At 39.0% G+C, this 72,089-nt stretch overlaps 4 protein-coding genes and 1 pseudogene across 4 annotated transcripts; 4 read left to right on the forward strand and 1 right to left on the reverse strand.

Annotated features, from left to right (window-relative positions):
- Window positions 1-8,953: 8,953 nt before the first annotated feature.
- LOC123948708 (olfactory receptor 56A1-like) lies at window positions 8,954-9,922 on the forward strand. The gene has a single exon (XM_046015876.1). It carries the CDS (start codon window positions 8,954-8,956, stop codon window positions 9,920-9,922), a length of 969 nt encoding a protein of 322 aa, XP_045871832.1.
- An 18,337-nt stretch (window positions 9,923-28,259) lies between these two features.
- On the forward strand, window positions 28,260-29,204 carry LOC123949406 (olfactory receptor 56A1). The gene has a single exon (XM_046016836.1). The coding sequence runs from the start codon at window positions 28,260-28,262 to the stop codon at window positions 29,202-29,204; it is 945 nt and encodes a 314-aa protein (XP_045872792.1).
- Window positions 29,205-31,908: 2,704 nt separating this feature from the next.
- LOC123950113 lies at window positions 31,909-32,030 on the reverse strand (annotated as a pseudogene).
- An 18,161-nt stretch (window positions 32,031-50,191) lies between these two features.
- LOC123949412 (olfactory receptor 56A4-like) lies at window positions 50,192-51,145 on the forward strand. Its single transcript, XM_046016841.1, has one exon. The coding sequence runs from the start codon at window positions 50,204-50,206 to the stop codon at window positions 51,143-51,145; it is 942 nt and encodes a 313-aa protein (XP_045872797.1). The 5' UTR covers window positions 50,192-50,203.
- Window positions 51,146-59,053: 7,908 nt separating this feature from the next.
- LOC123949407 (olfactory receptor 56A4-like) lies at window positions 59,054-60,013 on the forward strand. Its single transcript, XM_046016837.1, has one exon. It carries the CDS (start codon window positions 59,054-59,056, stop codon window positions 60,011-60,013), a length of 960 nt encoding a protein of 319 aa, XP_045872793.1.
- Window positions 60,014-72,089: the final 12,076 nt, after the last annotated feature.

Genomic DNA, 72,089 nt, shown 5'->3' on the forward strand with positions numbered 1-72,089 from the left:
AAGACTCAGAGCCATAGTAGCCAACCAAGAAATAACTCCTATCACAAGGGCTATGAGAAAGGCAGAAGTCAGCTGTCAATAGTCTTCCCCAAAACTATAAGCCCCAAATGTGACCTCAATTCCCACACCTGAAATCCTGTGCATGGACATTTAGTTGGTTCTGTCATCTTCACTCTAAAAGGCAAGTCCATTCTTGATACTTCTCCAAAGCAAAGCTGATGACTGTGAACAAGGCACTGGGAAGTCAAGATGTTATTACCATTTGACAGGTCCCAAAGGACACACAGATACACCTGGACAGAGCCCAAGTTAGCCTCTACATTGGCTGGAGGCACAGAGAGCTAAGTCTATTGCCCCAGGGATAGCTGATTAGGCAGGAGAGTTGGTTATTTCCCTCAATAACCATCCTGTCCTACAAAAGAGGGGGAAAACTGAAAGACACTTGTGAAGTTCACAGTCCCATAATATTAAAATACTGAGATCTAACCACAGTACTATAGAATACTTCCCCTCCCCCCACAACCCATCACCATGTTACTAAGGTATATATACAGCAGTTTGAGGAGGGGTTGTTTTTGTTTTTGTTTTGCCTAATACATTATGCCCCACTATCAACAAAAAATTACAAGTCATATAAAAAGCAAAACACACGATTTAAAGAAACAAAGCATGCATCAGGCCCAGACATGGCAGGGTAGCTGGAATTATCAGACTGGGAATTTTAAACAATTATGACAATAGGCTAAGGGCTCTAATGGACAAAGTACACATCATGCAAGAGCAGATAGGCAATGTAAGCAGAGAAACAGAAATAGTAAGAGGAAAACAAAAAAAATGCTGGAAATTAAAAACAACAACACTGTAACAGAAAGGAAGAAAGACTTTGATGGGTTTATTAGTAGACTGGATATGGCAGAGGAAAGACTCTCTGAGCTTGAGAATAGATCAACAGAATCCTCCAAAACTGAAAAGCAAAGGGAACAAAGACAAAAAAAAAATAAAAAGAACAGAATATCAAACGTCTGTGGGACAACTACAAAAAGGGTAACATACACATAATGGGGTTACAAGAAGACGAACAAGAGAAAGGAAGAAATATTTGAAATGATGATGACAGAATTTCCCCCAAATGAATGTCAGACACCAAATCACATCCAGGAAGCTCAGAAAACACCAAACAGGATCAATGCCCCAAAAAACTACATCTAGGCAATATCATTTTCAAACTACCAAAAATCAGAGATAAAGAAAAAATAATGAAAGAAGTTATGGGGGAAAAACACCCTACATATAGAGGAACAAAGATAAGAATTACATCTGACTTCACCTCAGAAAATATGTGAGAAAGAAAAGAGAGGAATGAAATATTTAAACAGTTAAGAGACAGAAAGCAATAACACAGAATTCTCTACCGTGTGAAATTATCCTTCAAAGGTGAAGGAGAAAAAAGGGATTTTCTCAGACAAACAAAAATCTCACTGGGTATGACACATTACAAAGAGGACCACACATGTCTATCCCACAGGCTCTGTTGCAATGTAACATTGACAATTCCTCACCAAGAGATTAAGTCTAATTAAATGCCCCCTTGAATCTGAGTGGCCTTGGTGATCCACTGACAATAGAATGTAACAGAAGTCCAAGCCAGAAAAGGCCATTCAGCATCTGTCTGCATGTCTTGGAATGTTTCCTTCCTGGATGCTCCCTCCAGGAAGTGCCTTCTTAGAATCCAGATGCCATGCAGTAAGAAGTCTAAAACCACATGAAGAGGCCTTGGGTAGGTCCTCTAGTCAACACTCCCAATTAAGCTCAGTCTTAAAATCATGCCAGCTTAGGAGCAGACATATGAGTGAAGATGCCTTCCACTGACTCCAAACCCTAGCCACATGATTATTTTCACCTGTTTGAGTAGAAGGACACCACTGGCTTCTACTCCACTGTACTGCTCTTGAATTCCTGACCCATGGTATCCATGAGAATGATAAAATAGATGCTATATTATGCCACTATGTTTATGGTGGTTTGCTAAAATGAGCAGATAACAAGAACACCAGATTTTTCTGAAAGAATTTGGAATTTTACTTATGAGTCATTATTATTTTTTAAAGCATATCACTTCTATTGAAAAAATTTTTTGAATTTTTTTTATTTTTCATTTTTAAAAATAAATTTATTTATTTTTTTCAGTGTAACAGTATTCATTGTTTTTGCACAACACCCAGTGCTCCATGCAATACGTGCCCTCCTTATTACCCACCACCTGGTTCCCCCAACCTCCCACCCCCGCCCCTTCAAAACCCTCAGGTTGTTTTTCAGAGTCCATAGTCTCTTATGGTTCGCCTCCCCTTCCAATTTTTTTTTAATATAGTTCACAACTACACTAGCAAAATTCATTTCTATTTGGCTTTGAATCTTTTTTTTTTACTTTTATTTTTTTTTATTTGTTTATTTACAGCATAACAGTGTTCATTGTTTTGGCATCACACCCAGTGCTCCATGCAGTACGTGCCCTGAATCTTTACTAAATCCTTTGTTCATACCAATTTCTAGTATTTTTTAAAAATAAAATCTTTTAAATTTATTTTTATTTTTTAAATTTAAATTCAATTAGCTAGCATGTTAAATTAAACTAACAATTGTGCTCATCACATCACATGCCCTCCTTAATGCCTATCACCCTGTTACCCCATCCACAACCTTCAGTTTATGTCCCAGAGTCCAGAATCTTCATCATTTGTCTCCCTCTATGACTTCTTCCCATTCAGTTTTCCCTCCCTTCCCCTATGATCCTCCACACTATTCCTTATGTTCCACATATGAGTGAGACCATATGATAAATGTCTTTCTCTGTTTGACTTATTTCACTTAGCATAATCCCTTCCAGTTCCATCCATATTGATACAAATGGTAGGTATTCATCCCTTCTGATGGCTGAGTAATATTTCATTGTATATGTGAATCATACCTTCTAATCCATTTATCTGCTGAAGGATATCTTATCTCCTTCCACAGTTTGGCTATTGTGGATATTGCTGCTATGAACACTGGGGTGCATGTGCCCCCTTTTTACACTACATCTACATCTTTGGGGTAAATATCCAGTAGTGCGATTGCTGGGTCATAGGTTAGTTCAATTTTTACTGTCTTGAGGAACTTCCATACTGTTTTCCAGAGTAGCTGTACCAGCTTGCATTCCCACAAACAGTAAAAGAGGATTCTTTTCTCCACATCCTCACAAACATTTGTTGTTCTCTGTGTTGTTAATTTTTGCCTTTCTAACTGGTATAAGTTAGTATCTCATTGTGGTTTTGATTTGCATTTCCTTCATGGCTAGTGATGTTGAACATTTTTTCATGTGTCTGTTAGCCATTTGTATGTCTTTGGAGAAGGGTCTGTTCACATCTTCTGCCCATTTCTTGACCAGATTATTTGTGTTTTGGATGTTGAGTTTGAGAAATTCTTTATAACTCTTGGATATTAGTCCTTTATCTATAATGTCATTTGCAAATACCTTCTCCCATTCCATGGGTTGCCTTAGTTTTGTTGACTGTTTCCTTTGCTGTGCAGAAGCTTTTTATCTTGATGAAGTCCCAAAAGTTCATTTTTGCTTTTTTCCTCTTGCCTTTAGAGATATGTCTTGAAATAGAAACTAAAGAAACAGTAGAACAGATCAATGAAACTAGAAGCTGGTTCTTTGAAAGAATAAATAACATCAATAAACCACTGGCCAGACTTACCCCCTCCCCCTCAAAAAGAGGGGGCCCCTGGGTGGCTCAGCTGGTTACATGTCTACCTTAAGTTCATGATCCAGGGGTCCTGGGATCAAGTCCTGCATTGGGGTCCCTGCTTGGCAGGGAGTCTTCTTCTCCCTCCCTCTCTGCTCCTCCCCTCTGCTCATGCTCTCTCTCTCTGCCTCTGTCAATTAAATAAATATAGAAGAGAAGAAAAGAAAAGAAAAGAGAAAGGACCCAGCAGCTATCTGCCAACAAACTAGGCAGTCTGAAGAAATGGATGCATTCCTGGATATGTATAAGCTACCAATACTGAAACAGGAAGAAATAGATAATCTGAACAGATCAATAAACAGCAAGTAATCAATAACTTCTCCAAAGCAAGAGTCCAGGGCCAGATGGGTTCCAAGGGAATTCTACCAAACATTTAAAGAAGAAATCATACCTATTCTACTGAAGCTGTTCCAAAAAACAGAAATGGAAGAAAAAATTCCAAGCTCGATTTGTAAGTTCAGCATTACCCTGATCCCATAACCAGAAAGACCCCATCAAAAAGGAGAATTACAGACCAATATCCCTGATGAGCATGGATGCCACAGTACTCAACAAGATCCTAGTCAAATGGATCCAACAGTACATTAAAAGGATCATTCACCGTGACCAGGTGGGATTTATTCCTGAGATGCAAGTGTGGTTCAACATTCACAAATCAATCAACATGATAGATCACATTAACAAAAGAAGAGACAAGAACCATATAATCCTCCCAACTGATGCAGAAAAAGCATTTGACAAAATATAGCATATTTTCCTGATTAAAACTCTTCAAAGTATAGGGATAGAGGGAACATACCTCAATATCATAGAAGCCATCTGTGAAAAGCCCACAGCAAATATCATTCTCAATGGGGAAAAACTGAGAGCTTTTCCCTTAAGGTCAGGAACACAACAGGGATGTTCACTCCCACCATTCCTGTTCATCCTAGTACTAGAAGTCCTAGCCTCAGCAATCAGACAACAAAAAGAAAGAAAATGCATTCAGGTTCACAAAGAAGAAGTCTAACTCTCTCCACAAATGACATGATACTTTATGTGGAAAACCCAAAAGACTCTACCCCCCAATTACTAGAACTCATGCAGCAGGCCAGCAACATGGCAGGATACAAATATCAATGCACAGAAATCAGTTGCACTTTTATACACTAACAATGTAACTGAAGAAAGAGAAATTAAGGAATCAATTCCATTTACAATAGCACCAAAACCTGTAAGACACTTAGGAATCAACCTAACCAAAGAGGTAAAAGATCTATATTCTAGAAGCTACAGAACAATTAGGAAAGAAATTGAGGAAGGCACAAAGAGATGGAAAAACATTCCGTGCTCATGGATTGGAAGAACAAACATTGTTAAAATGTCTATGCTGCCCAGAAGAGTCTACACATTGAATGCAATCCATATCAAAATACCATTGACATTTTTTACAGAGCTGTAGCAAACAATACTAAAATTTGCATGGAACCAGAAAAGACCCTGAATCGCCAGGGGAATGTAGAAAAAGGATACCTGATTTCAAGCTATATGACAAAGCTGTGATCATCAAGACAGCATGGTACTGGCACAAAAACAGACACATCAACCAATGGAACAGAATAGAGATCCCAGAAATGGACCTTCAACTCTATGGTCAACTAATCTTTGACACATCAGGAAAGAATATCCAATGGATAAAAGACAGTCTCTTCAATAAATGGTGCTGGGAGAATTGGACAGCCACATGAAGAAGAATGAAACTGGACCATTTTCTCATACCATACACAGAGATAAACTCAAAATGGATGAAAGACCTCTGTGTGACTCAATTCATCAAAATCCTAGAGAACATAGGCAATAGCCTTTTTCATTGGCCACAGTGACTTCTTTCAAGCAACGCTATTCTAAATACACTGGCCAGATTATTTATGCCCTTGATTTAAATACAATAAATACAAATAGCTCCAATACAATACAATAAATACAATAATACAAATACAATAATACAAATACAAATACAATTAATAAATACAAATGACCTTAACTACTTTATTCACTATTTTATGCCTGTGACTATTTAAAGTTGTTCTAAATACACTGGTCAGACTATGTATGACCTTTATTTCATTAATTAGGTAAAAATATGTTGATCCTACTATATTCTAACAATGTGTGTTTAGAACACTGCATTAATGGGGAAAAAAACTGGCAGTGATCTGTCTACCCAGTTCATGTGCAGTGTTGAGTAGTCCATATTAAGATAGCTGGTTTTATTTAACGAACAATTGTAAGCTACTGATACTATAATGTAATGTGAAAACTATAAAGGAATCTCAATAAGGGCAATGACCTTAACTACTTTATACACTGTTTTATACCTGTGACTATTCTAGTGCTAGTTATATGGTTGATAATAATAAGTAAATATTTATTGAATGTCTGAGATTTACAAAAGGTAAATTTGTTGCTCACTCCTTGTAGATATCAAATAGCAGAGTTGAATTCAGGATAATTTAAAAAAACAGGTAGGATAATTTCATTAAGAAATTCTGGAAAGGTTCAATGTAACATTTCAGAATGTTGAAAGTGGTATAATGTTTAGAAGGATGGTCTGTGGAGTCATATATATCTATATCTGATAAATCTATATCTAAGCTGTTAGATATAGATTTGAATTTCAAGTCAGTTTTGAATCCTGTCCTTCACATCACAACTACTGGCACCCAGTAGCATCATAACATAAGATGAGATGAAGGTTCCCAGGAGATCAGCTCATCAGCCCCAGGGTTTTAGTAACCCAAACCAGGACTGTTCCCAAATGGCATGGAGACAGGTGTGGGACAGTGTGAGGAATTGACTGCAGATCATAAAACCCTCTAGATTTTTTCATCAGCACCAAGGAAGCAGCTCTGGTTCCAGTAACTGGTTGCAGGCAGCTGACTCCTTAAGCAGGACTCAATTTATTACATCATTGGTGAGTTTCAGGGATAAGGGAAGAAGACCATGCTGTGCTAGGCCCACAAGAGCTGAGTTGCTGGAAGATTCAGAACAGGAGACCTTCTCTGCATTCTTATATTGGCTCCCATGATACTAGAAGTTGGCTGTGGGTGGTGGTACAAGATGCATGAACATTCAGAAGAGAAAATATCTAGAGTCTCATCAATTCTGTATCATTGAATACAAGGGATCCCATGTTTTATATGGCTGGAAATTTCATGCAAGTACATGACTGAAATACTTCTGGCCTGACCAGAAAACCAGTGTAGGGGTTCCAGAGAGTGAAAGTATGGTTCTGGAACAGGGACAGTGTTTTGAGTTTAGCACGACACTGAGCATCCAGGTCCATTAGGGCTAAGGTAAAATATCTTCATCTTCCTAAAGTGTTCTTCATCATGAGTTCTTAAGGATCTTTTTATCCTGGATATTTTCTAGGTGTAAAGTTTCAAAAATATTCCTGAAACCAAGGTTCACTGAACTGGACACTATTCTAAGCATGGTTAAACCAAAGTGGAAAAGAATAGAATAACCACCTTCCCTCTGATCACTGTTACTTTCTTTAGTAGAGAGTCAGATTCTAATAATTATTATTAATGGAATATGTCAAAATTTTGACTCATATTCATGTCTAAACTTCTATGTGGCAATATATCCAGGCATCTGATCCTTTTGCTTTTTACCTCTTCCTTTGTATCCTCCCCTTTTTTATCATTTTTATTAAGTACACTCTTAGTGAAATCCAGGTAGCAGAAGGATGAGCTTAATTTAGAACCATTCTTTACAGTATGAGGAAAGAATGAAGACAGGGAGTTGGATGGATAAGAGACTGGGATTTGTGAAGCATGTTCATGCATAGGGGCTACACATAAGGGGAAGGAAAAAGAATAAAGAGCCAAGGAAGGCCTCTCTCAGGGATGGCAGAATAGGCAGGAAAAGATAAGTATGGGGTGAGAAATAAAAGTAACAGTGGTTTGAACTATATCCTATGTGCTGGTGGTTTCTAATTCTGTTCCTTTAACTCCAAGGTTTCAAGTGAATTCAAACTTATTTCTGTAGAAGTCAGACTTGTGTACATTTTGATAGCTTACAGACTCTATAAATTCAACATATCAAAATTGGGTCCATCATCTCTGCCTCTACAACATACATCAAATATTTTCAGAAACTGTTTTGTGAAATTCAGTCATTTAATCCAGAAGAGATGGGAGAATTTAAGAATTACCAACTTTTCTTCTTCTGTACAACTACACAGGCTAATCTTTGCTTATGCCATTATATTTATACCTCTGAAAGATGCTCCTTTTTAACATCTTTAGAACCATTCTAGAGGCATTTGTTTACACACTGATCACAGCTCAATTGAACTATTGAAGCCACAGTTGCCTCTTTTTAGATGTCCTTTGTCTGGTTCCTCAAGTTTGGGTGTAAAAGAAAAAGGGATAAGAGAGATTTGGTATCTTTGTTCAAAACTGAAATCATGGTCTTTACAACAAATGGGGATGTGGGATAGGTATAGAAATTTATTAAGACATGAGAGACTTCAGCATTTTGTATATCTGTGGGAAGGATCTATGGAGAGACTGACTACATAGGAAATGGAATGGATAATTAAAAAGTCAAAGTTCCTAAGAAGATCAGAGGTGGGCAGACATTGTATCAGAAGTGGGAGGATTGTAATTGGGAGGAGGGATAGATCTTTGAGTTGGCTAGATGCAAAGAGAAGAGCTAGGTAAAGATATTGATGAATCTATGAGTGTATTATAGATATTGAGGAGCTTGCATCTGAAAGCATCTGCTGTCTTTGTGATGCCATTGGGGATGTGATTTCTGACCTATGGAATCTATAATTAGTAATTTGATTTATCATATCACATGTTAGTCTCACTTGAAAAATTTTTTGTAGCTTTAGAGTATGTTTTAATGGGGTAATTCTTCTCATTTTCCTTCTAAACCTTGTGGGTAGTCTGTCTTATTTGTTTCTCTGAATTAACTTTAGAATAACTTGCCGAGTCCCCTCCATATTCATATATGTTTTCACTGAACCTTGCTTTCATTTGAGATTGCTCTTATATACTCAACAGTTTTCTGGATGAATAAATGTTAGCATTTTGACAGTTTTGTTTTCTATTGATGTAATTCCCGTGTCTTACCATACCTAAACCCAGGTGAAATCTCAGTTTAGGATTTATCTCATGACATTGCACAGCAACTACTCCATTTCTCCACTCTCAGAATTCCTCCTCATCTGCTTCCCTAACTACCAGGATTGGCAGCATTGGCTGTCCCTGCCCCTCGGCCTCCTCTTCCTCCTGGCCATGGGGGCCAACACCACCCTGTTGATCACCATCTGGCTGGAGACCTCTCTGCATGAGCCCATGTACTACCTGCTCAGCCTCCTCTCCCTGCTGGACATTGTGCTCTGCCTGACGGTCATCCCCAAGGTCCTGGCCATCCTCTGGTTTGATCTCAGGTCCATCAGCTTCACAGCCTGCTTTCTCCAGATGTTCATTATGAACAGTTTCTTCCCCATGGAGTCCTGCACATTCATGGTCATGGCCTATGACCGCTATGTGGCCATCTGCCACCCACTGCGATATCCAACCATCATCACTGACCAATTTGTGGCCAAAGCTAGTGCTTTCATTGTGGCTCGGAATGTTTTGCTGCTTTCACCTGTCCCCATTCTCTCTGCCCGGCTCCATTACTGTGGGAAAAATGTCATTGAGAACTGCATCTGTGCCAACTTGTCTGTGTCCAGGCTCTCCTGTGACAATTTCACCCTTAACAGAATCTATCAGTTTGTGGCTGGTTGGACTTTACTGGGCTCAGATTTCATCCTCATCTTCCTCTCCTACACCTTCATCCTAAGAGCTGTGCTTAGGTTCAAGGCGGAAGGGGCTGCTGTCAAAGCCCTGAGCACATGTGGCTCTCACTTCATCCTCATCCTGTTCTTCAGCACCATCCTGCTGGTTGTTGTACTGACAAATGTGGCCAGAAAGAGGGTCCCCATGGACATCCTCATCTTGCTCAATGTCCTTCATCACCTCATACCTCCTGCCTTGAACCCTATTGTATACGGATTTAGAACCAAAGAGTTAAAACAGGGGTGTCAGAAGTTATTGTGGAGAGGGCTTCAAATACATAGAAGGGCACCGTTATAGAAATATCTCTTACTATTTCCTTTGTTTCTATTCTGGGATTTGTAACTCCAGACAGTAAAATAATGCTTGGATAGCGAATATTTCCTACCCACTTTCTGTCCCTCTAGTATCAGGAATTACTGTGGATCTCTTAGTACCTGACCAAACTTCATTTGCCTATTAGGTATCTAATGTTAGGTACCTAAGTTTGTATGTAGACATTTAAATTTTTAAATCATCTCATCTTCATAACAGTTCTAGAGGACAGGGATTACTATCTCAGGTTATACATTAGAAAATAAAAATTTGGGGCGCCTGGGTGGCTCAGTGGTTTAAGCTGCTGCCTTCGGCTCAGGTCATGATCTCGGGATCCTGGGATCGAGTCCCGCATCGGGCTCTCTGCTTGGCAGGGAGCCTGCTTCCTTCTCACTCTCTCTGCCTACCTCTCTGCCTACTTGTGATTTCTCTCTGTCAAATAAATAAATAAAATCTTTTAAAAAAAAAAAGAAAAGAAAATAAAAATTTGGGGTACCTGGGTGGCTCAGTGGGTTAAATCCTCTGCCTTCAGCTCAGGTCATGATCTCAGGGTCCTGGTTTGGAGCCCCATGTTGGGCTCTCAGCTCAGTGGGGAGCCTGCTTCCTCCTCTCTCTCTGCCTGCCTCTCTGCCTACTTGTGATCTCTGTCTGTCAAAGAAATAAATAAAATCTTTAAAAAAAAGAAAATAAAAATTTATGGAGAAATATTGACAAAGGTCACACTGGTGAATGATAGGGCATCAATTGTTAACATTCTGGAAGTCACAATCTAGTGAAAATGGGTGAGGAAACATATTATTGTAGTTGGTAGGGAGTGATATCATTATTTACATGGGTATAGGGAATTTAGGGTTTAGGCTAATCAAATAACATTACTCAGTGATCAGACATAATTTTTATTTGCAAAATTCCATAGGGTGAAAGCAAGAGCCACTTTTAAAAGATCCTTAAACACTGATTCTTGTGAGTAGATTCCAAAATTTTTAAAGGCATCTGAAATGTAGAGAGTACTATTTTCTTATTTTCAACAAATATGATCTTTGTTTTTCCAACATCCCTTGGCTGGTAAATTGCAAATATTGGATATAAAGGTCTATACTATATGGTGTTAGAGTATTTAAAAAAAAAAAAACGACTTGATGCAAGGTGGAGAGTTGGATAGCTGCTTGATTCCTTTAAGTACATAGGGTATGAAAAAGTGGTTAAAAGGATTTTAGAGGAATTTCTTTAAATAATGAGGAGAACTTCATTAACAGTTTGATGTGGTTTTGGAATATAGGTGAAGTTTGGTGGGGTGAGGTCTGGAGCCCGAAGAATTCTTGAGATGTCTTTGGTGCAAAATGGTGGTTTTATTAACGGGGATAGAAAAAACTGTGGGCAGAAAAAACTGTAGCACTGAAGTCTCAAGGAGTGGCTGATTGTATACTCTGGAGTTGGGGGAAGTAAGAAAAGGGAGGTTTCAGAAAAACTTTCATATGCTAAAGAGGATCTACAAGATAATGCTAAAGAGGACACCCTAAGATATCAGAGGCCTTGTCATTATCAAGTTAAGGTTGTTTTCCCTTCTAGCAAGGTGTTAACATTAAGATAGTTGGGAGATTCCTGGAAGAATGTCTCACTTCCCACCCAGCAGTAGGCTAGAGAACCAGGAGGTTGCAGGGTGTCAGCTTATGCTTTGTCTTCAGGCAAACCAGCTCCCTCATCAAGCTGGTTGTGTGAGAGGGAGAGAAAGATTACTTTATTTTCATGCTGATACTGTGTGGATTTTGTTTTTGGTGATTCAAGGAATATTGGCATAAGGTTCTCTTCTTAATAGTAAAGACAGAAACTGGGTTCCCTAGAGCCAAACATAATTAACTCGGTGGTCTGGTGATGCAGCTGTCCTTGCTTAACCCTGTGAGAAAAGATTCCTAGTTACATGGTCTTTCCTGAGATGCTCATATTAATTCTGAGTACACATCCTATTGTCTCCACATGCAAGAAAAAACATTTTGATAGTCTCTTCCCTTAAAAATAAATCTAAGTGCCATGCTTAATCTTTAAGGTACTGAAGTAGTCACATCTCATGTGATTTTTCCATTTCTGTACACCACTGTCCTTCTTACAGTCCTAAAATCCATTTTCTCCAAATTCCTTATGCAAATTTTGAAGTCCCCAAATCACTCTGACCTCAGGTTCCCCCAGAGGTGCGTTACCTTTTAATTCACCCAAGATACTAAGGTTTCAGGTATAAAACAGATCTCTCTTGACTTTTGGGAAGGATAGGGAGCTTATGTGGTCACATATCCTACCCCGAGCCCAGGGAAGATTCAGAAGTTGGATGGTGCTTTCCTCTGCTTTTCCAGCATTTTACCTACTGGAGAGGAACTTTAGTTTGTCAAGATGAGCAACAAGGACTTTGATTTATCCTCTCAACAAAACAACAACAAAACATTGTACAAAATATACAAAATAATTGTTCTGAGGACACTGGACTTGAGATAATGGAGGTCAAGGATTCCAAAGAGATGGGAAACAAAAGAGTTGAGTCCTGTTTATTGGAGAAAGATTATTACAACTTATTGGAGAGAGATTCCAAGCCATCTTGAAGGGAGGGTGAACATAGGTGTAGCCTGGCAGTCTTCCTATGGTGAGAAGGACATGGGAATCAGGGAAGGCCAAGGTAGCCAGAGCTCACAGGGTAGAGTACTAGAGGAGAGAGAACTGTATAGAAAGAGAATTCCAAAAATCTACAGAGGGTCCCCTAAAGTGTTCAGCGGATGGATGCATGCATGGGTGGAAACCAACTAAAAATATTTGAGGAAACAAAAAACAAAAATAAGACTTACATAATTACATAGCAATCTCTGGCTGGCTTTTCAGAGTCATGTAAGTTGAGACCTGTGTGCCAGACAGACCCTTTTTCTCTCTTATCAACTAGTCTTTGGGTAGGACTGTCCCAGGGAGAGAGCAAAACCGTGGAGGAGGTAGCTCCCTTTTGCCAAAAGTAATGCCCCTTAAAAGAACACAGCTGAATGTCCTGTGGTCATCATTGGTACACTTTAGGGTGAAAGAGGAAGTCCTGGCCAACACAGTAAGTAAAGGAAGAAAGAAGAATTCTAAGGATCATAGTAGAAATGGTTAAACTATGAGATACCACCTTACACCAATTAGAATGGCCAAAATTAACAAGACAGTAAACAACATGTGTTGGAGAGGATGTGGAGAAAGGAGACCCTCTTACACTGTTGGTAGGAATGCAAGTTGGTGTAGCCACTTTGGAAAACAGTGTGGAGATTCCTCAAGAAAGTAAAAATAGAGCTTCCCTATGACCCTGCAATTGCACTACTGGGTATTTACCCCAAAGATACAGATGTAGTGAAAAGAAGGGCCATGTACCCTAATGTTCATAGCAGCAATGGCCACAGTCACCAAACTGTGGAAAGAACCAAGATGCCCTTCAATGGATGAATGGATAAGGAAGATATGGCCCATATACACTTTGGAGTATTATTCCTCCATCAGAAAGGATGAATACCCAACTTTTGTATCAACATGGACGGGACTGGAAGAGGTTATGTTGAGTGAAATACATCAAGCAGAGAGAGTCAATTATATGGTTTCACAATATTTGTGGAACATAAGAAACAACACAGAGGACATGGGGAAATGGAGAGGAGAAAGGAATTGGGGGAAATTGGAAGGGAAGATGAACCATGAGAGACTGTGCACTCTGAAAAACAATCTGAGGGTTTTGGAAGAGCAGGGGGTCGAGGTTGGGTGAGCCTGGTGGTGGGTATTATGGAGGGCATGTATGGCATGGAGCACTGGGTGTGGTGCATAAACAATGAATTCTGGAACACTGAAAAGAAATTAAAAAATAAAAATTTTTAGAAAAGTATTTAAGTGAAAACCTGATTAAATGTAGAGATAAACCATGTACATGGAAAGGACACATGAGCATTTTAAAGATGTCTTCTCCTCAAATGAATTCATAAAATCAATGCAATTTCAAGAAACAGTCCAGCAGAGATTTTCAGAAGACATTTGGTGCAGTTATTCTAAACTAGAAAGTGTATATGTATGGTAAAAGTTTCACCAAGTGGAAGAGAGTTTTAAAAACGATTTGTCACATCTTACCAGATAATAAAGCATACTACAAACTCATTGCATATCTAATAGTTGCCCCTAGTGCAACGGCATGGGATATAATAAAGAGTTTATAACAGGTTCATGTATTTAAATTAAATTGTATGGGATAATATCATTTATATGTATATAACTTTAATATAAACATAGAAAAACACAGATGAAAAATATGCAACATATTGCTTATATAGTTATTTCTGGTGAGTGACATTTTGCTGGACTTTAAATGATATACAATATTATATAATTTGAATGTTAGAATTTCAGTGTATTATCAGAGGGAAGATTAAGAACTGCCATTGGTGTGCTGTATTGTTTAGAGTGAGAATTCAAAGGATGAGTATCAGGTTGGGGAGAAAAACTATCAGTTTACATAAGTTGAAAACAAATGTAAGAAGTCAGTGAACTGAGGGACTCATTTAAAGGTCACTAGTTGGAGAAGTGTCTGTTCATATCTTCTGCCCATTTTTTGATATGATTATCTGTTTTGTGTGTGTTGAGTTTGAGAAGCTCTTTATAGATTCTGGATATCAACCTTTTGTCTGTACTGTCATTTGCAAATATCTTCTCCCATTCCATGGGTTGCCTTTTTGTTTTGTTGACTGTTTCCTTTGCTGTGCAGAAGGTTTTGATCTTGATGAAGTCCCAAAAGTTCATTTTCGCTTTTGTTTCCTTTGCCTTTGGAGACATATCTTGAAAGAAGTTGCTGTGGCTGATATCGAAGAGGTTACTGTCTATGTTCTCCTCTAGGATTGTGATAGATTCCTGTCTCACGTTGAGGTATTTTATCCATTTCGAGTTTATCTTTGTGTATGGTGTAAGAGAATGGTCGAGTTTCATTCTTCTAAAAAAAATGGGCAGAAGATATGAACAGACACTTCTCCAACGAAGACATACAAATGGCTATCAGACACATGAAAAAATGTTCATCATCACTAGTCATCAGGGAGATTCAAATTAAAACAACATTGAGATACCACCTGACATCAGTTAGAATAGCCAAAATTAGCAAGACAGGAAACAACATTTGTTCGAGAGGATGTGGAGAAAGGGGAACCCTCTTACACTGTTGGTGGGAATGCAAGTTAGTGCAGCCACTTTGGAGAACAGTGTGGAGATTCCTGAAGAAATTAAAAATAGAGCTTCCCTATGACCCTGCAATTGCACTGCTGGGTATCTACCCCAAAGGTACAGATGTAGTGAAAAGAAGGGCCATCTGTACCCCAATGTTTATTGCAGCAATGGCTATGGTCGCCAAATTGTGGAAAGAACCAAGATGCCCTTCAACGGATGAATGGATAAGGAAGATGTGGTCCATATACACAATGGAGTATTATGCCTCCATCAGAAAGGACGAATACCCAACTTTTGTAGCAACATGGACAGGACTGGAAGAAATTATGCTGAGCGAAATAAGTCAAGCAGAGAGAGTCAAGTATCATATGGTCTCACTTATTTGTGGAGCATAACAAATAACATGGAGGACATGGGGAGATGGAGAGGAGAGGGAGTGGGAAACTGGAAGGGGAGATGAACCATGAGAGACTATGGACTCTGAAAAACAACCAGAGGGTTTTGAAGGGGCGGGGGTGGGGTGGGAGGTTGAGGAACCAGGTGGTGGGTAATAGGGAGGGCACGTACTGCATGGAGCACTGGGTGTGATGCCAAAACAATGAACACTGTTATGCTGTAAATAAACAAATAAAAAAAATAAAAAAAAATTTTTTTTGAGTGCAAAAAAAAAAATGTCATTAGTTAGGAACTTGTGGAGAAAGTGTAAAAAATAAGTGTGGGAGAAGAGGGAACTGCAAACAGCTCTTTCACTTTCTATCATCTTGATTGTAGCATCCCTTTTGAATTTCAGTTTTGGCCATCAGTCTATTTTGGTGCTATCTTTGCACAGCCCTGTTGTGTTCCAGGTGTGTACTTCCCAGCACAAGTGAATAGAGCTGTGTTATTGTATTCCCAGCAGAAACAGCTCATGCTCTGCTTGCCAGCTGAGTGGTTATCTCTTTGTTCTCTTTTTTTTTAATTAATTTATTTATTTTTATTTGCTTATTTACAGCATAACAGTGTTCATTGTTTTGGCATCACACCCAGTGCTCCATGCAGTACGTGCCCTCCCTATTACCCACCACCTGGTTCCTCAACCTCCCACCCCACCCCACCCCCTCCCGCCGCCCCTTCATAACCCTCTGGTTGTTTTTCAGAGTCCATAGTCTCTCATGGTTCATCTCCCCTTCCAGTTTCCCTCAACTCCCTCTCCTCTCCATCTCCCCATGTCCTCCATGTTCTTTGTTATGCTCCACAAATAAGTGAGACCATATGATACTTGACTCTCTCTGCTTGACTTATTTCGCTCAGCATAATTTCTTCCAGTCCTGTCCATGTTGCTACAAAAGTTGGGTATTCGTCCTTTCTGATGGAGGCATAATACTCCATTGTGTATATGGACCACATCTTCCTTATCCATTCATCCGTTGAAGGGCATCTTGGTTCTTTCCACAGTTTGGCGACCGTAGCCATTGCTGCAATAAACATTGGGGTACAGATGGCCCTTCTTTTCACTACATCTGTATCTTTGGGGTAAATACCCAGCAGTGCAATTGCAGGGTCATAGGGAAGCTCTATTTTTAATTTCTTCAGGAATCTCCACACTGTTCTCCAAAGTGGCTGCACTAACTTGCATTCCCACCAACAGTGTAAGAGGGTTCCCCTTTCTCCACATCCTCTCCAGCACACGTTGTTTCCTGTCTTGCTAATTTTGGCCATTCTAACTGGTGTTAGGTGGTATCTCAATGTTGTTTTAATTTGAATCTCCCTGATGGCTAGTGATGATGAACATTTTTTCATGTGTCTGATAGCCATTTGTATGTCTTCGTTGGAGAAGTGTCTGTTCATATCTTCTGACCATTTTTTGATATGATTATCTGTTTTGTGTGTGCCAAGACAGCGTGGTACTGGCATAAAAACAGACACATAGACCAGTGGAACAGAGTGGAGAGCCCAGATATGGACCCTCAACTCTATGGTCAAATAATCTTCGACAAAACAGGAAAAAATATTCAATGGAAAAAAGACAGTCTCTTCAATAAATGGTGCTGGGAAAACTGGACAGCGATATGTAGAAGAATGAAACTCGACCATTCTCTTACACCGTTCACAAAGATAAACTCGAAATGGATAAAAGACCTCAACGTGAGACAGGAATCTATCAGAATCCTAGAGGAGAACATAGGCAGTAACCTCTTCGATATCAGCCACAGCAACTTCTTTCAAGATAAGTCTCCAAAGGCCAAGGAAACAAAAGCAAAAATGAACTTTTGGGACTTCATCAAGATCAAAAGCTTCTGCACAGCAAAGGAAACAGTCAACAAAACAAAAAGGCAACCCACGGAATGGGAGAAGATATTTGTAAATGACAGTACAGACAAAAGGTTGATATCCAGGATCTACAAAGAACTTCTCAAACTCTTTGTTCTCTTCATTGCATCTATTTTGGTTGGGTCAATCCTCCTGTGCAATATAAAGCAACAGGAAGCTCCAGACTGCTAGAGTTACACCGATCCCAAACAAATTTATAAAGGTCACCAGGAGACAAGTTTCTGTCATTTTCTAAAGTAAGGTAGTTGCCAGGTGACTTATGTTTACAGGTGGATCAGATAAGACAACAAGAAAATTAAATAAATTATTTATTACCTAACTAAATTGTCTAAAATCAGTGGGAGATACTACGGGCTAAAAATTGCATCTCAAATTATTTCTCTCTTGAACATATTCTTTGCTTGAAGCCTAAGCCTTTCCTAAACTCCTCTCAGATGCATTCTTAATTTAAGTAACTATACTCTATGTATCTTCTCCTATAATTGTTATTACTTTATGTATATGCATTTATTTTTCAGTGGAGTCTTATTGCTGGGAAAATGAAATATTGGAGTACTTAGATCAGCCTATACTCAAAACTTGAACTTTTTTGCTTAAAATCTCCAATTTTGACTTATTTTATTTTTGTGGTTGATGTATCTCTAATATATAGACTTGAAACATATACTTTTGGCTATCACCTTCTACCTTCAGGTTCAAATTTTCATCTATCCTTAGTACGGTCACAATTGTTGAATATCTAGTGTCGCAAGCCATTGGCGGAATCCTCTTCATACTATCATTCATTCTTTCCTTGTTCTGATTTTATTTTTTGTCTAGCCCTTCTATAGCCCATCATTTAAGTACATTTTTTGAAATAATCTAAACTCCTTTAGTCTCTCCCTCCATTGTAGTTGCTTGAAAAACCCCAAACTGTTTAAATCTAAATATCTGTCTCCTCTGTGAAAGACTGACATTTGCTAGGAAAAAAAAACCTGAATGATTTCATGTTATTAATTATTTAAATATTTTATATATTTATTTGAGAGAGAGAGAGAGAGCGCACACAAGTGGGTGGTGGGGGGGGCAGAAGGGAAAGGAGAAACAGACTCTCCAACTAAGCAGGAAACCCTAAGCAGGGCTCCATCCCGGGAGTCCGGGATCATGCCCTGAGCTGAAGGCAGACTCTAACCGACTGAGCCATCCAGGCACCCACATTACATTTATTATTACAAACTTCAGATGTACACTCAATAATACCCAAAAATCTTAATGTGTGATGTCATTACAGTAAATGAGCCCATATCCACCAAGTTGTCCAAGATAGAATCCTAAGATCCATATTTGACTTCTACATTGAATAACTCATTTCTCATTTGTATTTCATCATTATATTGACTTGACTATTATTCCAAAATTTGTTTATTCAAAGTCATTTCCTCTGCCACCAATCTGTTCCATGCCACCACCATCTCTTGCCTGATCAGATAATAGTCTGTCTGCCTTTTCTGCTTCTACCCTTGCTTTCCTTCCTATTCATACCTCTCTTTGTTAAGACTTTTTTGATCTGCCTTACCTTACCTGATGTTCCCATAGTAATGTTTCATGATGGTACATGAGAGGATTTTGTATATTTTCTTTTGTATAATTACCAAAACTTTTAGCATTTATTTGTCTTATATTTTTGTCTGTATTACCAAAAGAATACCTTTTTAAAAATATTTAATGAAAAAGTACTGGTGAATCACAACATTATATCAAAAACCAACGATTTTGGCTAATTGAATTTATATAAAAAAGGGAACGTATGCACATGATTCAAAATTTTGAAAATTCAAAAAACGGGTTCAGTAAAAGTAATTCATTATCTGTTTCAGTTAGTGTATATCTGATTTCATGTAATAGGAACTCCAAATATGGGGACCAACAAATTAGAAAATTCTTTTCCTTTCATATAGAAGAGTTTCAGAGATGAACATCAAAGACTGAAACCAGAGCGTCACCAATTTCTCTCTACTTTCTTTATCATACTTGAAAACTGACTTTTGTCCTCAAAGTTGCTGATGGTTTAAGCCAGAAATTCAGGTGTCAGTCCCATGCCTGTTCCATGAGAAAAGAGTGAGGGTTAATGACCTTCACTTCTCAACTGATTTAGTTCACCTTAGAGTCTTTTTGGAAACCCCACCAAATGACATCTATTAGTATTCAGAATCTGAGAGGTATAATATTTTGGCAGTATAGATAGGTACCCAAATAAAATTGTGGTTTTTGTTAATAAGGAAGAATGGGGGCATTGGGTACACAACCAGCAATCTCTAAGATACCATTCTATTCTAATCTGCCAGGCACAGAATTTTCTTTCCTGGAAGCAACTTCTCTTATAGGTTTCTATATCCTTCCAGAGGTAATTTGATTTTACATAAGAATATATATAATAACATATATATTTATATATATACTTATTTATGTGTATTCTTTGTATAGCATTAAAATAATGTGTGGCATTCTATGCACTGTTTTTGCCTCTTGCTTCTTTGCTGAACAATATATTTTAGAAATTATTCAAATAAGTACATTTAGAGATGCCTGTTTTCTTTTAACAACCACATAATTAGAATGAGCTCTTGGAGAATAGGAACCATGTTTGCCTTATTTGCCATTGTATACAGTGCCTAATACAGTTTGTGGAGCACAGGTGGTAGTTAATATTTGTTTAATGGATGGGTCACACCAATAGCAAATGCCAGAGCTAGTATTCAGATCTGCTTGTGATTTGAATGGTTATATTCCCATGACCTTATCTACAACCTTGATACGTTAGATGACAGATTTCCTTGTATTGAACTCTCTTTGCATTTTTCAAAAGATAAATATATTTGTCAGTTAAAAAATGTCAACAGCGTCCTAAACTCAACTTGCTAGGATTTTGTTTAGGATATCAATACCTATGGTCACATTTATCAGTAAATAGAGGGTCATTTAGAACACAGACATTGGAATCAGATTGACATGGCTATGAATGTAGGCTAGTTTTAGTGAGTTTGGGACAAGGTTTTATCTTTCTATTTATCCCCTACACAGCGGGATAATAGTTCCTACTTAAAAGAGTTGCATATTCATATCTAAGGGAGATGATTCAATGAGAAAAAATGTAAAAGAACTTAAGTGGTTTAAGTCACTCAGAAGTGTCCCTCAAAACTTTACAATTACTATTATAATAAAAGAGGTCTCTTTTCCTACACATTTGACCATGTTTTGCATGTCAGGTTTGTTGGCTTCTGGCTTCTGGACAAGTTCTTAACTTAGCTTCAAATCACTTTATTCTTTATCTCCCAACTCCCTTCCTTCAGGAGCACCATAAGATAGTTCCCAAAGGACTCAGCTCTTCATCCCCTAAGTCTGCTTTCCCAAGCCACCTTTCCCCATCTGGGTCCAAAAAAGGGAAGATAGAAGAGGAATAGGAGCTCATAAAACTCTTCAGACTTATTCATTAAAGTTCCAGCATGGTTACCAGTACAGCTGATACATCATAAAGGACTCATCCTTTGACATCTTCTGTAAGTTCCAGGGTCAAGGGAGGGTAGGTAGCACAGACTGAATTTAGATGGGAAGAGTGACAAGGCAGGCAGAAATCTTTTCTAACAGGCAACCCCAATTAACAGGGAGAAAGGCAATGAATGAGGAGGTGGCAGATGTGGTGCCTCTGGATGCTTTAACATCCAGAAATCCCCAAGAACCTCTGTAAGGAGCATGCTAGGTTTTCTTTCTTCCCTCCGCCTTTCTAAAAGGGGATCCCATTTCCTTGCTTGGTTAGGAGACCTAGCGCTTGTAGAGAATTAGACTTCATCTTGTCTGACCAGGAAGAAAAAAAGGAGATCGATAAATCCTACAGTGGAATAAGGGGTGTCAGTGTGCTGAGTTTAGATGTCACTAGATACCTGGCACAGAGATTCAGGAAAAAAATGTTGATGAAGAAGCTCCCCCCGCACCCCAACTTTGTTTCAGTAGAGCAATTTAAACTGCAGAGAGATAACTTTCTTTAGACTGATAGAAAGCTGTCTTTCATATTCAACCAGGCTCCATTTCTCTGATTTCTCTCTGATGGTCCTAGTTTTGCCCTTCCCCCCAAGATAGCCATTCCTATATTTTGAAGTTATTACTAATGTTCTTGTTTTTGGCAGTCCACACATCTGTAATTTATAGATTTTTATCATCCTGTAACTTTTATCATCCTGTAACTCATATGACTTAGTACAATGTACTGAATTGGATAGGATACCCCAGGTGAAGTAACCAGAATAGGGTTGAGAAAGATTCTCAGCTACATTGCTCTTGAGATTGTATGTTTATGAAATAAATTTACACACACACACACACACACACACACACACACACACACACACACAACATTTAGGAGAATGCCTGGTACATGCTAGACACTTGGTATATTTCAGCTAATATTGTCAATCTGGTTTTAGAGACCTAAATCAATGTTTACTTTATGTACCACATCACTGACTTATGTTCATATGTGCACTTCTACCTTTCAGGATGTCTAGGAATCTGTTCTTTTATCCTTCTCTCCTATTCCAGATTTCTTACTCCCTCGCCCCTTCCTGTTCTCCCGTGTTAAGCTGTGAAGAAATGGCGTTGAATAGATTCTGAGCTGAACTGGTAACACTGGGTGGCTGGAGGCAAGTGTCCTGGGCTTGATGAATTTCAGGCAATAGAGATTTGACTTTTCCACAAGTTAATGACCAACACGTGAAGAACAGAAGCAGATACATAGGAGAATTGATCAGTGAGTGTCCTTTGAGAAGAAGCATAAACAGTTACGAAGATTATATCAAACAATGCTTGCAGGGGACAAAGTGCTAAAGAAGGTCATTCAACAGGGATGAGAAAATAGGATACACTGAGGATAAGGGTCAAGGAGGAGAGGAAAGACTGGTGCAGGGAGATAGATTTTGTATGGATAAGGTGGTAATGACTAGACTGGAGGAAATTCAAGAAGATTCTAACCAGCATATTAGGAGCAACAGGGTTGTTTTGTGTTTGTATTAATTAGGGCAAGGGCAAAAGTTTTCTTAAGTCAGAGAACTAGCTCAGGGTTTTACCGTTAACCAAGGACCAGGCTCTTGAGGAGGACCTGTAAACAGTGGCATAAAGAAGCCCCCAAGTTCCAACAGGCATTTTGTGCCCTGCCCTGCCCCCTCAGTGGCCACCATTTGTAGTATTGATCAGGACTTCTCTCTCTTCCTCAGTGTCCCCTTCAACACATTGAAACTCTGGCTAACTCACCTCTCTCACTTTCCATTCCTTGGAATTTTCCATCAATGTAGAACACCAAGGCCCCAGTAATTAAAAAATCTTTCTACAGATTTTTTTTATTAAGAACCTGTGGGGTGTTAGAGAACGTTGGTGTGTATAAATGGAAAAGTGTACTTTGTCTTCAGATATTTCACAGGAAGGTGAAGAGAAAGAAGGAAGTACAAAATCTGTGTGTTAAGTGTGACAGAGAAAATAATAATAAAATAATAATAATAAACAACTTTCTCAGTGAACTAACTACTACAGTTATCCTACTTTCATTCTGAATTTTAATCTTTCCATAAACAAATAAGCATGCTGCAGTATGTTTCATTCCTGTCTTGCTTTTTTCTTCACTTATGAACTTGAAATGAGGCTCTTTAGCTGTGTGGTCAATCCTCCTCATTTGCACGTCCTCCCTTACTAACTTCATCACCCTTTGTTCTGGTTTCTCTTGGCACCAGTCCAATGAATTACTCTTGTCCAGGTCCCTATAAAATTTAACGTCTATTCATATTCTCATGTTATTGAACTTCTGCTTAACTGACAAGTTGGCCATATACTCCTTGAAGTTTTCTACCTCATTTTTCCTAGGTCACGATATTCTGATTTTTTTCATACTCTTCCAGACCCATCATTTATGTCTCTTTTTTCTTTTTTCACCCTTTTGGTGTTGCTGTTTTCCAAGGTTTCAGTCTCAGCCTTATGCTATTCCAACTACTTCAGCTATGTGCTAATGCTTTCTGAATTTATATCTTAAACTAGAATCATTCTAAATTGTTCAAACTCCTCATTTCTGACAGTCCAAGATAAATTTCTACGTAGAGTGTACACACCTCAGGCTTGACATATATTCAGACACACTAAACTTACTAATCCTCCCGTGTTTCACATCTTGAATGGTGATTCTGTTTATTCAAACCAGAAAATTCTGGGCGTCTCACCTACTGTCTCTTTCATAACTGTCTACATTACTACCAGCATATGCTGTTTCTTCCCATCTTCAGTGCTCAGACTTTGTTCATACAACACTTCTCATCTGGGCAATTGCAGCTTCCATTATTTTTGCTTCTGTTCTCTCTCCTTACTCAAATCATTCATAGCATTGCATCCAAAGTGATCCTCCCACAGCCCATACTTCGTCACCTCTCTCCCCTAATGAAAGTATTTCTGTCTTCTCTTTATATACAAGATTAATTCTAAAATTTTTAACATAGAAAAGGTCCTTCATAATCTAGCTTTCTCTTATTTTTCAACTTTGTTTTCTGCTCTTTCTTTCAATTCCCCACCCTCTTGGCTCCAGTCAAATTAAATATTTCACAGAGTTTCCCTCTGAAGTTTTTCTCCAAGTTATTTCCATGCTTTTACATAACCCATTTCATGTATCTGAAAAGTGGTACCCACAGGTTTTGTGCACACATGTCTTCCACATTCATCAAATTCAGCCCAGGTGTTAGTAACTTTAGAAAGTCTTCCTTTTTCTTCTCAGGCTGATTTTGGAAATTTTATTCTATGCCCCTCTATCATTCTGCTTGTAAAACAATTAATTTGTTATACAAATATTGTTGTGCATCTCTTCATGCCAAGCACTGTGCCAGTTGGTGAGCATGGTCCCTATTATCATGGCATGAAATGTTTAAATGGACTTGGGAGAAGGAGTATATAATCAAATTATTACACACATTCAAACTGTGAGGGTGGGACAATGTGCTATGAGAACATAAAATAGAAGATCTCGATCTTGTCTGGAGAGGGTTAGAGAAAACTGCTCAGAGAAGGGAATATTTGAACTGAGATGAATAGGATGAATAAAAAGTAAGTGGATGTGGAAGTATAAGTAGAAGCATGGGAGCACAGTCTTCCAAGAGAAATGGGAGCAGAAAGTGCATATTGTATTTGAAGATCTGAAAAGAAGACAGTGTGGCTGGAGCTCTGGGAGCAAGAGAGAGAGAGAGAGGGAGAGAGAGAGAGAGGTGTCAGATGAGACTGGAAAATGGGGAAGGAGGCAAATGTTATATGACCTAGTATTCATTCGTTCATTTAATTATTTATTTATTAATTTAATTAACTATGAGCACCTATAAAGGAATCTACCTATACACTGTACGTGTAGTGTGAAAAACACCAGCGGACATGGTTTCTTCTCTCATGAACTTGTGATTTAATAAAGTTAAGGATTTTGTTTTTATGCCTATTAACGATGAGAAGTCAATGGGATATTTTAAGCAAATGAGTGTCAAGATTCCACGTGTATTTTAAAATTTTTCTCTGACTTCAGTGTAGAGAATAGCTTTATAATGAAACCTAGAACACAGTAAATTTCACTCAAGAGACAGTGGTACTGTATACTTGGCTGGTGAGGGTGGTGATGGAGAAATAATTGGATCCAAGAGCTAATTTAAAAGGAAAATTTGATTGATTTTCTTGGTGGGTTTGTGATGGGTGGTACTGGTGAAGAATATGTTCAAGACAGTTTCTAGCCTTTGACTTGTGAGATAGTCCAGATGCATATGCTATTCACTGAGACAGGAGATGCTAGAAAACCAGGCTTGGGAGACAAATGGTAACTTAATTTTAAACCTTGTGAGTTTTGGTGAAAGACCCAAGTTGATATGTCAAGTAGGCATTTAAGGAGGTTTAGGCAAGAGATATAATTTAGTAAACATAGAGATGGTAATTGAGCATATGGACAAGGAAGTGGAAGACAGAGCAGAGCAGATTAGCACAGAGGAGAGAAGAAAATCAAAGAGAACGCTGGACTGAACCTTGAAACTTATGCCAGGGTGGTGGATGAAAAAAAAAAAACACACATAAGAGGGTGCCTGGGTTGCTCAGTGGGTTAAGCCTCTGCCTTCAGCTTGGGTCATGGTCTCGGGGTCCTGGGATTGAGCCCCGCATCGGGCACTCTGCTCAGTAGGGAGCCTGCTTCCCCCCTCTCTCTGCCTGTCTCTTTGCCTCTTTGTGATCTCTTTCTCTGTGTCAAATAAATAAATAAATAAATAAATCTTTTAAAAAAAAGCACATAAGAGAAAATGAGAACAGGAGGTATGAGATAAACCAGGAGATTGTGATGCAAACCAAACCAAATAGGGTGTGTCAGAAAGAGGATCTGATTGATTGCTTCAGCAAGATTTTTTTTTTTAAGAGGTATTTTGTGGGTCTATAGGAGGAGGCCATGCCAGGAGTTGTGGAATGGATGTGAGGTGAGGACTGGAGACAGTGAGTGTGGCAATGCTTGTGAGAAGTTTGTGTGTGAAGGGAGGAGAAGGGAGAAATAGCTGGAAGGAAAGAAAGAGGCTTTTTATTTTTTATTTTTAAAGATGAAAGATACTGGAGAATGTATGAAAGACAAGGCAGATCCAATGAAGAAGGAAATATGACTCCAAGTTAGGGAACTAGAACAAATAATTGATAGTGTAACTGCCAGGCTAAGAGGGCTACAATTCAGTGTAGGAGGTGGAAGGTTTGACATTTCAGGCTGGGCAGACTCTCAGTGGGAGGAAAGAAGGCAAGGGTGGGAGAAAGTACAAGTAGGTTGTTAAGTTTTATCTTGGGAAATTGAAGAAAATATCACTAGATACTTCTTTTCTCTGCAAGGTAGTGTTTGAGGCCATCTTCCAAGAGAGTTTGAAAAGAATGAAGACTTTTGAAAAAGGCTTTGGAAGAAGGGACAGTTGATCAGGCAAGCTTTGTAGGATGGACAGGCAGCATTGAGGGCTCATTTGAACTAACTATAAATTTATAGCTTTTACTAAAATGAAATGGCTGCTTTACAGCCATTTCATTTTAGACTTATTCTAAGAACACTTGGTATGACCAGGTACAGGCCCTGGAAAGTGAATGGTTGTATTCAAATAGGACTGGAGTTTTAGCAAAGGACTGATTTAATCAATTTTGTATTCTATTTTCTTCTAATATACCATGAGTTTGGGGAAGGGCTATAACAAAATTATTCATCAAAAATTATATTGGATAAGTAGGTGACTACCTAATTAAAGGTTTCCCAACCCATATCAATGTCAATAATTATCTCAAAAACACCTATTAAAGACCCTTCTCATGCCTCCTTCATCTTAGTACTGGATAATTGTAAAAACTAGGTGCGTTTTGGTCTATATTGTTAACATTTTATTTTCCTCACTGGTACCATGCTGACATAATTTGTTGCACATTTTTAATGTTGTGAGGTTATTACCTAGGATTATCCACCTATAAAATCTCAGTTTTTAAACTGATTCATTATTCCTTCATCTACCATAGCTTTATTTTTCAAATCTCACCGGTCTGTCTTTATGATATTGACTGGGATTTGCCTTTTGGGATGAGTGTCCTATATATCATTAGCTTCTTAAAGAGTGAGAGGCACACTTTTTAAAAACATTTTTTTGTTTTATTTATTTTTTTCATTGATCCAAGATTCATTGTTTATGCAGCACACCCAGTGCTCCATGCAATGCGTGCCCTCCATAATACCCACCACTAGGCTCACCCAACTTCCCAACCCCCGCCCCTTCAAAACTCTCAGATTGTTTTTCAGAGACCATAGTCTCTCATGGTTCGTCACCCCTCCAATTTTCCCCCAACTTCCTTCTCCTCTCCATCTCCCCATGTCCTCCGTGTTATTTCTTATGCTCCACAAATAAGTGAAACGATATGATAATTGACTCTCTCTGCTTGACTTACTTCACTCAGCATAATCTCTTCCAGTCCCGTCCATGTTAATACAAAAGTTAGGTATTCATCCTTTCTGATGGAGGCATAATACTCCATCGTGTATATGGACCACATCTTCCTTATCCATTCGTCTGTTGAAGGGCATCTTGATTCTTTCCACAGTTTGGCGACCATGGCCATTGCTTCTATGAACACTGGGGTACAGATGGCCCTTCTTTTCACTACATCTGTATCTTTGGGGTAAATACCCAGCAGTGCAATTGCAGGGTCATAGGGAAGCTCTATTTTTACTTTCGTAAGGAATCTCCACACTGTTTTCCAAAGTGGCTGCACCAACTTGCATTCCCACCAACAGTGTAAGAGGGTTCCCCTTTTTCCACATCCTCTCCAACACACGTTGTTTCCTGTCTTGTTAATTTTGGCCATTCTTCTTTTTTTTTTTTTTTGTTTAATTTTGGCCATTCTAACAGGTGTAAAGTGTTATCTCAATGTGGTTTTGATTTGAATCTCCCTGATAGCTAATGATGACGAAAATTTTTCATCTGCCTGTTAGCCATTTGTATGTCTTTGGAGAAGTGTCTGTTCATGTCTTCTGCCCATTTTTTGACGTGATTATCTGTTTTGTGTGTGTTGAGTTTGAAGAGTTCTTTACAGATCTTAGCACTTGTCTGTAGTGTCATTATAGATATAGATATATAGATATCAGCCCTTTGTCTGTAGTGTCATTTGCGAAGATCTTCTCCCAGTCCATGGATTGGAGAGGTGTACTTTTAAAATAAACTAAAAAAAAAATTGCCTCTTGTATTTGCTCATACAAATAGTCAAAAGAAGCCTCAAGATTCATTCCATGGCCTTACCCAGCAACTACTCCACTGCTCCAGTCTCTGAATTCCTTCTCATCTGCTTCCCTAACTACCAGAGTTGGCAGCACTGGCTGTCCCTGCCCCTCAGCTTCCTCTTCCTCCTGGCCATGGGGGCCAACGCCACCCTGCTGATCACCATCTGGCTGGAGACCTCTCTGCATGAGCCCATGTACTACCTGCTCAGCCTCCTCTCCCTGCTGGACATTGTGCTCTGCCTGACAGTCATCCCCAAGGTCCTGGCCATCTTCTGGTTTGATCTCAGGTCCATCAGCTTCACAGCCTGCTTTCTCCAGATGTTCATTATGAACAGTTTCCTCCCCATGGAGTCCTGTACATTCATGGTCATGGCCTATGACCGCTATGTGGCCATCTGCCACCCACTGCGATACCGATCCATCATCACTGACCAATTTGTGGCCAAGGCTAGTGTCTTCATTTTCACTCGAAATGCCCTTCTCACTGCACCTATTCCTATTCTCACTGCCCGGCTCCATTACTGTGGGAAAAATGTCATTGAGAACTGCATCTGTGCCAACTTGTCTGTGTCCAGGCTCTCCTGTGACAATTTCACCCTTAACAGAATCTATCAGTTTGTGGCTGGTTGGACTTTACTGGGCTCAGATTTCATCCTCATCTTCCTCTCCTACACCTTCATCCTAAGAGCTGTGCTTAGGTTCAAGGCGGAAGGGGCTGCTGTCAAAGCCCTGAGCACATGTGGCTCTCACTTCATCCTCATCCTGTTCTTCAGCACCATCCTGCTGGTTGTTGTACTGACAAATGTGGCCAGAAAGAGGGTCCCCATGGACATCCTCATCTTGCTCAATGTCCTTCATCATCTCATACCTCCTGCCATGAACCCTATTGTATATGGGGTTCGGACTAAAGAGATAAAACAAGGAATTAAGAAATTGCTGTGGAGAGCGATGTAAATACATAAAATAGATCACTAATTCCTTTTCTTCGTTCTCCTCAGTGATTTTTCTGGGCAGTGAATTGGACAAAACCTTGGTGAGTATTTATTATACACTCTGAAGCGCACTTCTTTTTTTTTTTAAACATTTTATTTATTTATTTGACAGACGGATATCACAAGTAGGCAGAGAGGCAGGCAGAGAGAGAGAGAGAGAGAGGAGGAAGCAGGCTCCCTGCAGAGCAGAGCCCGATGTGGGACTCGATCCCAGGACCCTGAGATCATGACCTGAGCCGAAGGCAGAGGCTTAACCCACTGAGCCACCCAGGTGCCCCCTAAAGCTCACTTCTTAATTGACCCAGATTTTTTCCTTTATTCTCCTCGCCTGGTTTGGGTGAAGGTAGACAAGAGGAAAAAAACATATTTCTTGAGTAACTGCTTTGAGCCTAGGAAACTTTATTTAAGTAAATTTAATCTTTCACAACATTTCTGTAGGTCTTATTATTTCCATTTACCGAGTAGGGAAAAAAAAAAATGCTTTTCAAGATGAGAAATGCCAAGAACCATCACATTCTCTGGGAAGTGGCAGAGATCGAAATCCAGAGTCCAGAGCGTGGGTCCTACAAAAATGCCCCTTCAAGTGCAATTGATGCTGGATACCAGGACTCTATCTCCTTTGCTTGTGTTTTGTCCTTCTGGATATCTATTTCCTGCATATACCTACTTCCTTGAGAACCAGCAGTTTCTCAGAGAAGGCACAGTCCTGCCTGACAAAGCATCTGCAGGTCTATAGAAGAACGTTCATAGTAATATACAGCAATGCCAGCTTCCTGTTCTAGCCTACACAGTATCACAACTTTTAATGAGTCTTAGAAAGGAGGATAGGTTGAGAGAGGAGGTGGGGAGAAAAGAAGCCATTTCCAGAAAATGGGGAAACTGACTAGGACAGTGGATTAGTCACTTCCCCTACATGTTGAAGCTCCTTATCCAATGAATTGAAAATCAGGTCTTCTTTGATCTGTTGACTCTGCTCAAGAGCTCTAGTTGAAGGTGAGAAGATAGCAAAGGGTCATGTTTTGGATTAGTGAGTCTAGTCAGAAGAAGAGCAAAGAAATAGCACTGGTTATTTTCAGAGATTTAATGTAAGCAAATGGTTTAATGGACGTTGGAAACTTGAAACTAAAACAGGGAATGCTGAAGTAATTGCAGAGGTAGCACCTGTGGGAAGAATCCTACACTTGGGAAGAATTTGGTCCTTGGATCTTAGAAGCTTGAAGATAGGCCCATTGGACTGTGTCTCACAGTTCTGAGAAGTGTGCTACCTTTAACTGGTACTGCTGTCACAGGAGCTCAGAGGAGGTGCCTTCAGAGCTGGGACTGAAATCTCTGAGGGTGGGACTCTGTCCTGCTGCTGCTGGTATCTCAGAGGAAGTTCGGTGAGGCTGATTGGATCCTGGGAGTTCCAAACACAAACCTAAATCAAACTCAAACCCGACCAACCAACAAATCCTGGAGACTAGAATAAACTCCACTGCCAGGTAAAGAGTCATTGCTCAGGAGCACTGATGAGACAGGGATAGGAAGAAGCAAGTATTCCCTGGCCTGCTTTAGGCTTCCGGTCTTTTCCTGCTGTTCTCTGGGGGTGGAAACTAAAAGGGAGCCAGCTGACAAAGAAGAGTCCCAGAGTCCAAGTCCCAGCATCCTAAAGCAGATCTGGATGTTGGATCTGGGGCTGAGAGACAAGAGTTAATGGCCATGAGGCTCCTGTTAGTTCTGAGTCTGAGGGCTTGTGACCACACCAGGGACAACTGAGGCAGCACCCTGCACTGTACACCAGCTCCCAGGGACTGGACACAGACTCAAGTCCTCCTGTGTGGGTATGCAAAGAGACATGGCATTATAACATGCTGTCACAGGGGCAGCTTTCACAGCTGTTGCAGAGTCTGGAGTTAGCTCTGAGCAGCAACAGAGAATGAGCACATCACCCTGCAGGGATTCCTCAGAGTAACTGCAGGTCTGGGCTGCCTTGGGCTCCGGGGCAGACCCTTCCAAAGCTACACTCAGTAACAGCAGAAAAGAAAAATGATATCTGTTTGCCAAAAGAAGAGGCTCTTATTACCCACCAGCTTAGCTCTCCTTTCCTCAAGCAGAGCCATAGGTGTGACTCAGCATTTGTCATTTTCCACAAGAGACTTCTCTCACGGGGCTCCCCTCCATCTCACAGGTGCTGGAAGAGTTTATCCACCACGGCCTTCCTCCTGTCCCTCAGAGGCCAGAAGGGCCAACTTCAATACTGATGACCTAAAATGATACAAATAATCTCAACGTCCTTGCATACTGATAACAGTGATAGTAATGACAATGAATAGGAAAGCTCAAATGTTTTAAGCACTTGCAATATACTAGCATCTGTACACGATAACATTAATTTTCATAAGACCCTTGTGTGGATGATTATAAAAATTAGTTTTGAAAACATCTAATAGGAAGGACGCAGTTCCTAGGAATAGGATACATATTGTCAGGCGTTATCGCCCAGAATTTGGTCCACTCCTTTGGTCTCTGTAGGAGTGCTTTCTCCACCTCTGCTATGCTTCTCCCAGCTGCAAATCCAGAAGGGACTCAAAGAGGAATCCTGTTTGTTGGTCATATTCAGATCTTAATTCCTGCCCTAGGCTTCTCTAGATCAGTGCAAATAGCCACCATATTTATAAGACTCAATTATATTTTTATATTTTATATATATATTTCAAGTCATCATGGCAGGTTATTGGGAAATGTTTTCAATTAGCATTAATCGCGCCTCGGATAAACCTCATTGGCTATACTACCACTACTCAAAGTTTATACTTTTTATATATAAAATATAAATATAAATGTGTATATATTTATATTTTATATATATATGTATAATTATACAATCCAATAATTATGTTGACTCAAACTGGAAGTACACAGTTCTAGAAACAACAGCTTGTGCTAGGGATTTGTAAGGGATGTAGGGGCCAGTACACCTGTTGTCATCCCTCAGAGTGATGAGCCCAGCTTCTGGCATATCAGGGGGCTCAGCAAACATCCCCTTGATTTTGAAATTGAAGCAACTAAGAGAAGAGTTAACCAATAGTGTCTACAATGCATCTTTCATTCCAAGTAGTAGAGCCCTAAGTATAAGAACAGACATGACATGTACTTGAGGCTGGCTCTGAACTTTGGTCTTTAGGAGACAGGTTAAGAGGAAAACAGTTTCTCACAGAATTGTCAAGCCCAGTGTAGGTGGCTCAAGGATCTGGTCACAGTGATTCTAAGATTTGGAGTGAGTCCTCATATAAATAAAGGGGATGGAGGGACAGAATTACCCAAAGAGCCAGATCTTGAAGAACAGACACAACTTTGCCATGAAGCTCCCTTTGCCAAAAAAAAAAAAAAGTCCTCTTAGTACAGTCTTTGAACATGTCTTGAATGGATAGAATGAAGTAGCAGAAACTAAAGGCATTTTAAATGGACACTTTAAAGTTACAAACTTCCAGTTTTAAGAGATAAGCACTGGGGATGTAATGTACAACATGACAACTGTGGCTAAAACTGCTGTATGGTATATTTGAACGTTGTTATGAGACTAGATCCTAAAAGTTCATAACACATGGAAACAAATTTTTCTTCTTTTTTTGTATATACATGTACTAGATAGTACTAGAGGTACTAGATAGTAACTAAACTAGATAGTAACTAAACTTGTGGTAATCATTTCACAATATATGTAAGTCAAGCTATTATGCTGTATACCTTAGACTTCTATGCTATGTATGTCAATTATATCTCAACAAACTGGAAATAAAAAGTAAGATGTTTTGTCAGTTTAAGTGAAAATCTGTGGAGTTAGTTTGCTAACACAGAACGACTGTGGCCCAATTGTACTGGAAGGGGGTGTTTTTAAAAATGTGAGAAGGGGAGGAGCACCTGGGTGGCTCAGTGGTTAAGCCTCTACCTTCAGCTCCAATCATGATCTCTGGGTCCTGGGATCGAGCCCCACAACAAGTTCTCTGCTCAGCGGGGAGCCTGCTTCCCCCCTCCCTCTCCCTGCCTCTCTGCCTACTTGTGATCTCTCTCTGTCAAGTAAATAAATAAAGTCTTTAAAAAAAAATGTGAGAAGGAGGAAGGAAGAGGCCAACCACTAGCCATTTGCCTCACTCCCTGTTTTGCACATTAGTCACATCTGCAAGAGGAACACAGAGCCTTTTGGAAAAGAATATCTGAAACCATTGAACACTGCTATTCAGGACCAGCGCAGATAAATGAAGAGCCAGTAGCAAGAAAGAGCAACAAATCTCCTGGAATTAAATTATCTGGAGGAAAAGGGAGTTTATGCTGGTGACCCGTGCTCAAAGCAAAGACCTAAATACTGTTGAAGGAACAAAACTACATTTTCCACATATAATAAAGTGGAGTTTGGGAGCCTTTGAGTACATAGTCATCCTGATACTCTCTTGTTTTTTAGATATATTCTAAGCCTATGGGTGTTAGCAATGAGAGCTGTGACGTCAGAGGCCCCATGTGGGACATCAAATTGTGCAGCCAGAGAATCTATGAAGGCTTGTGTTAGAGCCAAGAGAAATAAATTCTTCATAGCCGGCAAGTCAACACTGCTCTCTCGTGGATACTAACAGGAATAGCAATACTGGGGTGAACCCTGTTCTCAAACCTTTGCTTGATGTTTGAAAGGTGACTGATAATTCTGTTACGAGAACTCCTGGGATCTCCAACACTTAGGGAAGAGACAGTGAGTGGCTTCAAGAAAATACTGTACTTCCTGCACATGGGAATTTAATGGCACATGGGAATTTAATGATTAACTTAAAAAAAGAAAAGATTATAACATTTATACTCTGATTTTCTTTTCTTCAGTGACATCCAAAATCAATATCAAATCAATGATGTGAGTCTGGAATTCATAAGGGTAGAATGTATCTTGGTATTTAATAAGATGTTACATTAGCAGTATAGGCTAAGGATTATGCATAGTGATGTTTATTCATTTCTTCATCTCTTCAACCAAAAATTAGTTGAGTGCTTTGTGTGATTAACACATTAGTAATTAATATAGATAGTTAGGAATAGATAAACTACTTTTAGAGAAATTATGGTCAAAACAGTCCATGAACTATCATTTTCCCCAATTTTGCCAATTAGCAATTGAACAAAAAGATAAAATGCTAATGGTCATTCAGCTAACAGACTGGAATCAAGTGAGAAATCAGGCATGTTTGCTAACTAAATCCATTTTTCCTATCATGTTGTCTGGAGATTGAAGTACATTTTTAGACTTCACCTGGACAGCTTTGTAGTTTTCTGACATTTTTGCGCTCCAGATTAGGGATAGCAGAGGCAGCGCACATCAAAACCATCATATATCGAATTAGTTAATGCAAGTAAAGTTAGTTAATACAACAAGGATACCACAGTAACTTACCACAATACTATTTTACTTCTCATCCAAACTCATTCCAGTGCATGGGAGCTTTGCTTCATGTCAATACTTAGGGATCCATACTTCTTCCGTATGTAAATCCTCAATGTATTAAGCCCTAGGAATGTCCACAGATATTTCTGAATCTGGCTGATGTACAAATATTTTTTTTAATTTAAAGATTTTATTTATTGGGAAAATTGGACAGCCACATGCAGAAAAATGAAATTGGACCACTTCCTTACACCACACACAAAAATAGACTCCAAATGGTTGAAGGACCTCAATGTGAGAAAGGAATCCATCAAAATCCTTGAGGAGAATGCAGGCAGCAACCTCTTCGACCTCAGCCGTAGCAACATCTTCCTAGGAACAACGGCAAAGGCAAGGGAAGCAAGGGCAAAAATGAACTGTTGGGATTTCATCAAGATCAAAAGCTTTTGCACAGCAAAGGAAACAGTTAACAAAACCAAAAGACAACTGACAGAATGGGAGAAGATATTTGCAAACGACATATCAGATAAAGGGCTAGTATCCAAAATCTATAAGGAACTTAGCAAACTCAACACCCAAAGAACAAACAATCCAATCAAGAAATGGGCAGAGGACATGAACAGACATTTCTGCAAAGAAGACATCCAGATGGCCAACAGACACATGAAAAAGTGCTCCACGTCATTTGCCATCAGGGAAATACAAATCAAAACCACAATGAGATATCACCTCACACCAGTCAGAATGGCTAAAATGAACAAGTCAGGAAATGACAGATGCTGGAGAGGATGTGGAGAAAGGGGAACCCTCCTCCACTGTTGGTGGGAATGCAAGCTGGTGCAACCACTCTGGAAAACAGCATGGAGGTTCCTCAAAATGTTGAAAATAGAACTACCCTATGACCCAGCAATTGCACTACTGGGTATTTACCCTAAAGATACAAACATAGTGATCCGAAGGGGCACGTGTACCCGAATGTTTATAGCAGCAATGTCTACAATAGCCAGACTATGGAAAGAACCTAGATGTCCATCAACAGATGAATGGATCAAGAAGATGTGGTATATATACACAATGGAATACTATGCAGCCATCAAAAGAAATGAAATCTTGCCATTTGCGACGATGTGGATGGAACTAGAGCGTATCATGCTTAGTGAAATAAGTCAATCGGAGAAAGACAACTATCATATGATCTCCCTGATATGAGGACATGGAGAAGCAACATGGGGGGGTAGGAGATAGGAGAAGAATAAATGAAACAAGATGGGATTGGGAGGGAGACAAACCATAAATGACTCTTAATCTCACAAAACAAACTGGGGGTTGCTGCGGGGAGGTGGGATTGGGGGAGGGGGAGCGGGCTATGGACATTGGGGAGGGGAAGCGAACCATAAGAGACTATGGACTCTGAAAAACAACCTGAGGGTTTTGAAGGGTCAGGGGTGGGAGGTTGGGGCAACCTGAGGGTTTTGAAGGGTCAGGGGTGGGAGGTTGGGGGAACAGGTGGTGGGTAATGGAGAGGGCACGTTTTGCATGGAGCACTGGGTGTTGTGCAAAAAGAATGAATACTGTTATGCTGAAAAAATAAATAAAATGAGAAAAAAAAAAACCCAGAAAAAAAAAAAATAAAGATTTTATTTATTTATATGTGAGAGAGAGAGAGAAAGAGAGAGAGAAAACACAAGCAAGGGGAGTATCAGGCAGAAGGAGAAACAGGCTCCTAATGGGAACCTAATAGGAGACTTGATCCTAGGACATTGGGATCTTGACCTGAGCTGAAGGCAGACACTTAACTGTCTGAGCCACCCAGGCATCCCATTGTTCCAGATCTTGTAGGAGATTTTAGTGGCTCACTCTGAGAGAGATTTATATCACTTTTTCTATCATTCCATTGGCCACACTGCTCACATAGATCCGGCTGCCTACGGCTGAGGCTGGGTCACTGAATAATCATTTCTTAAGAGAAATGATACAAGAGAGACTCTCGGATGTAAAATATACTTACCTTCTCCCCAGGGGAGACCACCCAGGCTCTCACACAGTCCAAGATCTCAAGCAGGGAGTGTCTTCTCCATCAAGTCCTGATGTGATTCCTTGTGGACCAGTCATTTTTCTCACTACATAGGTAATGGTGGAGTACTGGTACCCATCATTAAGATTCCCATTTGGAGGGGAGGCATGGAATTCATTCAGTACGAACTTGTCCATGGTAATGCTGGAATATTTTGAGGGCAGGCACTGCCACATTTTTACCCACTGAAGTGGTGGAAGTTTCTTGACTACACCCTGGTTATGTTCTCTGGGAGGAACTTGCCGTTGTTTCTATGACCCCTTGTTCTGCCTTTGGGGGGTTGTGCCTTCTTCATCATCCCCCATGGCATTATGACATGCAGGTGCTGGAATATGTGACATCTTTTGCATTACTGCATTTGGAGCCTGCTTCCAGCTCATAAAATATTAAGATCAATAATTGCTTTAATTATTTATCTTGATATTAAAGATAAGATACAATGCATATTCAATTAATTAAAGTTGAGTTTGATAGACTGACCTTTACTATATTATTATGAGCATTCAGTTACATGCACTATTACTTCTGGAATTTTAGAGAACGGTGAGCTCTTCAGTTATTTTTCTCTTCATTAAGTTAAATTAATATACAATTCTTAGGTTTCTTCCTCTGCCCCAAAGCAAAAATTCTTAATTATTAAGAATTTTAAATTAGAAAGGTACAGCATAGGGGAATATAGTCAGTGGTATTGTAATAGTATTGTATGGTAATGGATGGGAGCTACATTTGCGGTGAACACAGCACAATGCACAGACTTGTCAAATCACCACATCGTACACCTGAAACTAATGTAACATTGTGTTAACTATACTTCAATAAAAAATATTAATAAGGAAAAATAATTGCTTTAATTATTAATCAAAAACTTTCTTTAAAAGCCAAGCTCAGGTGTCTTTGTCAACAAACACCCTCAAAACCCAAACAGGTTTTTGATCTATTTGTATCAGGCAGTTCCATGCACTAGTAATCACACACACATATATTCTTCAGTATAATTTAAAAATTTTTTCTTTTGTTTCTTTGTATTTTCCAGTTCACCATGCCACTCCTTTTTAGGTAATGGTGTCTATCTAAGGTCACTGGACTTGAGTACAACAACTATGCACATAATCTACTTTTCTTAGTTCTGGTTTCTATGAGTCTGTGTTTTTCAAAAACAGTCTAAAACTTTCTCTTAACCTCTGATGTTCCAAGCAGTAGGGCAGTTTTTGAAGACTCCATATTTATGGACTTTCTCTATTATCATTAATTTCTGCTTGAAGATCAGCCAATTTTCTGCTAAGCTCATCCACTTATCATAATAACTTATCAATGAAATAAACAATTGCAAATACCCACAATTATTTTCAACTGTAACCAACCATTTCCCCTAGACTTACTATTTAGTAGAGGTGTCAGCTTTCCTTGTTGTGTGATCTTTCTAAAATTGTTGTCAATTTTCTCAGTGCCTGGAGTGTTAGTCAGGATATCTTGCTAGCTGAGAAAATGAACAAGTCCAATGTGTTAGGGGTTTAACACATACAACTTTATTTTTTGAGGACATCCATCCAATGCATGTGGAAGAGGAGGCTCTCCTCCATGCTGTCTTTAAAAAAAAACAAACACCTAACTTCTTCCATTGTGTGGTTACATCATTTCTAGGGCTTCACGTCTTCTGTGGATTAAGTTCAACTGGCCAGAGTGGTGGGGAGAGAGGGTAGAGGACACCAAGTAGGCTGTAAAGATTGTGCCTAGAAGAGGTATGTGTCATCTCCTTGGCCAGACTCAGTCTTACAGCCCCACTAACTATAGGTGAGCCTTGAAAATGTAAATGTATCTGTGTGTCTAGGGGGAAGAACTCAGTTTAGTAAACGTAGCCTTGTCTCTGTCATTTATATCCATTGTTTGTTAGGTGAACTTCAGGTATGCAGTGGGAAGGGGGAGAAGTGGTGGGAGAATTCTGGATATTTTGTGACTCTCCTGGTCTCTCTGAGACACTGTGAGCCCTAGAGCCTGGTTTGCTCTTTGTTTGCCTCTTTCAGAACCCTTATTAAGTAGATCATCAGGTTTTATTTTAGACTCATAAGAGAGAAGCAAAGGAGCCTTTCTGAGTTCCTTCCATGTTTTCTAGTCATCCCCGTATCAGTAGTAAGGATGAAGAGAGGGACATTAGTATCTGCATCTTAGTGGATGGGTACAGGGATTTGAATGTCCTCCCTTCCAGACTCAGTCTGTGGCCCAGGACTGTCCAAACACATTCCTGAAAGCTGCCTCAGGATTTGCTGGGATGACATCAAGAACCTGACATGGGAATCAAATGAAGTAATGCATTTTCTGCTTAGTCCTTGAGTTTGTGCAGAGTTCTTCTGGCCTGTCAAGAGACATTGCTGTTAGGACACAGCAGGTGGGGGACCTGGTGAGTTAATCTTTCAGGGAAGGACAGATCTTGCTGGATTTATCCCACAAAGTCACTGAATTTATTGCCTTCACTTGGATGTTTATAATAGAATTAAGAACTGTGTCCTGTTTGAGAAAGAGGCTGTGAGTTTCCTTAGACCTATGCTTGCCTCTGAAAAAGTAAATATTGATTTGTCTATAAATGGAGCCAAAAGAGATCTGTTCATGGGTCCATGTCCTGTGCTTGCTCAGAGCTGGGTGAGAGCAGTTTCCTTGCTGCTGCCTTTGGAGGAGTCTGAGGAAGTCTGTGCACTCTTATGTTTATCCAGCCAACTACTACCCACTAGAAAGTATTTCTGAGACTGTAATATCACACTTCTCTACAAGTCTTTTTCCTGTTGTGGGGCAAATACTGCTTTGGTTAGTATCACCACCTTCACTTTCCTGTTGCACCATCATCTCATCTTTTTTCTCAACAAAATGGATTGCATAGTTCACCTACCCCCTCCCTGTCCTGCAACCCCTGAATTTTCTCCATATTTTTTGTTTCTCTTTTGTTGTTGTTGCTTATTTGTTCATTCATTAGCTTAGGTGTATTTTTAGATTCCACATATAAATGAAATCATATGGTATTTATCTTTCCCTATTCGACTCATTTCACTTAGTATAATACTAAGTCTATTTGTGTTGTCACAAATGGCAAGATTTTATTCTTTTTTATGGCCAAGCCATATTCCATTGTGTAGATATACACTACATCTTCTTTATCCATTTGTCTATCAAAGGACATTTAGATTGCTTCCTATCTTATATATTTATATATATTTATATAACATATATATGTATAACATGCTATGTGTTCCATATGTCACATTATACATGTTATATATGTACTTCATATTATGTTATATATACTTTATTTATATATATAGTGTACTTTATATATATACATATGTATGTATGTGTATATATATATATATATATACACACACACATTTCCACAGCGTTCTGATATCTGTTGTTGCTGTTGATAAGTATACTACCAGTCAATTGCTATTCCTTTGTAAGTAATGAATCATCTCTCTTGCTGTATTCAGAACACCTCATCTTTAGGGTTCTGGAATGTTAGCATATGTGTAGATTGTTAAAAAAATAGATTTGAAATAAGTCCATGTTTATATAGTCAATTAATCTACAATAAAAGAAACAAAAATATACAATGGGAAAAGATAGTCTGTTCAATAAACGGTGTTAGGACAACTAGCAAAAAATGAAAGTGGACCACTTTCTTACATCACACACAAAAGTATAATCAAAATAGATTAAAGACCTAAATGTAAGACCTAAAAGCATAATTCTACTACAGGAGAACATAGGCAGTAATCTCTTGGACATAACCTTAGCAATATTTTTCTGGATATGTCACCCTACACTAGGGAAACAAAAGCAAAAATGAACAATTGGGACTACATCAAACTAAACTCTTTTGCACGGTGAAGGAAACCATCAACAAAACAAGAAGGCAACCCACTGAATGGGAGAAAGATATTTGTAAATAACATATCACATAAGGGGTTAATACCCAAAATACATAAATAACTCATACAACTCAACATCAATAAAACAATCTGATTTAAAAAGAGGGAGAGCTCTACTTAAACAGCTTTCCAAAGAAGACATACAGATAACCAACAGACACATAAAAAGATGCTTGAAATCACTAATTATCAAGAAAATACAAATCCACTGGTCTATGTGTCTGTTTTTATGCCAGTACCACGCTGTCTTGGTGATCACAGCTTTGTAGTAAAGCTTGAAATTGGGTAAAGTGATGCCGCCAGTTTTTTTTTTTTATTTATTTTTTTTGTAAATGTCTTCCCATTTTATTTATTTTTTCAGCATAACAGTATTCATTCTTTTTGCACAACACCCAGTGCTCCATGCAAAACGTGCCCTCCCCATTACCCACCACCTGTTCCCCCAACCTCCCACCCCTGACCCTTCAAAACCCTCAGGTTGCCCCAACCTCCCACCCCTGACCCTTCAAAACCCTCAGGTTGTTTTTCAGAGTCCATAGTCTCTTATGGTTCGCCTCCCCTCCCCAATGTCCATAGCCCGCTTCCCCTCTCCCAATCCCACCTCCCCCCAGCAACCCCCAGTTTGTTTTGTGAGATTAAGAGTCATTTATGGTTTGTCTCCCTCCCAATCCCATCTTGTTTCATTTATTCTTCTCCTATCCCCCTACCCCCCCATGTTGCTTCTCCATGTCCTCATATCAGGGAGATCATATGATAGTTGTCTTTCTCCGATTGACTTATTTCACTAAGCATGATGCGCTCTAGTTCCATCCACGTCGTCGCAAATGGCAAGATTTCATTTCTTTTGATGGCTGCATAGTATTCCATTGTGTATATATACCACATCTTCTTTATCCATTCATCTGTTGATGGACATCTAGGTTCTTTCCATAGTCTGGCTATTGTAGACATTGCTGCTATAAACATTCGGGTACACGTGCCCCTTCGGATCACTATGTTTGTATCTTTAGGGTAAATACCCAGTAGTGCAATTGCTGGGTCATAGGGTAGTTCTATTTTCAACATTTTGAGGAATCTCCATGCTGTTTTCCAGAGTGGTTGGACCAGCTTGCATTCCCACCAACAGTGGAGGAGGGTTCCCCTTTCTCCACATCCTCGCCAGCATCTGTCATTTCCTGACTTGTTAATTTTAGCCATTCTGACTGGTGTGAGGTGATATCTCATTGTGGTTTTGATTTGTATTTCCCTGATGCCGAGTGACGTGGAGCACTTTTTCATGTGTCTGTTGGCCATCTGGATGTCTTCTTTGCAGAAATGTCTGTTCATGTCCTCTGCCCATTTCTTGATTGGATTGTTTGTTCTTTGGGTGTTGAGTTTGCTAAGTTCCTTATAGATGCCGCCAGTTTTGTTTTTGTTTTTCAACATTTCCTTAGCAATTCAGGGTCTCTTCTGATTCCATACAAATTTGAGGATTATTTGCTCCAGCTCTTTGAAAAATACCAGTGGAATTTTGATCGGAATGGCATTAAAAGTATAGATTGCTCTAGGCAGTATAGACATTTTAACAATGTTTATTCTTCCAATCCAAGAGCATGGAATGGTCTTCCATATTTTTGTGTCTTCTTCAATTTCTTTCATGAGCGTTCTGTAGTTCCTCGAGTACAGGTCCTTTACCTCTTTGGTTAGGTTGATTCCCAGGTATCTTATGGTTCTTGGTGCTGTAGTAAATGGAATCGATTCTCTAATTTCCCTTTCTGTATTTTCATTGTTAGTGTATAAGAAAGCCACTGAATTCTGTACATTGACTTTGTACCTGCCACGTTACTGAATTGCTATGAGTTCTAGTAGTTTGGGGGTGGAGTCTTTGGGGTTTTCCATATAAAGAATCATGTCATCTGCGAAGAGAGAGAGTTTGACTTCTTCCTTGCCAATTTGGATACCTTTTATTTCTCTTTGTTGTCTGATTGCCGTTGCTAGAACTTCTAATACTATGTTGAACAAGAGTGGTGAGAGTGGGCATCCTTGTCATGTTCCTGATCTCAACGGGAAGGCTGCAAGCTTTTTCCCATTGAGGATGATATTTGCTGTGGGTCTTTCATAGATAGATTTTATGAAGTTCAGGAATGTTCCCTCTATCCCTATACTTTGAAGTATTTTCATCAGGAACAGATGCTGGATTTTGTCAAATGCTTTTTCTGCATCAATTGAGAGGACCATGTGGTTCTTCTCTCTTCTCTTATTGATTTGTTCTATCACATTGATTGATTTGCGAATGTTGAACCAACCTTGCAACCCAGGGATGAATCCCACCTGGTCATGGTGGATAATCTTTTTAATGTGCTGCTGGATCCTGTTTGCTAGGATCTTGTTGAGATAGACCAGTGGAACAGAGTGGAGAGCCCAGATACGGACCCTCAACTCTATGGTCAAATAATCTTCGACAAAACAGGAAAAAATATTCAATGGAAAAAAGACAGTCTCTTCAGTAAATGGTGCTGGGGAAACTGGACAGTGATATGTAGAAGAATGAAAGTCGACCATTCTCTTACACCATACACAAAGATAAACTCGAAATGGATAAAAGACATCAACGTGAGACAGGAATCTATCAGAATCCTAGAAGAGAACATAGGCAGTAACCTCTTCAATATCAGCCACAGCAACTTCTTTCAAGATATGTCTCCAAAGGCCAAGGAAACAAAAGCAAAAATGAACTTTTGGGACTTCATCAAGATCAAAAGCTTCTGCACAGCAAAGGAAACAGTCAACAAAACAAAAAGGCAACCCATGGAATGGGAGAAGATATTTGCAAATGACAGTACAGACAAAAGGTTGATATCCAGGATCTATAAAGAACTTCTCAAACTCAACACACACAAAACAGATAATCATATCAAAAAATGGGCAGAAGATATGAACAGACACTTCTCCAATGAAGACATACAAATGGCTATCAGACACAAGAAAAAATGTTCATCATCACTAGCCATCAGGGAGATTCAACTTAAAACCACATTGAGATACCACCTGACACCAGTTAGAATGGCCAAAATTAGCAAGACAGGAAACAACGTGTGTTGGAGTGGTTGTGGAGAAAGGGGAACCCTCTTGCACTGTTGGTGGGAATGCAAGTTAGTGCAGCCACTTTGGAGAACAGTGTGGAGATTCCTCAAGAAATTAAGAATAGAGCTTCCCTATGACCCTGCAATTGCACTGCTGGGTATTTAACCCAAAGATACAGATGTAGTGAAAAGAAGGGCCATCTGTACCCCAATGTTTATTGCAGCAATGGCTACGGTCGCCAAACTGTGGAAAGAACCAAGATGTACTTCAATGGATGAATGGATAAGGAAGATGTGGTCCATATACACAATGGAGTATTATGCCTCCATCAGAAAGGATGAATACCCAACTTTTGTAGCAACATGGACGGGACTGGAAGAGATTATGCTGAGCGAAATAAGTCAAGCAGAGAGAGTCAAGTATCATATGGTCTCACTTATTTGTGGAGCATAACAAATAACATGGAGGATATGGGGAGATGGAGAGGAGAGGGAGTTGAGGGAAACTGGAAGGGGAGATGAACCATGATAGACTATGGACTCTGAAAAACAACCAGAGGGTTTTGAAGGGGCGGGGGGTGGGGGGTGGGAGGTTGAGGAACCAGGTGGTGGGTAATAGGGAGGGCACGTACTGCATGGAGCACTGGGTGTGATGCCAAAACAATGAACACTGTTATGCTGTAAATAAACAAATAAAAAAATAAAATTAAAAAAAAAGAAAATACAAATCATAACAACAGTGAGGTATCACCTTGCATCAGTCATGAGGGCTGGTATCAAAAAGACAAGAAATAACAAGTGTCAGCAAGAAAATGGAGAAAAAGGAACCCTCATGCACTGTTGGTGGGAATGTAAAGTGGCAAAGCCACTGTACAAAACAGTATGGAAGGTCCTCAAAAAATTTAAAATAGAAATACCATAATCTAATAATTCCACTTCTGGGTATTTACTCAAGGAAAACAAAAAACACTAATTCAAAAAGATGTTTTGCAGCATTACTTAAAACGGACAAGATAGGAAGCAACCTAAATGTCTGGGCTGCCTGCTCAGCAGGGAGTCTGCTTCTCTCTCTCTTCTTCTGCCCCCCCTCCCCCTCCCCCTGTTCATGCTCTCTCTGTCTCTCAAATAAATAAAATCTTGAGACAAAAGAAAAAGAATGGGGTCTGATCACTATCTTTACCCCTAGCCCCCAATATTCTAACCTGGATCTTGGGATGTATTCTCAGGGGGTGGTTGAACTGAAGTTCATCAGTCTTTTTGTTAGATGGTAGGTCTTAATTTGATTATATCTGCAAAGACTCTATTTCTACAAGAATTCACACACAGGTACTTGGAGGTACGGACTTCACTATATCACTTTAGGGGACATAATTAAATCCAAAACATGTATTTTGGATTTCTCATCAGAGATTTGTAACTGTAGTTGCTGCCCTTAATATATGTATCTCATTAGGTTGTTATGAGGATTAAATGAAATATAAGGTAATATCCAGAATAATATCACACACACACACACACACACACACACAATCTCTTTAGATTTATTATTATTTCTTGTGTTATCCTTGCTGTGACTTTATATAAAGTTTTAGTCTCCCTCTGTAAGATGACGGCCATTTTTTAATGTACATATTTCAAATATGTAGTGCCTTGTCAAAGTAGGGTAAAAATATTTGTTTAATGAAAAAGTAAAAATTTTATCCTTACAACAAATCTGTGTTGGAAAGTTTGTTATGCCTATATTTCAGATGAGGGAATTGTGGTTCTGAGAGCTGATGACCTTTCTTCAAGGAAAAGCAATGAGAAAGTAGAACAAGAGTTCAAATAGAAACCTCCAATTATCTCTTCCCAATATCCCTATGATCTGATAGTGAAGAGGGATTATTCATTTATAAGAAACATGGGGACCAGGGTGTTTTGCCCAGAGTAAACTGTATGCTCTAGCAACATTCTTTCGCTGAATGATGATTCACTCATGAAATAGTTTTCTTCATTTAGCATATCTATCAACCCTATTTGATGTTGACAAGGTCCTTGGCACTTCAGGCAGGACCTCCAGGTAGCAAGGCAGAGGTGGGAGCAAGAGAGTAGTTAGTGCATGCAGGGAACAAGATTATATTCTATCTACATTCCTGTCCTGAAGTCTCCTCCAGTAGTTGTGGGCAGGAAAGTATAAGACCTAGAACCAGACTGCACTTACTCTCCTCTCTGCAAAATTCCTGTGCTCAAAGACTGAAAGAACCTGCATTTAGCCGAGAATCCCTATCATAAGACACATCTGGGAAGGTCCACAGGAGTGTCGATCTGCTAAGTCCTACTGTGCACCCCTTCAGAGTGGGGGCTGCACTGGTGGCAGTTACACTTGTTCCCAAGGAAATAATGCCAAGTGTTTCTGTGTGGAAGGTGAAGATTGTTAATAGTTGATCTTTATGCAACCACAGTTAAGTAACAGTGTTTAGACCAAGAATGGCCATGAAGGTGAAACCTTGAACATGGGACACATGTGTGTAAACGGCCTCACCCAGGGATTTGCTTGGGTGCAGACCTCGGATGCTCCTGCTGCAGGAGAGGGACTCACAGGGAATGTGCTCTCTGGCCCCCTGGTTGCCCATGGTCCATGCTCCTCTGAGATCCATGCTCCTTTGATGGCTGGAGGTGTCCCTGTGTCACCTCTTCCACAGAGTTATAGGGCTGAGGAGAGTAGTCAGTTCTTCCCCACAGGTGCATGCACATAAATTTTTCTGGAGAAGATTCTCATCACATAGGTTCTGTACCTTTCTTTTCTCAGGGTTTCCTTTAGACTTCTCAAGAGCCTTTGACCTCTCTTGCCCTTATTTTATTGACAGTGCTGAATCAAGCCTTTTACAGTATATTCTCTTGGGAAACAGACCATGGGGCCTCAGGGCCCTAGTGCTTCATAAGAACACCAACTCCCATGAGCAATGGGGAGAGAGGCCACAGTGGAGGCAGAGTTCATAATACCAGCCTCCAGGGTCCTTGGAGGGGCCAGTTTAGTGCTTTCTCCAGCAGCCAGAAACAGCAGCAGTGCAGCCTTCTGAAGCTGGTGAGTTTCAAGCTGGACCAAGCAGGATGATTTGAGGAAGGAGATAATGAGGAGAGGAGGTACTCCAGGACCTTAGTATGTAAAGCAAAAAGAACGCTTTCCATAGGACCTGGTGTACGTGCTGACCCTGCCAAGATGCTTAGATCTGGTATAAGGCTGAGTGGCAGGAACTGACCCAATGCTGTTAGAGATGAGGCTGAGTCATTCTGTGTCCATCCAGGGTTTGCAAACTTCTGTAGACCCAAAGACACTCCCCGCCCCCTGCCACCAACTATCCCATATCATGGCTGGGACACCAAGACCCTGTGCCTGGGTGGTCAGAATCTTCCTTTCTGTGCTCATCTAAATTCACCTATGAGCCAAGGTGATCAGTCTGTTTTCTCATCTGGGCTTGGATATTCTGTTGTAATTTTGTTTAGGCAAGGCTTGTCTGATCTTTCCAGACTGTCAATATATCACTGGCAGAGACCATGTTTGTTCAATAGCACTTAGAACAAGGGTCACCCTTCTGTAAATGTCAGTCTGCCAGTACAAATGAATGGAACTGAATATTGAATATCAGAACAATGCCCCAGATGGCCAACGAGTCCTCATTTCTCAGATTAGGAGACCTCAGTTTCACTGAGGAGAATGCAGAAAGAGAAGAAGGATGGTCCCAGCTCTTAAGGGATTTACTAACAGAGATGAAAGTATATTACCACCTGGGAGAAAATATCAGTGTTACAGGAGGTCTTTATCAGTTAAAAGGTCCTTGATGATGTTCTGGACTCCAGTCTCTCTGCCCACTCATCATCTCTTACACTAAACCTTGTAGATCTCCCCACACCTCAGATATATCCTTCTTCTTTGCCTGCAATGGCCTTCCTTCAGATGTTCATCACTTTTCCTTTGGACTGTTCAGGACTCCCCAGAAGCTTCTACCTTCTGTATGATCCCCTATGTCCCATCTACAACACATCACTTCCCAGCCTCAAATCCTCTGTGCTTCCTTACAGTGTACACGATCATGCCTACTCTCAGGTGGACCTCACACGGCTGCGCCTGCTCACCTTACCCATGTCTCCTGACACTGCTCTCCTGTCTGCTTCCCCCGAAGAACTTAGGATCTACCAGCCCCTAGCATCTTTTTACCAGTCATGCTGAATATCCACATAGATGTTTCGTCTCTTGCCATTGCCTACAAAGAGTAGTCCTCCTTTCCCAGGTGAATATGGCCTCATTTTTGCATCCTTCTTTGATGCTCTCAGCTAATAGTGTCTCTTGGCCTAATAGGGCCTCAGGAAATCATACACCTTTTTTTTCTCCCCACAACAACATCTGAAGTTAAATATCATTTATTGATTTCATGTGAGGAACGTATGTATCACAGAATTTAAATAGCTCTCAGGGTCCTTTAATGTGTGTAATAGGCTTCATTTCTGTTTGAAGCTAAATTTTCAACCATATCACATTGCTTTGTTCATCTGTGTTCATTTGTCTCTTTCCGACTGTTTGTAAGATCATCTTTATCACCACAAGTATACTGTCTTATAAGTGCGTGTAAATCAGTTTTCCTCTGTTAGTTTTTGCCTAATGCATGCTATACATTTGTATGCCTAACATTAAGACTAGGTATAGGGAAGGCACTGACCACTTTCTTGCTTATTCAAGAGATCAGGTCATGCCGAGGATATAGAACTTAAGGTTTGTGGAAAGGACAAGGCTTTACTTAAAAGGTAGTTATGTTTTCTATCCTTTTTATGTCTCTGATTCACATTGAGGGTCATTTGCTAACCACATATGAAAATACAAGGCAGAGTCTATGCATAATTGTCCCTACTTTATTTTAGCCCTTGAATATTTGGTTTGTTTTAAAGCCCTATAAGAGTAGAAAGTGTGTGAAGTGTGTTTGTGTGTGTGTATTCACATGCTTGCATGCACATGCGTGTGTGTGTGTGTGTGTGTGTGTGTGTTGTATAATATATATTTGGGAAGTCTGGGATATTCAAATATTCAAAATGAAAATCTTATCCAATCTATTGGCTCCTATCTTCTGTGGCAGCTAGTCTGATGCCTTGTTTTCTAAATTTAGTCTTTTTGAAGAGATTTATCAGGTACCACAGGTGAACAGGATCAGTAATCCCACCTATACTGATGAGTTACTGCCAGGGATCCCTCTCCTAGTTTACTCTGACTCCCTTGCTGTTTTCTGATTCTTTGGCTGGGACAGCCCTTACTGTCACTCTTCTTTGTACTTGACCACTCTGTTCTTTGTTTAATAGTGAGGGAAATAAGATGGTTTCCAACAAAAGAAATAAGTAAATAAAGCAGATGACTTTATAGAGCATAGATTCTACATGGGTAGAATAATTGGATTTTGGCCACAAGGGATCACAGATAATGTTGCTTACCGGATAAATGGATCCTGTATAGGTTTATATACCTGAAACATTAGTTCCAAATCTACCTTTGGTGAATCTACTGGTATACCCTCAGTACTAACTGTCTGGTGTAGCCCTCAATACTGACTGTCTCTGTTACCAGAATATGAAATTTATAGGTGTTTCTAAAGAATACAAGCCAAAGAAATACTCTAGAACATCACAAAGAGAAAATACAGCAAATAACCCAGTAAGAGTGATAAACTCTATGCTTTTAAGAGTGAAATCCTCTTTGGGACTAGAAGATATTACTGCTATTAGATGGGGTTAAGGGATGCCCTACCTTTAATACAATATTCTTACAGAATGAAAATTAGAAACCCTGAAGTCAGACCTTGTCTGAGTCAATGGAGTAGAGGGCTGGGGTTTCCTGGAAACTTCAGTTCTGCTTAGCTCTGTTAAACAAAACTCTCATAGTTTATTCCTTCTAAATTCCAGAGGAAGGTAAGGCTTAGTTAAAATTGTGCTTGTTGAGGCTAAATAATGTATAGTGGCTGAAAGCAGAGAATTTAGTCAGACTCTTTTTTCATAGTCCTGGCTTCACCACTTACTGACTGTCTAATTTTGATCAAACTACTTCGCTCCTCTGCCTATTCCTTTTAATTACCTGGAAAATTAGGATAATGATATTATTTACTCTTAAGTTTTTTTAAAATTAAATGTGATAGTGAATATAAACATTCAGCATAATGTGTAGCACATGATAACTTCTCAGCTAAAGGTTAGAAATTATTGAGATGGGATGATGATGATGATTTGAAAACTTGAGACGGGTTAAAAGCCCTAATGAAACCCGAGTTTTAATACATGTAGAACACATATGTGATGAGCAATGGGTGTTATCTGCAACAATGAATTCTTGAACACTACATCAAAAACTAATAATGTACTTACTATATGTTGGCTAACTGAATATAATAAGAAAAAGAGAGAGAGAGAAAAAAGAACTCATACTTTATATATTGATGTATTTTTGTTCTCCTTTTGAAGGGACTCTGGATTTTTAGCTTGTTCAGGATACTTTATATGGCTTTTCCCAGCAACTACTCCACTGCTCCTGTTACTGAATTTCTCCTCATCTGCTTCCCTAACTACCAGAGTTGGCAACACTGGTTGTCCCTGCCCCTCAGCCTCCTCTTCCTTCTGGCCATGGGGGCCAATGCCACCCTGCTGATCACAATCTGGCTGGAGGCCTCTCTTCATGAGCCCATGTACTACCTGCTCAGCCTTCTCTCCCTGTTGGACATTGTGCTCTGCCTGACGGTCATCCCCAAGGTCCTGGCCATCTTCTGGTTTGATCTCAGGTCCATCAGCTTCTCAGCCTGCTTTCTCCAGATGTTCATCATGAATTGCTTCCTTGCCATGGAGTCCTGTACATTCATGGTCATGGCCTATGACCGCTATGTGGCCATCTGCCACCCACTACGATACACAACCATCATCACTGACCAATTTGTGATTAAAGCTACGATCTTTGTTGTGGCCCGGAGCGGCTTCTTTTTTCTTCCTGTTCCAGTTCTTTCTTCTCGACTCAGATACTGTGCAGAGAACATCATCAAGAACTGTATCTGCACTAACCTCTCTGTGTCCAAACTCTCTTGTGATGACATCACCTTCAACCGGCTCTACCAATTTGTGGCAGGCTGGACCCTACTGGGCTCTGACCTCATTCTAATAGTTCTGTCCTACTCCTTCATCCTGAAAGCTGTGCTAAAGATCAAGGCTGAGGGTGCTGCGGCCAAGGCCCTGAGCACATGTGGTTCCCACTTCATCCTCATCCTCTTCTTCAGCACAGTCCTGCTAGTTCTGGTCATCACTAACCTGGCCAGGAAGAAGATTCCCCCAGATGTCCCTATCCTGCTCAACATCCTGCACCACCTCATCCCCCCAGCTCTGAACCCCATTGTTTATGGTGTGAGAACCAAGGAGATCAAGCAGGGAATCCAGAAGCTGCTGAGAAGGTTGTAAGAGGTAAAATGGATCAGATCCACCTTTGGAATTGTTAGTAGAGCTCAGGAATTATTTTTATGTTGGAAAGGAAATTTTACTTTTTAATCCCAGAATGAGTTCTGATTCTTTTTATCTCAGACAACAATGAAAACATTCTGTGAATCCTTGTTTCCTCCTGCTTCAAAGGAAACCATCTCTCCTGGATTCTGTGGTCACTTGCAAATTTGCCCTGACTGACTCCTTATCTGAGGGTCTTGCCAAGCCTTAGCCAAGTGGAACTGGATTGGAGTGGGAGTGTTCGGCCCCTAAGAAACAAACTTTATACTTAAAGAAATCTGCCTGTTCCGATTTGCAAAGAACACAGATGACTCTCCTGCGTCCTGTTTCAGACATGTCTTTTGTGTTGTGAGGGGTTGATTGGGCTGAAGTAAGGACATTCAATCAGAATTTTGGTTTTTGGGGTTGAGTGCTTTATTGTGAATATCCCTGACTCTCTTTTTTGGCACCTGTGGCAGATGTGTCGTCTCCTGGCTCCTCAGATCCTTAATAGGGGTTGACTCTATTAAGGTTTTCCATTTGTGCAACTTCCCTGTGAGCATCTTCTCCTACTCACCTTCCCTCCTTCCTTCCCTTCCTCCTTTCCTTCTTTCTTTCCTTCCTTCCTTCTTTCTGTCCATCCCCTCTCTCTTTCTATCTCTCTCCCCTCTCTCTTTCTCTTTCCCTTCCTTCCTTCCTTCCGAGATTTTTTGTTCAGATTTTTATTTGTAGAGGAGATAGAAAATCTTCTAGTGTTTTTTTTTGGGGGGGAGGGGTAGACTTGTATTGTTTGAAGTGTTTTATGTTCTTTACCTCATTATCTTCACGACTCTGTAATCCTCACTTTATCCCATATCCCTCCAATAAGGAACTTAGAATGTTACATCACATTTCAGGCACCATCCCTCCCCGACTATGACTTGTGCATCCTAGGCACAACTCAGCTGTCCAGTTCATTCCTTCTATTGCCATGTTTGCTTCAGCCTTCAGCCTGGGCTGGTATAGCTGTTGACAGTTTTTCCAGGATGACATAGAAGCTCTAGACTCTGATTTTCATGAATAAATGTGTTCTGCTATTTTGCTATCCCCTTCATGATGCCACATATTAGTCCAATGTTTCCAAGGAATATTTTATAATAGCTACCTGTCTCTTTTGTGGATGAAAATTAAGACTTTGTAGACTGTTATTTTACCAAGCATCATTTGAAGAACATTCCCATTGGACTATCTTACTTTCTTTTGTGTCAAAACTTTTCTTGGGGTGCCTGGGTGGCTCAGTCAGTTAAGTCATGATCCCAAGGTCCTGGGATTGAGCCCTGCATTGGGTTCCCTGCTTCTCCCTCTCTCTCTGCCACTCTCCCTTGTTGTGCTCTCTTTCTCTCTCTCTCTGTCAAACAAATAAGTAAAATCTTAAAAAACAGAAAAACTAAACAAAAAATATTTTCTTTGATGAATGACTTACATTTAAATTTAATATTTCTGTACTATTTTAAAAAGTTATATATTTTGCCGCAGTGATCCTTTTTTCTTCCTTAGAGACCTCTATGTTTTGGCTTTAACAGACTTTCAGACTTATCTCAAACTTTCTTTGTTTCCCCTACTGAGCTAAAGCAAACTGCTCATTTTTCCCTGGACATCCCCTCTTTGTGTTTGCTGTCTGTCTTTAATCATTTGACCCTTTCAACATGAACCTTCATTTACTAGTATCATCACTTCTGAACCCCATATTTCCCACGAGGCTGAAGTCAAGCAGCACTTCGCACAGGGGGACTTCTTTTAATGACTCTCACCTGGAATCGCTACTCTAGCATCTTTAGTATGTGTATGCATTTCTCTGATGGTGTCATGAGTTTCTTTTCTGTTGAGAGAGTATTTTATTTATTTTTTATTCTGCATGTTTAATTTTATGCTTCCTTATGTAGAGGAATTTAGAATAAAGATACATCGAATAAGGTGGAATATTTTATTAGTGCATATCTTGTCCCTCCCGTCCTTTGAAAATTACTAAGGAACAATGATCAAATCTTACATATAATATAACAACATATTATATGTGTTTTTATAGTACCTAATACAGAGACTATTTTTAGCCAACACTAAATGGAATTTATATGGTGAATCACCCTCAGGTTGGAATAATCAGAGTAATTGGGTTTGATTCTTAGATAGACAAATCAGGCCAAATTTGTCAGCTCAGGTTTTATGAGCTTTGGCTAAACTTGTTTCTTTACCTTGAAAGTGGTGATAATGATCCTTATCTCTTACCATTGTTTGAAGAGTAAATAGACTAAGTATGAAAAAATTTTCTCAGTACCTTGAATATACATATCTTAATTACATAGACATTAAATGAATTATTATTATTATTTTCCTAAGCACACTGTTTTCCCTGCTGCCCTCTGAATATGAGGAAAGTTATTGTTACACACCTCATTTACCTTGAAGTAATAGGTATTTGTGTCATTTTGTCTTCCTTTAGCTCTATAGTCATTTTATTACTAATACATTTCCTTGAGAAATCTTTTACATATGTGAGGGTTACTTTTGAAACTCCAAACTATTTGGTGCTCCATAAATCTGTCAGTCAGGCATATTCTATTCATATTTATTTCAGTCTGGGTATACCATAAGGTTACCTACAAGTGTATCTTCTGGAACTGCAAAGGACAGCCATGGGTGATACGTGGCTATGAAACCATCCAGTGCTCACCTCCTTTGAGGCTCTCTGGCTTCCAATGTCACCTGTCCCCCAAAGCTGCCTCCACGTTTCCATCTGGGATAGTGAAGGGAGAAAGGCTCTGGCACACCGGTCGTGAAACAGCAGCCTGCTTTCATCACACCCAGACAGCTGTTGTAGTACATTATCTTACTGACTTGAGGCCACATGGTATGCAGATGCTTGATTGCTTTGCAGACCCTGCCCAGGGCAGTAGAAAGGAATATCACTCTCAGTTTACCTGTAAAATAACCAAAGAAATAAACAGAGCCTAAAGCTGGACCACCTATTTTCTACAGGTCTCATGGAGTTCTTACTTTAGTCCAATTCCCCTTTTCTAGGCTATAAGGCTCCTACAATATCTTTCAGAACCAGCTATGACTTGGCACTTCATCTGAGAAAAACTGCAAAGCATGATTCTCTGCTTTGGAGTTGTTTTCAGTAGAAAAGAGTGATGGTATCATTCTTTGGTGTCATCACCTTTGTTTGTATGTCTTTCTCTTTTCTGTTATGATTTCATCTGTGTGTATTATATTTCCTAATTTAGACTCTTCCTGAGTGAGGGCTTCTGGTTCTGGCACATGGATGCTACATAAACCAGATGGTAGCAGGAACCTCCCTGGGATCTTCCCTTCTGTGCAGGAAGAGGTGGCAGGGTTAGAAGAATAAAGTAGAGCAGCATTATCTCAGTCCTAGGCAATAATCAGGAGCAGTGGTAGCATAGCTAGTGAGGTGAGGGTGATCTCAAACCCAAGGTTCCCTTTGAAAGACATAGAGACAAGTTCAAAGCAAAAGAGGCAGTGTCTTACCCAGCTGTGTCCCATCATCTGAAATACAACCCCAGTCATGGGACTCAGACCTTGTGGAAGTGAGAAAGAGAAAACCATGTCCTGCCTCTTCTCCAGGTCCCTCACTCCTATTTCTGGTACCTAGAAGCTTTCCACAGCATTTCCCCTTTACTGCTGTGTATACTCAGATGAAGCCTATACTCACCAATAAGTTAGGTTTTCATGTTTTTATCATGCCCTATCATTAATAATAATTTTTTGAAGTGTCCATTCTTATTTCCAATTAAGCCACTGCACTGTGGGTAATAGAGGAAATGATATGTCCATAACATGCTAGCTGCATGGCCCATTTTTGTACAGTGGCCATAATTAGATGACCCTAGTTTAAGGATAATATTAAACTCTCATTTAATCATAATTTTTCTAAAAGTACACTTAAGACCTGAAACAAATTTCTCTCTGTTCTAAGTCTAGAAATATTTGTTTTTCAAATGTAAGTGCTGTTTATTTAGAAGCACCCTTCTCCGAAAAGTTTTCCTCAACTCTCTCCTTGTTCACTGCTACTCCTGTATTAGATTTTTATTCTCTGTTTTCTCTGCTTTCTTTTCTGCCTCCTCTCCTGAGAATATGTACCTTAGGTTCCAGGTTCAAATGGCTAAAATAGTTTTAGCCTCTGTGGGCTGTGGGGAGGGAAGAGAGAGGATGGGCCTTAGGGCCTTAAAAATATCCTCTGGAGCCTCTGAAGGGCTTGGCAAGGTAGTGCAGCAAATAGTCATAAATAATAGTGGTAGAGTACAGCCTCCTCAAGCTGGTAGGTCTGGTTTGGAGGCAGGAAAATCATGAAGATAGGAATGATGCAGCATGTTGGCCTCCGGGTATTCAGTATTCAATACAAGCAGGGAGAAGGAATTCTTCTGGCAGAATTGTAGCAGACCTGGTGCTACAGATTCCGATTCTATCAAGTGGTCTGAATCTGGTGCATCACTGCTTTGAACCATGGGGCTTGAACTCATGAACCGAAGATCAAGACCGGAACGGAGATAAAGAGTTAGATACTTAACTGACTGAGCCACCCATGTGCCCCTGTATCACTGTTTTTATGTAGGAGCAAACTTTTTCTAGTATAAGCTATACCCTTCCCATTTGGAAAAGCTGAGATCAGGGTGAGTGCTCTTGAATTAAATCTATATCTTCATTATTGCTTATGGCAGCTAGAGACCCAGAGTTGATTTCCTCAACTGCAATCCTGGTCCCCTATAGAAGATTGCCATAGAAGCACTAGATTGGATAGGACTGGTAATCCCAGTTGCCTTGATTCTCCCTCTTGGCCATATGCTCTCATCCTGCCTTGTCTCCCAGTGCTCTTTCTTGCTTCTCTCACTGGGATGGAATAGATTTCTATTATTTATGTTACCATGCTCCCCAGAAGACTGAATGTGGAGTCAATTCCTTATTTTTGGTTCATTGTAAAAGAAAAAGAACATAATGACTGATTGGAAATGAAGCAGATGAATTTACAGGACTAGATTTATTTCTTTAGGGTAACTGGAATCTGGTCACAGGTGAGTTTGTATGGTCTAAGAGGACAAATCAGTTTTGTCTGGATTTATGTTTGAAGCTATAGCTGTAACCTTGAGTCTACCCTCTGAACGTCCACTCCTTTGTTACCCTTTGTTAACAAAACCTAGTTCTAGGCCCTGAATATATCTTATGTGGAAGAATGGTGTTCCTATAGACCACATTTGGAGATATCTAGATATTCTGGTATTCTTTGCTGACTAGTGACACTGACTCCAAAAAAATTTAATCACCTCACTGGTTTAAGTTAGGGGTCAGGGCAAGAGTGACAATCTAATTTGAGTTAGGGAGGTAGGGGTTGCTGGAAAGTCCTAATCTCTGATAGAAGCATCTATGTTATCTAAGCTGGGAGCTCTGAATGTGTTGATTATCTCTGTCCTTAATCATTCCCATTCTGAAGTTTGAAAGATCAATTTACTAAATAATCTCTAAAGGAAATTTGATGGGGAGTATTGAAAAAGAAAATAAACTAAATTTGAGCTGACTCAGAATCAAATGAATGGAATTTCCATAAATAACCCAAGATATAGATACTATTTGCCAATACAAAAAGTGAACTCATGTTAAGCAAAATAGAAAGAGGAATGTTTAGTTTCCCAGAACTCTAGATACAATGTCCAATACAGTATACATTCAGTCCACATGTGGCTATCAGTGCTTGAAATGTGGCTAGTCAGAATTAGGATGTGCTGCATGTATAAAATATACCTGATTTTGAAGACCTAATGCAAAAACAAAAAGAATGTCAAAGCTCTTTAACAGTTTTTCAGATTGATACATGTTGAAGTGATAACACTTTGGCTATATTGAGGAAAATAACATATTATTAAAATTGATTTCATGTATTTCCTTTGAGTTTTTTTAAAAAGATTATTTATTTATTTATTTGATAGACAGAGATTGCAACTAGTCAGAGAGGCAGGCAGGGAGAGAGAGGAGGAAGCAGGCTCCCTGCTGAGCAGAGAGCCCGATGTGGGGCTTGATCCCAGGATGCTGGGATCATGACCTGAGCTGAAGGCAGAGGATTTAACCCACTGAGCCACCCAGGCGCCCCTCCTTTGAGTTTTTTAAGGTAGCTACAAGAGATGCAAAATTATGTACGGGGCTCACAATGTGTTTCTATTGGAATTACTGCTAGAGATTATATAGCAAATATGGAAACTAATAGGCCATATTATTGATTAGGCAATATAGAGAAACAAATTTATTTTTTCCAATTTCAAAATCTACCTTCAAATATTTACACTTACTTTACCTTCTTATCTCTCAGGAAAGACAGGGAAGTTGGCTTTAGGGGGGTTGAACACTGATTAGGACCACTGCCATTGTTGATAAAAATTGGCTTATTTTGGGTATCCTCAAAGCATGGAAAACAAAGTGTCACTGAACATGTCACTCAATGTTCTGAGATAAGCCTTAGCATGGCAGCCATATAAAGTTTATCTAGCATGGCAACCATATAAAGTTTATCTCAGAAATACCTTAAATGCTCATAACTGGTTAGGGTGTACCAGGCCAGGAGTCCATGTGAACCTGCTCAGTCTGGGTTTGTGATTGATGGATAATCCACATGGAATCAGATGAAGACAGCAGTTGTTACTATCCCTCACTCTTTGGTAGTAGTGTTGGACTAAAACTGCTGACTCCTGCAATTTCTTGTTCTTATCCCTACTGCTTGCCCAAGATATTAGGACACTTTTTCATACCTTCTTGTCTCAAAGTATATTATTTTTTAGACTTCTCTAAGATGCTATTTCCTATATAAATGATAGCCATGACTCTACTGAAGTCTTTTTTTATTGTGTTATGTTAGTCATCATAAAATATATCATTAATTTTTGATGTATTGAAGTCTTTAGGTATTTCATGTTGATGCATGTAGTCCTGATTTCTCCTTTCCCTGTTATGTCATCTCTTGGAAGATGAACAGGGGTATGCATTTGTGTAGGGCCTATGGTTGATCTGCTCTATCAATAGAGCCTGCATATGTGTCTTGGTGTAATAGGTAGTACTAGTATAGTAGGTAGCTGTAGATTCAGACTTCATAACTTCAAAGCATGGCTACACCACTGTGATTTTAATAAAATGACTTTATTTATTTTGCCTTTGTTTCCTCATATGTAAAATTGGACTATCAATGGTGTTTTGTTATAAGGAAGATGATCGTGTAATTTATCAACCAAGTTGGGAAACTATTAAGAGTGTGTAAGGGCTTAAATGGGAATTATCCCAGGCAAATAGGAAATATGGTAATTCTACTATCATCCTACCTACAGGATTTTTAACAGGATGGATGAGTTCATATTTATAAAGTACTTAGGAGGGGATTATACAAAGTGAAATAAATCAAGCAGATAAAGACAATTATCATATGGTTTCACTTACATATAGAACATAAGGAATAGTGTGGAAGACTAGAGGGGAAGGGAGGGAAAACTGAATGGGAAGAACTCTGAGAGGGAGACAAACCAGGAGAGACTCTGGACTCTAGGAAACAAACTGAAGGTTACAGAAGGCAAAGGGGTGCGGGGATGGGGTAACCAGGTGTTAGGTATTAAGGAGGGCATGCACTGCATGGAGCACTGGGTGTTATATGAAACTAATGAAATGTTGAACACTACATCAAAAACTAATGATGTACTATATGGTGGCTAACTGAACATAATAAAAAAAGAATAGTACCAGACACTTAACTATTATTATTTTTAAGTGGTTCTATGAAAAATAAGTTACTTCCCTATGGGTATTCTTATTGTTTGGATGGATTTATTCTTGTCTTACCCTTTAAGGTTTTCTGAAGTGTCAGTAATGCATAGGACACTTTATATGGCTTCACCCAGCAACTACTCCACTGGTCCAGTCTCTGAATTTCTCCTCATCTGCTTCCCTAATTACCAGAGTTGGCAGCACTGGCTGTCCCTGCCCCTCAGCCTCCTCTTCCTTCTGGCCATGGGGGCCAATGTCACCCTCCTGATCACCATCTGGCTGGAGGCCTCTCTTCATGAACCCATGTACTACCTGCTCAGCCTCCTCTCCCTGTTGGACATCGTGCTTTGCCTTACTGTCATCCCCAAGGTCCTGGCCATCTTCTGGTTTGACAATAAATCCATCAGCTTCACAGCCTGCTTTCTCCAGATGTTCATCATGAATAGTTTTCTGACCATGGAGTCCTGCACATTCATGGTCATGGCCTATGACCGCTATGTGGCCATCTGTCACCCACTACGATACCCAACCATCATCACTGACCAATTTGTGATTAAAGCTATGATCTTTGTTGTGGCCCGGAATGGGCTTCTTACAATGCCTATCCCCATACTTTCTTCCCGGCTCAGATACTGTGCAGAGAACATCATCAAGAATTGTATCTGCACTAACCTGTCTGTGTCCAAACTCTCCTGTGATGACATCACCTTCAATCAGCTCTATCAGTTTGTGGCAGGCTGGACCCTACTGGGCTCTGACCTCATCCTAATAGTTCTGTCCTACTCCTTCATCCTGAAAGCTGTGCTAAGGATCAAGGCTGAGGGTGCTATGGCCAAAGCTCTAGGCACTTGTGGTTCCCACTTCATCCTCATCCTCTTCTTCAGCACAGTCCTGCTGGTTCTGGTCATCACTAACCTGGCCAGGAAGAAGATTCCCCCAGATGTCCCCATCCTGCTCAACATCCTGCACCACCTCATCCCCCCAGCTCTGAACCCCATTGTTTATGGTGTGAGAACCAAGGAGATCAAGCAGGGAATCCAGAAACTGCTGCGAAGGTTGTAAGAGGTAAAAATGGGTGAGAGCTAACATGGGGAATTGAAATTGATGATGGGGAATAGTTTTCATGATGCATAGGAAATTTAGTTACTTCAGGAATAAGTTTGGATTTTTCATTCCCCAAATTTTCAGTTGATTATGGGGATATTCTTATCCTGATTCCTACTTTCCCTGCACTGACTGGAACCTTAGTTTTTTTGCATTCTGGAGTTATCTGGAAGTTTCTTTCAGCCTCATCTGTGTAAGAGAGACTTGTCAAGTTATAATTACAGGGACTTAATTAGAGTGAAACTTTTTCAAATAAAGAAAAAAATAGTATTCTAGTCACTTACAGTGCCTCTCAGTTTCCTCAATTGCTTAATACTTAGATACGTATTAGACCACTTGGTTCTACCTGACACAGTTCAAACTTGTTTTGTGTCATGAATGGATCTCCTGTGAAGTTACAGAAGTTGGCTCTAAACCTTTGATTCTTACAGTGAGAGAATGACATGTATCACCCATTGCCTCCTGTAAGCCCTGCCAGATACTGTTAATATATTTATCTAATGCCACTTCTCTGGATTATGAATTTCCTGGAGTTCTTTACTTATTTTTAATGAAGTAAAAAATACTAAGATGACTCATTTTTCTGTGTGTGCATTTTGTTTTAAGTGAAAATGTGTGTCCTGTTTCAGATGTGCTTTACTAACTTGTGTTTTCATCCCCTCCTATCTCACTTTTCCATCAGATTTCAGGCACCATCTATATCCCCATTTTTCCTGCTTATCTTAGATATATAGTTAAGTAGACTTAACTTTCAGCTCTGTTGTGTCAATCCTCATAGTCTGTGCTGGTGCCAATATAGCATCCTATCGGATATGGACAACCATATTAGTGGGTTATTTGAACAAGGACAGGTGTGTTTAATTCTTTTCAGTTCCCTTCCTGATCATGCTCTGAAAATGGTGGGGATTCATGTACTAGACAATATTTCCTGGATTAATTTGCACTGGCAACAGAGTCCCCTCTTTATTATTATTTTTAAATTATTTTTTTATTTTTTAAACAGGCAATTAGATAAAGATGGTATGGTCCATATTTACAATGGAATATTACACCTCCATCAGAAAGGATGAATACCCAACTTTTAAAAAAATTTAATTTTTTTCAGTGATCCAAAATTCATTATTTATGCACCACACCCAGTGCTCCATGCAATATGTGCCCCCCCCTTAATATCCACCACCAGGCTCACCCAACCCCCCAACCCACCTCCCCTCCAAAACCCTCAGTTTGTTTCTCAGAGTCCATAGTCTCTCATGGTTTGTCTCCGCCTCCAGTTTCCTCCAACTTCTCCTCTCCATCTCCCAATGTCCTGTGTGTTATTCCTTATGTTCCACAAGTAAGTGAAACCATACAATAATTGACTCTCTCTGCTTGACTTATTTCATTCAGCATAATCTCTTCCAGTCCTGTCCATGTTGATACAAAAGTTGGGTATTCATCCTTTCTGATGGAAGCATAATACTCCATCAGAATATATGTATATATATGTGTGTGTATGTGTGTGTGTATGTGTGTATATATATATATATATATATATATATATGGACCATATTGTATATATGGACCATATCTTCTTTATCTATTTGTCTGTTGAAGGGCATCTTTGTTCTTTCCACAGTTTGGCAACTATGGCCGTTGCTACTATGAACATTGGTGTACAGATGGCCCTTCTTTTCACTACATCTGTATCTTTGGGGTAAATACCCGGTAGTGCAATTGCAGGGTCATAGGGAAGCTCTATTTTTACTTTCTTGGGAATCTCCACACTGTTTTCCAAAGCAGCTGCACCAACTTGTAGTCCCACCAACAGTGTAAGAGAGTTCCGCTTTCTCCACATCCTCTCCAACACTTGTTTCCAGTCTTGTTAATTTTGGTCATTCTAACTTGTGTAAGGTGTTATCTCAATGTGGTTTTGATTTGAATCTCCCTGATGGCTAGTGATGATGAACATTTTTTCATGTGTCTGATAGCCATTTGTATGTCTTTAGAGAAGTGTCTGTTCATGTCTTCTGCCCATTTTTTGACGTGATTATCTGTTTTGTAATACCCAATTTTTGTATCAACATGGACAGGCCTGGAGGAGATTATGCTGAGTGAAATAAGTCACACAGAGAGAGTCAATTTTATCATATGGTTTCACTTACTTGTGGAACATAAGGAATAACAGAGAGGACGTTGGGAGAAGGAGAGGAGAAGGGTGTTGGGGAAAATTGGAGGAGGAGAAAAACCATGAGAGACTGTGGACTCTGAGAAACAAACTGAGGGTTTTGGAGGGGAGGTGGGTTGGGGAATTGGGTGAGCCTGGTGGTGAGTATTAAGGGGGGGCACATATTTCATGGAGCACTGGAAAAAGAAAATAGAGTTTAACAGAGTCCCCTTTTGGATACTGAGAGCCTCACATATAAGAGCCATTTGAGAATGTCTTCTAACACAGCTGATCTATGATGTACCTAGTCATTCTTGGAAAATTTACAAACTAATTTATCATTCCTATAGCATTGTCTTGAACCAAAATAATAGCTTTGATCCACTCTCTCTTCTCTTTTCCACAGCTCCAAAGACTGATCCTAACCAAACACTGTCCTAGTCATCCATCATTCCATTTGTTCCTAGCTCATTATTTTCATATTATACCCATTGATATTTTTTCTTAAAGTCTATGCTTAAGAATCTTCTTCCACATAGAAAACCAGTACCAGTGTCTTCATTTGACAAACTGCAAGTCTCAATTTAAACTCCACCTACTTTACAATCCTTCCCTTTATTCACCCCAGCAAAAGTAATCTATCTTAAGCAACATGTGTATCTCCCTCTGACACTAGATTATGAATTTCTGAGTCTGTTGAGAGTTTTATTCATCTTCTTAACTTTATTTACTTATGGCTAGTAGCACAATTATTTACATATCTTAGTTATTTTTGTTGAGCTAAAGTGAATAATTTATACATGCACATCTTGTTTCTTATTTCCTCTGAAAATTAGGGGAAAGATCAAGTTGTTAATATAATGTATTCTCCAAAGCACTTTACAAAAACTTTATATAACTCATGTTCAAGTTGATCTTATATAACATAGTACCTAAGATTCCTTCTCTTGGATGAGGTAAGACTGAATCTTTATTTATTTGAATCTGAGGTATACCAATTGGCACTGACAAGATGTGTAATTTTTGATTCACTGATCTGAGCTCTCATTTTCTCATTTCAGAATAGTGACAATAGGCCTTTTATTATGTAATTTATCTGATTATTGGGTGACCTACTCTGGGAAAAGTTTTCAACCAGAGACTAAAACATCTAGGAACTTATAAATGGGAACCCATTTTATTATTTTCTTATAAACACTGATTTCTCTCATGTCTTCAAAAGAAGATGCTCTTCATTATCTTATACACCATGATGCATTTCAGAGGTGCTCTGCCCTGCTCTGGTCTTACAGACCATTCCTGGTCCTCAGTGCAATTTCTTGATTATTGTGTATTACTAACTTATAAAATCCTTTCCTTATTTAAACCTCATGATGTTGTGCCATGGCACACTCAGTCATTCCTTGTTTTAAGTCATCTTTTAAATCTCGGTCCTGCTGCCTCATTTCAGATGTTGGCAGTTGCCTAAGAGTCCGGCTGGAATGCATCCAGACTAAAAGCACCTCTCTTCACAATGAAAGCCTGGAGGGATCTCAAGTGAGCCAGTGAAGAACATGTACTCACAGATTCACTACCTGTATTTCTATAATTTTTCATGTTACTATTCCATTTTTAAAAACTTTATTAAATTAAATAAAATTTAATTTCATGCCACTATTTCATTTTTAGTTTTAAATTTCATTCAAAAATGAAATATGAATTATAGAAAAATGAAATTTTCTATAATTCACCTCTTGAAGCACACAAAAGTATTTCATAGATTGTCCACATTGGCCATCTTTTTTTTTTTTTTAATCTCTGGATACCTAGAATTTCATATCTAAAGGGATTTTAAAGTAATCAAATCTAGAGTCCTCTTGGAATTTCCACTAAGGATTATTTGATAACTAAGCATTCAAGATTTCCTTAATTTCCTTGATTGATAAGAAACTATCTTCTAGCACTTGGGACAGAAAACTTCTGTTTCTTTTTGGGATTTTAAAAATTCTCTCACTTGTCTGTATTTTTTTTCTTGGGCCCCTATGGAAATTTTATGGTGAGTAATTTCTAGTACTAGCTTCAATTATTTTAACAATGTTCCATTTAAGAGCTTGTAGACTTGATGGCTCTAAAAGAGGTATATTGCCCCCTCCCTTTATAAATAATTTCTTATTTCCCTGTAATGTGCTCCCTCCTTTATAAGTTCTATTAGGTTAATATTTGTTACTGATTTTTGCACTTCCTACTGAATCAAGCAGAATAACAAACACATAAAAGATGTTTAACACATGCATATGTGATAGATTAAAAGAATGTGGAATGTACTAAAATGGGAAAATGAAATGATATGTGGAATGAAGCATATAATAAAATAGAATGTGAGAGGTAAATTTCATATTTAGGAATGTGGTCCTAAATGTCTGGTATTTCTTGCAGACAATAGTCCAATGCATGCTTTTTTAAGATGCTCTGGGTGAAGAGCTATAAACCTCTCTTTTCTCTTTTTGTATTTAAATACATACGTTTTTCCTTCACCTTTGGAAGTATGTAGGTCTTGTGTAAGTGTGTCTATAGGTAGGTAGGTATGTTTGTGTAGGAATGAAATACTTCAGGGAATGGTGACCATGAGGACAGGAAACTCAGCATCTCTATTATCTTTTGATCTACAAGAGAGGCACCATTATGACTTTAGCAAACTTATGGAGCCCAGCCAAGAGCATAAGGCAACGAGAAGCTGAAGTGTCATACACTGGCAGCAGACTACTAACTGAATAAGATACCACTTAATTTTACACAGTACCTTCAAAACATCCATTTAAAGGCTTAGCACAAGGTAAATCAGAGAAAGATAAGCACTGTATGTATCACTTATATGTGGAATCTAAAAAAAATCAAACCTGTAAAAAACAAAAAGTAGAATGGTAGTTACCTGGGGATGGAGTGTGGGGGGCTAAGACTAATAGTGTGAAAGGGTGTAAACTTGTAATGAGTGGTAAATAGCCCATAGAGACCTAGTGCACAGTATAATGAATATAGATAATAATACTGTACTATAATTATTTAACATGATAAATATTGCTCCAACAGCAATCATATTGCAATATACAAATATAAGAAAGTAATACTTTCTGTATACTTTAAATTTATGTAGTGTTATGTGTCAAATTTATTCAATTTACAAAAAGTCTTAGGGGGAGAAATCCTTTGGGTTAGGGTTTTCATTCCACCCTGTATATAAGAGAATGAGAATGCACCCCTTAGATATTGGTGTTTGAGGATCCAAAGATACAGAGATTATTATCGACCAGACATACATTATTCCACCAGATACATTATTTGACTAGACATAATTTTGGTGGAATGTCTGTGAGTTAGCACAAAACATGTGAAGTGTAGCTCAGGTTTTCATCTAGAAGGGATGCTGAATGGAGAATCTGAGAGAGGAAAATTATTATCCACCTTTGAGATATATAGGTGGACATATATATCTGGCTCTATTTGTGGGCTCCTAACTGTTTAAGTAGTTGATTGGTTTGTCTGTATTTGTGCCAATAGTATACTGTCTTAATTCCAATAGCTCTGTAATACGTTTTGAAATCTGGCACTCAATATAAGTCATCCAGTTCATCTTTAAGACTGCTTTCTTCAATCCCCATATGAAGCTTTACAAAGGACTTCTTAAAAAGAGGAGGGAGAAACTGCTGGGAATTTGATTGGGATTGCTCTGAATCTGGAGATTAACTCTTGGGGGAGGGTTAACATCCTTACAGTGTTAAATTTTATAATCAATAATTACATTTACAATGTAATTGTAATGTAAATGTAAATTACATTTACAATCAATAATTACATTTCTGTATTTTATTTATGTTCCAATTTTGTATCTTTCAGTGTAGATTATGTGATCTTTGTTTAGACTTATTTCTGGATATTATTTTTTCTGATGCTATTATGAATGTGTTCTTTTGATTTCTATTTATTGTCATACATAGGTAATTTGTGTATTGACTATATTTTAACTGACAATGCTAAATTCATATATCAATTCTAGTTTTTTACTCTTGGATTTTCTAAATACTCATTATACTTTACAAAATGACAGTTTTATTTCTTTCTTTGGAATCCTTCTGCTTGCTATTTCTTTTTCCCAGATTTACTATTGGACTGAGCTGCCAGTGCTGTGTTGAAAAGAAGCGGCAATAGAAATTTTTGCCTTTTATTTTGTCTTTATTATTTAGCCATTGGTTACCAGGTCTGCAGTGGGTCTTTTGGAAATATGCTCTATCAGATCAAGGAAATTCCCTCCTATTTTAATCTGCTAAGATTTTATTTTTTTTTTATTTTTTTTTTAAAGATTTTATTTATTTATTTGACAGATAGAGATCACAAGTAGGCAGAGAGGCAGGCAGAGAGAGAGAGAGAGAGGAAGCAGGCTCCCTGCCAAGCAGAGAGCCCGATGCGGGGCTCGATCCCAGGACCCTGGGATCATGACCTGAGCGAAAGGCAGAGGCTTTAACCCACTGAGCCACCCAGGCGCCCCAAATCTGCTAAGATTTTAAAAACGGATATTTACCTTCGTCAAATGCTTTTTCTGCTTATTTTGAGAGGATCACAAGGTTTCATTTTTTATTCTGTAAGTGCATCAAGTCACATTAGTTTTCAAATATTACACTTGTTTGTGATTGCTTACTATTCTCATATATCATTGCGTTTGACTTGCTGATATTAAGAACTTTTTAAAAAAAGATTTATTTATATGAGAGAGAGAGAGAGACAGTGTATGTGTGTGTGTGGGGGGAGGAGCAGACCGAGAGAGACAGAGAATCCTCACGCAGACTCTCCACTGAGTGAGAGCCCACTAAGTGCTCAATCACAGGACCCTGGGATCAATCATGACATGAGCTGAAATCGAGTCAACTACTTAATGGACTGAGGCACCCACATGCCCTGTTAAGAACTTTTTTATCTGTGTTCATGAGAGAGATTGATTTTATTTCCTTTTCTTATTATGGTATTTATTTCCCCATTCTTTTATTTTTAATCTATTTGTCTTTTTATATTTGAAGTGGGGTTTTTAGATATAGCATATAATTGGTCTTGCTTTTTTACTCAAATTCATAATTTTTGCCTTTTAATTGGGTTGTTTATTTGCATTTAATTTTATTATTGATATGGTTGGATTTAAATCTACCATCTTGCTATTTGTTTTCTATTAAATTTACCTGTTCTTTGTTTCATGTTTTCCTCTTTTTATGCTTCATATTGGATTATTTCTTTTCACTGTTACTTCTCCTCTTTTGGTTATTAGTTAAAACTTTGTTTTTTTTTTATTTTAGTTTTTGCTTTAAGGTTTATGATATACATCATTAAGTCACATCACAGAGTGCCTTAAAGTGATATACCATTCACATATAGCATAACAATTTTATAATAGTTTGCTTATTTATTCACCTATGTAATTATCATTTCTAGAACTGTTTCTTTGTTTGGATCCAGATTTTCATCTGGTATCATTTTATTTCTGCTGAAAAAAGAATTCCTGTAATATTTTTTACAGTTTGGGGCTCCTGGTGATGAATGATTTCAGTTTTCATATGTCTGAAAAAGGATTTTTTCCCTTAATTTTTGAAAGGTATTTTAACTAAATATAGAATTCTGAGTTGACAACATTTTTTTTTTGTACTTTAAAGATGTTGCTTCATTGTATCCTCACTTAAATGGCTTCTGACAAAAAAATCTGCTATTATCCTTAACTTTTTCCTTTGTGTGTAATTTGTCTTTTTTCCTATGTCTGCTTTTAGATTTTCTTTTTATCATTGATTTTGAGCAATTTGATCATGGTGTGCCTTCGTGTAGTTTTCTTCAGGTTTCTTGTGTTTGGGAGATCTTTCAGATCTTATCTTAATTATTGCTTTCCTTCTACTTTTTTGATTAGTTCTTTTTTTCAGATGTCATAGTTAATCATTGATTTTTATTCTTTCTTCTTTTCATTCATATATAACATTCTATTTTCTCACATGTAATACATTAAACTATGCTAAATGTAATATATAATATACATATATATATTTGACTATAGATTTCTTTTTATGTACTCTTACTATTTTGTAGGGTTGCTGATGTTTTATATTATCATCAGTTCAAAGTATTTTCCAATTTACATTTTGAGTTTTCTGTCACTTATATTTATATTGATACATATTATTTAATTTGTGTGACATGTGGGATTTCCAGATAAGTTATTATTATTTCTTTGCAATAATCAGATTAGCATAGCTATTGTCATTCTCCTGGTTAGTATTTTAATGATATATTTTTTCCATTCTTTTGTTTTCAATCATTCTTAAAATGTGTCTTTTTTAAGTGACATGAATATATTCAATCTGATAGTCTTACCCTTTTACTTGGAATACTTGGTCTACTTACATAAATGGAATTGTTGATTGCTTTATAGCTATCGTCTTATGATTTGTATATTATCTCACAAATTTTAATTTCCTTCTTCTTCTTTCTTGTCATACTTTGGATTAATGAAATTTTTATGCTTTTGGTGATTATCTTTTTTGGTGGTTATTTTGGTGATAATCCCAGAATAAAAACTGATATTCTTGACTTACTGCAGTCTATTTAAATACACTGTTTGTAGTGTTCAGGATTCCGTCTAGTTGTTTTCCTTTAAGTGACTTATTTTCCTGGTGTGAAGATATTTCTAAAACTTAATATAAGTCAATGATGAGATAAGTCATCATAAAGTACTAATTTTAAAAACTATTTTTCTAAAATGTAGCTAATATGTAAGATGAAGTCATTTGTCTTCCTAAAGGGTCTTTGAACTACATCTTCCAAATCCCTGTGATATTCCAGATATCCCTAGTGATATTCCTTTCCATTACAAGTAGTACATCTCAGTTTATGTAATTCTCAGATACCTCAAAAGAAGCTATGAGCTAATCACTGCTCTTACACTTACTCTGAGGATAAATATAGAAATCTCTCTCTTTTTTTTTTAAGATTTTATTTATTTATTTGACGACAGAGATCACAAGTAGGCGAAGAGGCAGGCAGAGAGAGAAGAGGAAGCAGGTTTCCTGCTGAGCAGAGAGCCCGATGTGGGGCTTGATCCCAGGACCCTAGGATCATGACCCGAGCCAAAGGCAGAGGCTTTAACCCACTGAGCCACCCAGGCACCCCAGAAATCTCTTTTTAACATTAGAAATGTGTGTGTATCTGCAGGGAGGCAAGAACCCATGGGAGCAGGATGCCCCAACCAACTCTTCATATTTCCAGCCACAGGAGAGTGGTGGCTGTTATAGGGACAATATCTTCATAAGGTAGTCCAAAGTCACAATATTCTGGTTTCTATTCAGGCCACACAAATCTTTCCCATTCAACCAAATCCATAAGGAGAAGTCACACATTACCTGACAGCAGTTGGATGGTCAAACTGTTATTTGGAGCAGAATTTCTCTGTAAGTATTTTTGGGAACAGTACACTGAAAAGCCAAGCATAAGTGATACTTTGAGTTTGGTCTTAAACTTAATTCACTATTTATTTAAAAGAATGTTATTGTGCCCTCAGATGTTAGTATATGAATACCCTGAAGATCACCCACGTGAGGAAAGTATGAGGACTTTAGGGTGTGGTTCAGCTCAGCTCTGTCTCTGATTATTAGAGGCATATTTAAGTGTCTGGATTTGTGCTAACTGCCACAAAGAAAAATTATGCATACCTTGTTCTTGACCTTAATGAGCTTTGGTCCTCCTAGGAAAGGTGACTAAGAACTATAGATCCAGGCAGAGAGATAACCATGAAAAAGGAACCAATAGAATTCCCAGAGTGTCCCTGGAGGAAGACCATTCCATGCTCATGGATCGGAAGAATATACATTGTTAAAATGTCTATACTGCCTAGAGCAATCTATACTTTCAATGCCATTCTGATCATTTTTCAAAGAACTAGAGCAAACAATCCTAAAATTTGTATGGAATCAGAAGAGACCCCGAATTGCTAAGGAAATATTGAAAAAGAAAAACAAAACTGGGGACATCACATTGCTTGATTTCAAGCTTTACTACAAAGCTGTGGTCACCAAGACAGCATGATACTGGCGTAAAAACAGACACATAGACCAGTGGAACAGAGGAGAGAGCACCCAGATATGGACCTTCAACTCTATGGTCAAATAATCTTCGACAAAGCAGAAAAAAATATATAGTGGAAAAAAGACAGTCTCTTCAATAAATGGTGTTGGGAAAATTGGACAGCTATGTGTGGAAGATAACTTTCAATTAGAAGACCAGAGATTGGCCAGAATTGTGCTCAATTAAGTGAAGATAATGGGAGAAGCAGCCAATGTGATATTGAAGCTGAGCAGAGCTGAGGTTAGGACTGGCTGAACTGAGGTGGCTGTCTTGGATTAGGGTTAGCCTAAATTAGTGGTTAGGTCCATTATGACAAGTGGGTGTAGCTTTGTCATTCTCAAAGCATGATCCCTGGAAAAGCAGTATTGGCATTACCTGGGAACTTGTTAGAAATGTACATTCTTGGCTTTCCCTGCAAGAACTATTGAATTGGCAATTCTGGAGGTTGGTATCAGCAATCTGTGTTTCAACTAGTTCTCCAGGTGATCTCACTTGAGATCCACTGGTCTAGATAACAGAGAATCCTGATGAGAAGCCCACACTGTAGATTCAAGAAAAAAAAAAAACAGCTCTAAACCTTGATTGGGAGTTGTGTGTGTGTGTGTGTGTGTGTGTGTGTGTGTGTGTATACCTGTGCGCACATGCCTGGGGGCACCCCAATAACATGCTGCAAAATCCATCTGTGAGAAATGGTTTTCCCCCTGCCTCAGAGGAGAACACAGGAGACCCCTGCAACTTCTTCCCATCAGGATGGTTAAGATACTTGAAGAGAACTGAAGCTCCAGTCATATAGTGTCCTGTCCTGGGGGCATATTTCAGTATTCCTTTAGTTCTTCTCTTGTTCTAGAGGCCTCATTTCCTTATTTTTTTTCCCTACCCAGGAAATACAGTGTTTTTTATTTTATTATTTTAAGTTACTTACTAAATACGGATGCAAGTAAGATATCTTTTGTATTTATTATTTTCACCCTGGTTTTACCACTAATTTTTTCCCCATTCTGCTTTATTCAGCTTTTTACTGATTGTTAAACAAGACTACTGGTGGTTTGCAGTACAGAAAGATATGGAGATGCTAATTTAAAAGAGTCAAGGGTATTATGATGCTTTCAATAATCTGTCAGTTTCATACATCTGACTTGTACTTATTGAGTGCCTGTGATGTCAGCAGATACATGAGGTCCTTTTCTCTGAGCTATGATAAAAAGACAAGACTCCCTTGCTGACAGGTGGAGCCCTAGCTTTTTGGAAGACAAATAGGAAATAGTATTTGTATAGGAGAGGTTTTTTTAATGTTTTAATAGCAGCATGCTCAGGATTTTTAAGAATCATAGAGAAACAATGGGAAGGGAAAGCATCTGGATATGGATGCAGAAAGAGTAACAAGAAAAAACATTCCTAAGAGCTGTAGCTCTTGGTCCAGATAGAATGGGACAAGCAGAAGTTAGTTATTTGAGGGCAAGAGAGTTGATGTAGGAGGAGGATATGACTTGTAAAAACACAGAGGCGAGACAAAGTGCAAAGAATGTTCTATCAGTGGCTGGGTCTATGTGTGGAGTTGGAATATACTTGTGAAGGGAGTTATTCTTTATTCATAAATTATGAGTGCTAAGGACATTGTTTTAATAAAGAGTAACTTGTACAATTTAAACTGGAGACAGATTTTATGTCACCAGAACCCTGGAGAAACTTGACAGCCTAGAACAGAGGCAGGTACATTGGTTAGGAGGTTACCAATGAGATAGTCAAACCCTGAATTCATGTCTTTTC

The sequence above is a fragment of the Meles meles genome, chromosome 8 (genome assembly GCF_922984935.1).
Source record: "Meles meles chromosome 8, mMelMel3.1 paternal haplotype, whole genome shotgun sequence".
Lineage (NCBI taxonomy): Eukaryota > Metazoa > Chordata > Mammalia > Carnivora > Mustelidae > Meles > Meles meles.

What these genes read in the sequence shown, in the direction of transcription:
- LOC123949412 (XM_046016841.1), top strand. Translation starts at nt 50,204, where the DNA reads ATGGCTTTTCCCAGCAACTACTCCACTGCTCCTGTTACTGAATTTCTC.
- LOC123949406 (XM_046016836.1), top strand. Translation starts at nt 28,260, where the DNA reads ATGGCCTTACCCAGCAACTACTCCACTGCTCCAGTCTCTGAATTCCTT.
- LOC123948708 (XM_046015876.1), top strand. Translation starts at nt 8,954, where the DNA reads ATGACATTGCACAGCAACTACTCCATTTCTCCACTCTCAGAATTCCTC.
- LOC123949407 (XM_046016837.1), top strand. Translation starts at nt 59,054, where the DNA reads ATGCATAGGACACTTTATATGGCTTCACCCAGCAACTACTCCACTGGT.